Here is a 72089-nt window from a genome sequence, read left to right as displayed (position 1 = left end):
TTCAGTGGTCCTTCATTACTCCACCTATCATTTCGATCGATCGGGATTGTGTGGTTTTGGGTTTTTTTTACTTATGTTCTTCTAAACGTTAGCTTATTCACTCGATGCATTAGGGCAGCTACGTTTTGCAGCTAATGGTTGAATTCATTCCTAATTTCTGAGCTTGGATTTGTCTTGTTGTATGCGTGGTATTTCTAAATGATCTGTTGGGGGATACTACGGGAAGGTTGTAAAGATATAGTACTCCTCACATGAGTACTTCGGGATTTTGAAACTAGAAACCAATTGGGATTTGTGTCGGGTTTTTCGTTATAAATCGATCAAGTTTCGTTAGTCGATGGTTAAAGTGAAAGGGTCTTTTATAACTAATGGATCTGGTATGGGTAGGGCCACAACAAACCACGTCAAATGCCGATGTCGGTACTTCTCATTGTAGGACGTTCGCTAATGGGATAGTGCATTCTACGTATGTGTTTTCAGTGCTTTTTAGTCTATCTCCATTATTACTTCTATGAAAGTTTTGTTTAATGATTAGGGTGTTTGTTCGAGTAGATTTTTAACTTGTGACTCACGGAACTCCTCTGCGTCCCTACTATCAAATGGAATGTATGCAAATAAGTTATCGAGGAGAAATGTACCCAGAATAACCGTGGGGTCTGCAATAGCCTCCTCTTAGCCCATTGCGAATACTCAGCCTCCTCCACCATCATTCATGATGATTGACTCCAGGCAGTCCCTTCGGAAGTGTCCCATTACTCCGCATTCAAAACAAGCACGGTCTACTCCTACATTTGTGGCTGGAGCAGTTAGTTGGGCTAGGTCTCTGCAGTAGCGGACAGTGTGTCCCTTTCTATTGCAACTAACGCAATGCAATTCACGGCAGGGTCCGTGATGATGAAAGTTGCATCGGTTTCACTTAGGCTGGTTGCCGTTGTACGACCTTTTGGGTGTAGGGGTATGGTTTGTTGATTGCTTTTTGGCGTTTCTTTGAGTTGATTTGCCTCCCCTCTTGCTCCAGGGTTTTCGTTTCATGTTCTTATGTTCGTACCTTGCGGTATTCTTATAGGCAGCTACTGGTAGGTGGCTTCGATTGTTTCTTTGATTAGGATTTTTGATATCGTTTCCTTCCCTGCTTGAGTTGACAGAGTTATTGTACGCTATAATGGCTGCCACGGTGGCTATAACTGTTTCTTGCAAAGTGGCGGTGTCCAATTGTAGGAATGGGGTTGCGTTGGTAATTTGATTATTTCCGGCCCTTGCTGTGCTGCTAAAGTTTGCTTGAGACAGTGCAGCTGTTACTGCCGCAGTGATAGCAGATTGAACAATGTTGGGGTCATATTGGGGAGGTGGTGGTGGGGTTGCGTTTCTACGTGCTGATCTACGAGAAGGCATTGTTCTGCTAAGGAAATAACAAGAAAAACTATAAGTTTTAATGATTCGAAATTCGCGCATTAGTGATTTGTTATATCAGAAGTTCGGTTTACCCTTGAATAGGGTTTTTAGTTCGACTCATCAGGAGAGTAGATGAACTCATGAATTGGAGGGGCATGTAAAGGGTTTAATAAAGGAAGTACATCATATATATTATAAAACATGGTGCGTTACATTTTTTAGTTAGGAAAATTTGACCTATCTAAAGGTCTCCGATTACAAGGTTAAGAAAAGTAAGGACTTTATCCGAGGTCTTATGTTATGACAAAATTTTGGAAGTCAGACAGGTATTATTTGTTACGCGAGCTGGCTACTTGGGCTTAGATTCCGCCAACTGACACTCCATCTCGAGCAGACGTAGTTCATGTCTTGCTTGGCGTGCCCGAAGTTCTATCACTTCGGTTTGAGTAGCCGTTAGTTCTCTCTGCAATGCTTCATTTCGATTTAAGATTCTCCCGTGAGCTAATTCTAACTGTCGGATGCGAACTGTGTTGACTCCAGTGTTCGCATCATTCTCCTCAGTTCGATGGATGGTCGTCCGTCCTTGTTCACCAATGCGAGAAATCCGACGAACCAATTTAGGGAGGGCTCTGTCTGCTGAGCCTCCCTCGCTTAGATTGTAGAAGCTTCGGTCTCGGTTGAATGGAAGGGGTTGATCTTGTTCGCGGCTCCACCTATTCAGGTTAGTTGCCGAAAGGGGCGTCGAGCCATGAAATTCCGGTCGAGGATTACGATTTTGAATTGGAGCCGTTAAGGGTAGGTTATCATCCTCGGGATCTGAGTCTGATTCTTATTGCATTCCTTCTTCAGGATCATTCTCTATCCTTTCTCCATTACCTTGGTTGGGGTAGTAGGGGTCACCGGGGTGATGGAATCCGGCCATTTGAGTCTATATGAGAATAGGGTTAAGAATTGACTGTAAGCTAAAGCACATGGAATTTACCCTTAAGTTTAATGGTTGTAGGTATTCGAATACTCCCTTAGTATTCTTTAACGATATGCGTTTGGTAAGTTTTAAATTCGTTGTCCATTGCAGACACTCCTTGGCATACGTTAGTCGGCTCTCGGACAAATATAGTTGATCAGGCTACATTCTTCCCAGTTCCGATTACATGTCCCAAGGCATACCCGCACTGCACAACCTATTTACAATACCTCTATATTGTTCTAATTATGATACTGACCATCTTATTAATATGAAATGAATGCATGGCTACTTTACAAAAACTAAATAAATTTAATTTTAAAAGTATGACTCTTACTCAGAGTGTTTTTGCCCAGTTGTGTTTATAGTTGTATACCAAAAAATGGTTTTGATATACTTAATTCACTATAAACAATGCTCTGATACCAATCTGTCACACCCCCAAAACCAGAACGGCGGAAACATTCGGGGGCGGAGGACGTCATATTCAGTATCATAACAGTTCATAGAAAGGAAAGTACACACCACCATATATATTAAAGTTTCCAAAATGTTTACATAATTGTATTCGTTACATGTTCACAAAATAAATACATAAACATCTTTCAAAAGAAGTAATTAACGTCAGCACGTTAATCCCCAAAAGTTGATTTCCAAATCTGCTTAGCGGTTCCCTGAGAATACAAGTTATTTCAAAGAAAAAGTGTCAACAATTAAGTTGGTGAGTTCATGAGTAGTGTTTTGAGAAAATGTACGCCATTCGAAAGTTCGTGTATGTTTTCCAGAAAACGCAGTATTTCAAATGTAAAGAGTTATGATTCGTTGTGTTGAAAATGAATGTAGTAGATCCAGAAAATCCCGTATTTTCCCTAATAGTTGAGATATGAAATGTTGTGTTTTCCAAGAAAAACCCTTATTTTCTTATAAAAGTATGAAATGCATATGAATGTTCGTGTTATAAGTTGTAAATAAATGCATCAGGAAAATCCCTTATTTTCCTATTAGTTGTTTGGTTTGTATACAGGAAAAACCGTTATTTTCCTAACATGACTGGCAGTCTCTAAAACCGAAAATCGCAAGCAACCGACGTGCTTAAAAGTTGTGTCATAGTTTTATATAATAAAGCTATACGAGGATCACACTTGTTAGATGAAGAATAGTTTTAATAGCTACTCGTTCATAAAAGCATAATACCATAATAATTGTATATCCGGTGAGTTTTATAAACATACTAAACATAATATGCCTGTAGCGACATTCTTCAGGCGTCGTAGCGTTATGACAAACTGTCACCCCAAAGGACGGACTGTAGCTAACAGTCAGGGCGCGGGATCATGACTTCCCATATAGATCTATACACATTTGACACGTTCTCCGAACGGGAGACTCTGGTTATAGACAGGACTTAAGCGGTACTTTTCAGCAAAAACGTATGATTTGAAGATGTACACGTCTCACGGATTCTCAACTAAGTCTGTATTAAAGTGGTAGTTTTGTATGCAAAGTTTATCCTTTTTCACAATGTTTGACAAAGCATAAATCATAAGTTCTTTGAATGTATAAAACGGTTTAGAAACGATGGTTACCCTTGAGATGATGTATTTGTATGTAAATGTATAAATAAAACATATTTCTATTTATAAAACATATTGTATCCCAAGAGGGTAAAGCTGTGTTGTGAGGTGTTTTGCATGATAATAACTTCATAAGATAGTTAAAACAACAGTATGAAAAGTATATCAAAAGATCGATGTTTCACACGATTTTAGTCGTGTGTTTACTTGTATTCCCCCCCCCCCCCTAAAAGAGTATAAAAAGCATTTAAAAACGTATTTAAAGTGTGTTTGCAGGGGTATGAACTCACTTGATTGATTGAAGAAAGCGTGACGAGAACCGAGCAGAACTTCTACTCGAGAAAGCGGATCTCTCGAGATTCTGGGAAAATATCGGGAGTCTCGGGAGTGTAAAACTTTCTTCCCACCTTGGATATGAAAACCGGGCCTTTGGGATGACTCTGAGGGTTGAAACGCAGAGCTTCGGCGCGAGAAAGGAAGGAAATTAGCAAATTTGGCCGGCACCTTCGCATCCCTTTTATAGGGTCTGGAAGCCTCGCATACGCGGGGCGTACGCTCGTACGAAGGGCGTACGAGACGTCATGGCTTACCGCATCCTTGGAAGAAGCATCGAAGCGACGTGGAAAATCTGGAGCCTAGCATCCAAGTACGCGGGGCGTACGACGGTACGCTGGGCGTACGAGGGATCGGACCGCTGACTCGTTCTTCGGATAATACCGGGGCTTAATTAAATTTATATTTTTATTATTTAGCAAACTTCTAAAATTCATATCTTCTTCATACGAACTCCGTATGCAATGTTCTTTATATCCACGCGAAGGTGAGACTACGATCTACAACTTTTGTTTAGACTCCGTCGGCAAATTTCGAAATTATTTTTATTATTTATTTTTAAAATATCGTGATTAAGGAATTTTTTTTAGAAATTCATAACTTCTTTATCTGACGTCGGTTTTTGCCAGACTTTTTACCGCTGAATTACCATTGTCGAGACCTTTGATTCTCGTTTAGGTCATTCCGTCCAAAAGTCGCTCGATCTCCGATTCGAGTTTTTAGCTGCTTACTGCTATATCCGTAATTTAGAAAAATCATAACTTTCTCATATGAAGTCAGATTTGGACGTTCTTTTTATGTATGTTCACGGTTTAATGATATCTATTACTTTCATTTAGATATTTAAGGCTAAAAAGTATTGTATTGGAACTTCGCGTTTTTCATTTAATCGGTGTTGCCGGTTTTGTCGGAAATCTTAGAATGGTCATAACTTCTTCGTTATAACTCGGATTTGTTTGTTCTTTATAGGTATGAAAACCTTGTTACGATATCTACCACTTAGTATACTTAATTACGGTTTTATAAAAGTTTAAATTTTGACCTGAATTTTGCTGTTGTTACATTGTCCCCCCGTTAGAGAGAATTTTGTCCCGAAATTCGCATTTTGACTGGGACTCTAACTCTTGCGAGCAGGCGTGAGTGCTTCTGGTCCATTTGTTCCTCTTGTTCCTTTATGAATCTAGATCCTAATGTGCGTGTTTCAGTGGTCCTTCATTACTCCACCTATCATTTCGATCGATCGGGATTGTGTGGTTTTGGGTTTTTTTTACTTATGTTCTTCTAAACGTTAGCTTATTCACTCGATGCATTAGGGCAGCTACGTTTTGCAGCTAATGGTTGAATTCATTCCTAATTTCTGAGCTTGGATTTGTCTTGTTGTATGCGTGGTATTTCTAAATGATCTGTTGGGGGATACTACGGGAAGGTTGTAAAGATATAGTACTCCTCACATGAGTACTTCGGGATTTTGAAACTAGAAACCAATTGGGATTTGTGTCGGGTTTTTCGTTATAAATCGATCAAGTTTCGTTAGTCGATGGTTAAAGTGAAAGGGTCTTTTATAACTAATGGATCTGGTATGGGTAGGGCCACAACAAACCACGTCAAATGCCGATGTCGGTACTTCTCATTGTAGGACGTTCGCTAATGGGATAGTGCATTCTACGTATGTGTTTTCAGTGCTTTTTAGTCTATCTCCATTATTACTTCTATGAAAGTTTTGTTTAATGATTAGGGTGTTTGTTCGAGTAGATTTTTAACTTGTGACTCACGGAACTCCTCTGCGTCCCTACTATCAAATGGAATGTATGCAAATAAGTTATCGAGGAGAAATGTACCCAGAATAACCGTGGGGTCTGCAATAGCCTCCTCTTAGCCCATTGCGAATACTCAGCCTCCTCCACCATCATTCATGATGATTGACTCCAGGCAGTCCCTTCGGAAGTGTCCCATTACTCCGCATTCAAAACAAGCACGGTCTACTCCTACATTTGTGGCTGGAGCAGTTAGTTGGGCTAGGTCTCTGCAGTAGCGGACAGTGTGTCCCTTTCTATTGCAACTAACGCAATGCAATTCACGGCAGGGTCCGTGATGATGAAAGTTGCATCGGTTTCACTTAGGCTGGTTGCCGTTGTACGACCTTTTGGGTGTAGGGGTATGGTTTGTTGATTGCTTTTTGGCGTTTCTTTGAGTTGATTTGCCTCCCCTCTTGCTCCAGGGTTTTCGTTTCATGTTCTTATGTTCGTACCTTGCGGTATTCTTATAGGCAGCTACTGGTAGGTGGCTTCGATTGTTTCTTTGATTAGGATTTTTGATATCGTTTCCTTCCCTGCTTGAGTTGACAGAGTTATTGTACGCTATAATGGCTGCCACGGTGGCTATAACTGTTTCTTGCAAAGTGGCGGTGTCCAATTGTAGGAATGGGGTTGCGTTGGTAATTTGATTATTTCCGGCCCTTGCTGTGCTGCTAAAGTTTGCTTGAGACAGTGCAGCTGTTACTGCCGCAGTGATAGCAGATTGAACAATGTTGGGGTCATATTGGGGAGGTGGTGGTGGGGTTGCGTTTCTACGTGCTGATCTACGAGAAGGCATTGTTCTGCTAAGGAAATAACAAGAAAAACTATAAGTTTTAATGATTCGAAATTCGCGCATTAGTGATTTGTTATATCAGAAGTTCGGTTTACCCTTGAATAGGGTTTTTAGTTCGACTCATCAGGAGAGTAGATGAACTCATGAATTGGAGGGGCATGTAAAGGGTTTAATAAAGGAAGTACATCATATATATTATAAAACATGGTGCGTTACATTTTTTAGTTAGGAAAATTTGACCTATCTAAAGGTCTCCGATTACAAGGTTAAGAAAAGTAAGGACTTTATCCGAGGTCTTATGTTATGACAAAATTTTGGAAGTCAGACAGGTATTATTTGTTACGCGAGCTGGCTACTTGGGCTTAGATTCCGCCAACTGACACTCCATCTCGAGCAGACGTAGTTCATGTCTTGCTTGGCGTGCCCGAAGTTCTATCACTTCGGTTTGAGTAGCCGTTAGTTCTCTCTGCAATGCTTCATTTCGATTTAAGATTCTCCCGTGAGCTAATTCTAACTGTCGGATGCGAACTGTGTTGACTCCAGTGTTCGCATCATTCTCCTCAGTTCGATGGATGGTCGTCCGTCCTTGTTCACCAATGCGAGAAATCCGACGAACCAATTTAGGGAGGGCTCTGTCTGCTGAGCCTCCCTCGCTTAGATTGTAGAAGCTTCGGTCTCGGTTGAATGGAAGGGGTTGATCTTGTTCGCGGCTCCACCTATTCAGGTTAGTTGCCGAAAGGGGCGTCGAGCCATGAAATTCCGGTCGAGGATTACGATTTTGAATTGGAGCCGTTAAGGGTAGGTTATCATCCTCGGGATCTGAGTCTGATTCTTATTGCATTCCTTCTTCAGGATCATTCTCTATCCTTTCTCCATTACCTTGGTTGGGGTAGTAGGGGTCACCGGGGTGATGGAATCCGGCCATTTGAGTCTATATGAGAATAGGGTTAAGAATTGACTGTAAGCTAAAGCACATGGAATTTACCCTTAAGTTTAATGGTTGTAGGTATTCGAATACTCCCTTAGTATTCTTTAACGATATGCGTTTGGTAAGTTTTAAATTCGTTGTCCATTGCAGACACTCCTTGGCATACGTTAGTCGGCTCTCGGACAAATATAGTTGATCAGGCTACATTCTTCCCAGTTCCGATTACATGTCCCAAGGCATACCCGCACTGCACAACCTATTTACAATACCTCTATATTGTTCTAATTATGATACTGACCATCTTATTAATATGAAATGAATGCATGGCTACTTTACAAAAACTAAATAAATTTAATTTTAAAAGTATGACTCTTACTCAGAGTGTTTTTGCCCAGTTGTGTTTATAGTTGTATACCAAAAAATGGTTTTGATATACTTAATTCACTATAAACAATGCTCTGATACCAATCTGTCACACCCCCAAAACCAGAACGGCGGAAACATTCGGGGGCGGAGGACGTCATATTCAGTATCATAACAGTTCATAGAAAGGAAAGTACACACCACCATATATATTAAAGTTTCCAAAATGTTTACATAATTGTATTCGTTACATGTTCACAAAATAAATACATAAACATCTTTCAAAAGAAGTAATTAACATCAGCACGTTAATCCCCAAAAGTTGATTTCCAAATCTGCTTAGCGGTTCCCTGAGAATACAAGTTATTTCAAAGAAAAAGTGTCAACAATTAAGTTGGTGAGTTCATGAGTAGTGTTCTGAGAAAATGTACGCCATTCGAAAGTTCGTGTATGTTTTCCAGAAAACGCAGTATTTCAAATGTAAAGAGTTATGATTCGTTGTGTTGAAAATGAATGTAGTAGATCCAGAAAATCCCGGATTTTCCCTAATAGTTGAGATATGAATTGTTGTGTTTTCCAAGAAAAACCCTTATTTTCTTATAAAAGTATGAAATGGATATGAATGTTCTTGTTATAAGTTGTAAATAATTGCACCAGGAAAATCCCTTATTTTCCTATTAGTTGTTTGGTTTGTATACAGGAAAACCCTTATTTTCCTAACATGACTGGCAGTCTCTAAGACCGAAAATCGCAAGCAACCGACGTGCTTAAAAGTTGTGTCATAGTTTTATATAATAAAGCTATACGAAGATCACACTTGTTAGATGAAGAATAGTTTTAATAGCTACTCGTTCATAAAAGCATAATACCATAATAATTGTATATCCGGTGAGTTTTATAACCATACTAAACATAATATGCCTGTATCGACGTTCTTCAGGCGTCGTAGCGTTATGACAAACTGTCACCCCAAAGGACGGACTGTAGCTAACAGTCAGGGCGCGAGATCATGACTTCCCGTATAGATCTATAAACATTTGACACGTTCTCCGAACGGGAGACTCTGGTTATAGACAGGACTTGAAGCGGTACCTTTCAGCAAAAACGTATGATTTGAAGATGTACACGTCTCACGGATTCTCAACTAAGTCTGTATTAAAGTGGTAGTTTTTTATGCAAAGTTTATCCTTTTTCACAATGTTTGACAAAGCATAAATCATAAGTTCTTTGAATGTATAAAACGGTTTAGAAACGATGGTTACCCTTGATATGATGTATTTGTATGTAAATGTATAAATAAAACATATTTCTATTTATAAAACATATTGTATCCCAAGAGGGTAAAGCTGTGTTGTGAGGTGTTTTGCATGATAATAACTTCATAAGATAGTTAAAACAACAGTATGAAAAGTATATCAAAAGATCGATGTTTCACACGATTTTAGTCGTGTGTTTACTTGTATTCCCCCCCCCCCTAAAAGAGTATAAAAAGCATTTAAAAACGTATTTAAAGTGTGTTTGCAGGGGTAAGAACTCACTTGATTGATTGAAGAAAGCGTGACGAAAACCGAGCAGAACTTCTACTCGAGAAAGCGGATCTCTCGAGATTCTCGGAAAATATCGGGAGTCTCGGGAGTGTAAAACTTTCTTCCCACCTTGGATATGAAAACCGGGCCTTTGGGATGACTCCGAGGGTTGAAACGCAGAGCTTCGGCGCGAGAAAGGAAGGAAATTAGCAAATTTGGCCGGCACCTTCGCATCCCTTTTATAGGGTCTGGAAGCCTCGCGTACGCGGGGCGTACGCTCGTGCGAAGGGCGTACGAGACGTCATGGCTTACCGCATCCTCGGAAGAAGCATCGAAGCAACATGGAAAATCCGGAGCCTAGCATCCGAGTACGCGGGGCGTACGAGGGATCGGACCGCTGACTCGTTCTTCGGATAATACCGGGGCTTAATTAAATTTATATTTTTATTATTTAGCAAACTTCTAAAATTCATATCTTCTTCATACGAACTCCGTATTCGATGTTCTTTATATCCACGCGAAGGTGAAACTACGATCTACAACTAACGCAATGCAATTCACGGCAGTAGCGGACAGTGTGTCCCTTTCTATTGCAACTAACGCAATGCAATTCACGGCAGGGTCCGTGATGATGAAAGTTGCATCGGTTTCACTTAGGCTGGTTGCCGTTGTACGACCTTTTGGGTGTAGGGGTATGGTTTGTTGATTGCTTTTTGGCGTTTCTTTGAGTTGATTTGCCTCCCCTCTTGCTCCAGGGTTTTCGTTTCATGTTCTTATGTTCGTACCTTGCGGTATTCTTATAGGCAGCTACTGGTAGGTGGCTTCGATTGTTTCTTTGATTAGGATTTTTGATATCGTTTCCTTCCCTGCTTGAGTTGACAGAGTTATTGTACGCTATAATGGCTGCCACGGTGGCTATAACTGTTTCTTGCAAAGTGGCGGTGTCCAATTGTAGGAATGGGGTTGCGTTGGTAATTTGATTATTTCCGGCCCTTGCTGTGCTGCTAAAGTTTGCTTGAGACAGTGCAGCTGTTACTGCCGCAGTGATAGCAGATTGAACAATGTTGGGGTCATATTGGGGAGGTGGTGGTGGGGTTGCGTTTCTACGTGCTGATCTACGAGAAGGCATTGTTCTGCTAAGGAAATAACAAGAAAAACTATAAGTTTTAATGATTCGAAATTCGCGCATTAGTGATTTGTTATATCAGAAGTTCGGTTTACCCTTGAATAGGGTTTTTAGTTCGACTCATCAGGAGAGTAGATGAACTCATGAATTGGAGGGGCATGTAAAGGGTTTAATAAAGGAAGTACATCATATATATTATAAAACATGGTGCGTTACATTTTTTAGTTAGGAAAATTTGACCTATCTAAAGGTCTCCGATTACAAGGTTAAGAAAAGTAAGGACTTTATCCGAGGTCTTATGTTATGACAAAATTTTGGAAGTCAGACAGGTATTATTTGTTACGCGAGCTGGCTACTTGGGCTTAGATTCCGCCAACTGACACTCCATCTCGAGCAGACGTAGTTCATGTCTTGCTTGGCGTGCCCGAAGTTCTATCACTTCGGTTTGAGTAGCCGTTAGTTCTCTCTGCAATGCTTCATTTCGATTTAAGATTCTCCCGTGAGCTAATTCTAACTGTCGGATGCGAACTGTGTTGACTCCAGTGTTCGCATCATTCTCCTCAGTTCGATGGATGGTCGTCCGTCCTTGTTCACCAATGCGAGAAATCCGACGAACCAATTTAGGGAGGGCTCTGTCTGCTGAGCCTCCCTCGCTTAGATTGTAGAAGCTTCGGTCTCGGTTGAATGGAAGGGGTTGATCTTGTTCGCGGCTCCACCTATTCAGGTTAGTTGCCGAAAGGGGCGTCGAGCCATGAAATTCCGGTCGAGGATTACGATTTTGAATTGGAGCCGTTAAGGGTAGGTTATCATCCTCGGGATCTGAGTCTGATTCTTATTGCATTCCTTCTTCAGGATCATTCTCTATCCTTTCTCCATTACCTTGGTTGGGGTAGTAGGGGTCACCGGGGTGATGGAATCCGGCCATTTGAGTCTATATGAGAATAGGGTTAAGAATTGACTGTAAGCTAAAGCACATGGAATTTACCCTTAAGTTTAATGGTTGTAGGTATTCGAATACTCCCTTAGTATTCTTTAACGATATGCGTTTGGTAAGTTTTAAATTCGTTGTCCATTGCAGACACTCCTTGGCATACGTTAGTCGGCTCTCGGACAAATATAGTTGATCAGGCTACATTCTTCCCAGTTCCGATTACATGTCCCAAGGCATACCCGCACTGCACAACCTATTTACAATACCTCTATATTGTTCTAATTATGATACTGACCATCTTATTAATATGAAATGAATGCATGGCTACTTTACAAAAACTAAATAAATTTAATTTTAAAAGTATGACTCTTACTCAGAGTGTTTTTGCCCAGTTGTGTTTATAGTTGTATACCAAAAAATGGTTTTGATATACTTAATTCACTATAAACAATGCTCTGATACCAATCTGTCACACCCCCAAAACCAGAACGGCGGAAACATTCGGGGGCGGAGGACGTCATATTCAGTATCATAACAGTTCATAGAAAGGAAAGTACACACCACCATATATATTAAAGTTTCCAAAATGTTTACATAATTGTATTCGTTACATGTTCACAAAATAAATACATAAACATCTTTCAAAAGAAGTAATTAACATCAGCACGTTAATCCCCAAAAGTTGATTTCCAAATCTGCTTAGCGGTTCCCTGAGAATACAAGTTATTTCAAAGAAAAAGTGTCAACAATTAAGTTGGTGAGTTCATGAGTAGTGTTCTGAGAAAATGTACGCCATTCGAAAGTTCGTGTATGTTTTCCAGAAAACGCAGTATTTCAAATGTAAAGAGTTATGATTCGTTGTGTTGAAAATGAATGTAGTAGATCCAGAAAATCCCGGATTTTCCCTAATAGTTGAGATATGAATTGTTGTGTTTTCCAAGAAAAACCCTTATTTTCTTATAAAAGTATGAAATGGATATGAATGTTCTTGTTATAAGTTGTAAATAATTGCACCAGGAAAATCCCTTATTTTCCTATTAGTTGTTTGGTTTGTATACAGGAAAACCCTTATTTTCCTAACATGACTGGCAGTCTCTAAGACCGAAAATCGCAAGCAACCGACGTGCTTAAAAGTTGTGTCATAGTTTTATATAATAAAGCTATACGAAGATCACACTTGTTAGATGAAGAATAGTTTTAATAGCTACTCGTTCATAAAAGCATAATACCATAATAATTGTATATCCGGTGAGTTTTATAACCATACTAAACATAATATGCCTGTATCGACGTTCTTCAGGCGTCGTAGCGTTATGACAAACTGTCACCCCAAAGGACGGACTGTAGCTAACAGTCAGGGCGCGAGATCATGACTTCCCGTATAGATCTATAAACATTTGACACGTTCTCCGAACGGGAGACTCTGGTTATAGACAGGACTTGAAGCGGTACCTTTCAGCAAAAACGTATGATTTGAAGATATACACGTCTCACGGATTCTCAACTAAGTCTGTATTAAAGTGGTAGTTTTTTATGCAAAGTTTATCCTTTTTCACAATGTTTGACAAAGCATAAATCATAAGTTCTTTGAATGTATAAAACGGTTTAGAAACGATGGTTACCCTTGATATGATGTATTTGTATGTAAATGTATAAATAAAACATATTTCTATTTATAAAACATATTGTATCCCAAGAGGGTAAAGCTGTGTTGTGAGGTGTTTTGCATGATAATAACTTCATAAGATAGTTAAAACAACAGTATGAAAAGTATATCAAAAGATCGATGTTTCACACGATTTTAGTCGTGTGTTTACTTGTATTCCCCCCCCCCCCCTAAAAGAGTATAAAAAGCATTTAAAAACGTATTTAAAGTGTGTTTGCAGGGGTAAGAACTCACTTGATTGATTGAAGAAAGCGTGACGAAAACCGAGCAGAACTTCTACTCGAGAAAGCGGATCTCTCGAGATTCTCGGAAAATATCGGGAGTCTCGGGAGTGTAAAACTTTCTTCCCACCTTGGATATGAAAACCGGGCCTTTGGGATGACTCCGAGGGTTGAAACGCAGAGCTTCGGCGCGAGAAAGGAAGGAAATTAGCAAATTTGGCCGGCACCTTCGCATCCCTTTTATAGGGTCTGGAAGCCTCGCGTACGCGGGGCGTACGCTCGTGCGAAGGGCGTACGAGACGTCATGGCTTACCGCATCCTCGGAAGAAGCATCGAAGCAACATGGAAAATCCGGAGCCTAGCATCCGAGTACGCGGGGCGTACGAGGGATCGGACCGCTGACTCGTTCTTCGGATAATACCGGGGCTTAATTAAATTTATATTTTTATTATTTAGCAAACTTCTAAAATTCATATCTTCTTCATACGAACTCCGTATTCGATGTTCTTTATATCCACGCGAAGGTGAAACTACGATCTACAACTTTTGTTTAGACACCGTCGGCAAATTTCGAAATTATTTTTATTATTTATTTTTAAAATGTCGTGATTAAGGAATTTTTTTAGAAATTCATAACTTCTTTATCTGACGTCGGTTTTTGCCAGACTTTTTACCGCTGAATTACCATTGTCGATACCTTCGATTCTCGTTTAGGTCATTCCGGCCAAAAGTCGCTCGATCTCCGATTCGAGTTTTTAGCTGCCTACTGTTATATGCGTAATTTAGAAAAATCATAACTTTCTCATACGAAGTCAGATTTGGACGTTCTTTTTATGTATGTTCACGGTTTAATGATATCTATTACTTTCATTTAGATATTTAAGGCTAAAAAGTATTGTATTGGAACTTCGCGTTTTTCATTTAATCGGTGTTGCCGGTTTTGTCGGAAATCTTAGAATGGTCATAACTTCTTCGTTATAACTCAGATTTGTGTGTTCTTTATATGTACGAAAACCTTGTTACGATATCTACCACTTAGTATACTTAATTACAATTTTATAAAAGTTTAAATTTTGACCTGAAATTTGCTGTTGTTACAAATAGTTATCATACCAGTATCAAGGCTGCGCCTTTTGAAGCCCTCTATGGCCGCAAGTGCAGATCCCCTTTGTGCTGGGCTGAGGTGGGCGACACGCAGCTAGCCAAGGGGCAAGTCCTTGATGGCACTCTCACTGGTCCAGAAATCATCCGCGAAACCACTTAAAAGATCATACAAATCCGGGAACAGCTAAAAGCTTCATGAGATCGACAAAAGAGCTACGCCGATAGACGATGAAAACTCTTGGAGTTCCAGGTCGGAGACCGTGTTCTACTAAAGTTCTCGCCGTGGAAAGGCATGATACGCTTTGGAAAGCGTGGGAAGCTAAATCCGAGGTACGTAGGACCATTCAAAATCCTTGCTAGGATTGGTCCCGTAGCCTACAAACTTCGTTTACTGCATGAACTTATCAACATTCGTCTTGTCTTCCACATTTCGAATCTCAAGAAATGCCTATCAGACGAAACCCTTGTGGTCCCTCTAGACGAAATTGAAATCAATGAAAACCTGAACTTCGTGGAAGAACCAATTGAAATCACTGAACCGGAGGTCAAACGAACAAAGCAAAGTCGCATCCCGATAGTGAAGGTTCGCTGGAATGCCAAGCGGGGACCTGAATTCACTTGGGAGCTCGAGGATTCAATGAAACAGAAGTACCCCCATCTTTTTCCAAATCCATGATTTTTATCTTTATTCTTTAATTTCGGGACGAAATTCCCTCTAATAGGGGGATGATGTGACAACCTGCAACTTTCATTCTGTACGATTGGTCAACTTTATCAATCTTAAATTCGATTTTGTCACTTTTTTAACACTATTTAAGGATTCGTATAAGTGTTCTAAACTTAAGTACAGCCGGAAATAAGATCGAGAATGAGTCAACACATCATTCAGAGTCAAAACCGGGCCATACACCCTCCTGAGAGGTGTGTACGGCCGTACACATGGGTGTGCGGCTGCACACCCATGCCCCAGCCGCACACTCCCCTCTATATGTAGGAGGTGACACCCTTCATTCAACATTTTCCCTCCTTGGCTGCACTCTACTTTCTCTCTCTAAAATCCTCATTCAAGAACACTCCAAAGGCATAAAAAACGTGAGCAACTCCATCATTTAGCTTGTTATACAAGTAAAACACCTTAATCTAAGCCTGAAACATTCCATGTTCTTTGTGTTCTTCGTCACTTGAAGGTGTACGGCGGCACACACCCTCTTTATGGCCGCACACACACCCTGGCCGCACACACCCTCCGTACGGCCGCACACTCCTGTGTGCAGCCGCACACACGTCCTGACCACACACTATGGCCATTCAAACTATAATAGGTATAGTTTGGTATTTCATTACCAGTTTTTACAGATTCGAACTTCATACAAAGTCAAATATATAAACTATGTTAGATTTAGTTTATCCATTACTACGAATACAAAACTAGAGTATCTTACTAAATAATTATTTTGTGTATAATTATTTATACTCTACACCGTTACAAACGATTTCGAACTCGAGAACAACTGAACAACATGTAAACTAGTTAATACAGTATTATGAGACTTATCTTCGTTATGCCCCTCGGGTACCAGTAAATCCTCACCTTTAGTATAACCAGAGTCTTCTGGAGAGAGAGCGTGAAATTTGTGAATAGATCTATTCGGGACTGATAATCCCACACCTGAACTGTTAGCTACAGTTAGGCGGGCACGCTTGGGGTGACAAATTTTGTAACCGTACGACGCCTAAAGAAACGTCAAGGAGGTCATCAGTTATATTAGCATGGTTATAGGAACTCACAATAAGTATAAACTAACCTTTGTTTACGGGATTTCTTTCTTCTATGGTTTTATTTTAATTGATAAAACTACATATCTACTTACTGGAGGGTACTTCAGGGACACAATCTTTGGTTTTATTTTAAATAATAAAACTACTATACATATTGGTGGCAGCCACGGTTTTCAAACAGATCATACACTACGTATTGGTGGTAGCAAGGGTTTTCGAATGAAACTGATACTACATATTGGTGGTAACCAGGGTTTACAAACGGATCATACATTATGTACTGGTGGTAGCCAGGGTTTTTGAACGGAACTTATACTACATACTAGTGGTAACTAGGGTTTTTAAAACAGATCATACACTACATACTGGTGGTAACCAAGGTTTTCAAACGGAACATACTTTTCATATAGAAACCAACAAACATATTAGAAAATTTTGGATTTTCTTGGAGAGCATGCATACATATTTCAGAACTTGATAACAATGGTTTTCGATACATTCCACATTTTACTATAATGAAAAGAAACTATTTGTACAAAAACTCAGTGACTAGTTTTCAACAGAAAAACATGCTTATGAACTCACCAACTTTATGCTAATACGTTTTCAAAACTGTTTGTATTCTCAGGGCAACGATAGACAGGTACTTTGCCAGCCATTGGAAAAAAACGGAGCATTTTTGGAGTCTCATCTTCATCTTTTTTTAAACTAATGTATACAAACTATGTTTCCAAACTGATGTAAATATTCATATAGTAATGTAATGGTTGTGTTTACTTTGATTGCTATGATCCCATTGTTGTGATACTACGTATGATGTCACCTGCCCTCGGAGGTTTCTGCCGTTGTTTTTCTGACGGTTCGGGGGGTGTGGCACCGAAAGCGAGCGGAGCAAAGGCGAAGGGGCTTTCGGGTTCGGTCTCGAATCTGCTTCGGCTCGCTAGGGTTTTGGTTCTTAAGCAGTTCGGTCCAAGCAGGTTCGGTTCTTACCAGGACCTTTGGTCTATGCGAGGTGTTCCGGTCTAGGAGGCTTCTTAGGGTTTCGCATCTAAGAGGGTTTCACTTCTATAGAGCTGTTTTACCAATAAGCTTCCCATTTTGCATGGTTTTTTACTAAGTTATGGTTCGGGATGCCCTGAATGATTATAAAATGTTGAGGGAGGTTATGAGAGAGATTTGAGAGAGATTTTGGAGAGATTTGAGATAAAGAGAGATAGAGCAAGAGAGATTGAGAGAGACTTTGTTTATGGCCTATGCAGGTGCTTAGCTTGCAAATGACTTGTTTTGTAAACCCCGTTAATCCTCGTTATGAATGTTATAAGCCCCCGAGGGGTATGAAATAACTTTTTATCAAGTAGTTCCATCACTTACCCTGATTAGGGTTTAGATTTTCTGAACACGTGAAGACTCAAAGTGATACTTTACATAAAGACAGTGTGTTTTACAATAGTAAACACAATGTAAACCCTAATATACAAGGGTTAATTAAGTTTACCGGTTTGACTTGTTGACTTTATTTTACTTTGACTTGACTGGAAATTGACGATTGTCACATCATCCCCCCGTTAAAAGGAATTTCATCTTGAAATTAGCATATTGACCAGGACTTCGAGGGTTGGGGAAAGATGCATGTATTTTTGTTTCATTTGGTCTTCGCGTTCCAAAGTGAACTTAGGTTCTCGTTTTACGTTCCAACGGACCTTCACAACAAGGATGTGACTTTGATTTTGCTCTTTTGATCTTTCGATCCATGATTTCTATCAGGTTTTCCACGAAGTGGAGACTTTCATCGAACAATTACTTCTTTAGTTTGAAACATGGAATGTACGGTGTACATTTTTGAGTCCTTGAGGTATTCGATGTTTGTATGCTACCGGGCCCACCCTATCGAGGATCCCGAACGACCTGATATACCTTGGATTCAATTTCCTACATTTACCGAAATGTATCAAGCCTTTCTAGGGCGAGACTTCTAATAGTGCTCGATCTCCGACCTGGAAGCCTTTAGTTACCCTCGGGTGTGATCAATCTTCTATGTAGTTCCTCTTATGATTCTCGGGCCAGTAGGGGTGCTGTTAGGGACTTGACCCTTAGCGAACTGCATGACACCCACTTCAGCCCAACATAGAGGGGATCTGTACGTGCGGCTGTAGGGAGCTTCAAATGGAGCTTCCTTAATGTTAGGTTGATAGTTGTTGTTGTATGAAAACTTAATGAACGGTAAGTGGGTATCCCACTCTTTTACCGAAGTCAATCACGCAAGCTCTTGGCACATCTCCAAGGTTTGAACAGATCTTTCCCTTTGTCAGTCATTTTGTAGGTGGTAGGCCGCACTCTGGTTTAGCCTAGTCCCAGTAAGGACTGCCATACTCGCAAAATGAATCTAATATCTCTGTCAAAGGTATTGGATATTGACACACCATGCAGTCGTACAATCTATTTGATATACATTCTAGTCATTTTCTCCATCTTGTTGGTTTCTTTGTTTGGTAGGAAATACGTGGTAACTTGCTTATGAAGTCCATTATTAACCACTCACACTTCCTTTAGTGTATCCCAGATTGTTGTCGGAAACTCGAATGTTTCTATCATTCTACCTTGATCTTGGCATAAGTCAGGTACTTGCCCACATATGTAGCGACGTCAGTTTTTCCATTCGGCCACCGATATCATCCTTTGAGGTCCAGATACCTCTTGTTTGGGCCTGGATGAATGGAGTAATCAGTTCTTTTGTGCTTCATTTATGATGGTGTCTCCGAGTCTACCAACTTCGGCGTCCAGATCTGGTTCATGGAATGACGTGCCCTGCCATTAACACGTATCCTAAGCCCTGGTTTGATGCACCGTTGCAGGCCACAAAGTCTTCGGTTCCTTTTGGTAGGGGTAAAATTAGAGCTTTACACAAGGTTTGTGTTAGTTTCTGGAATGTGGTTTCTTGCTTCTCCCTTTAGATGAATTTTTTTTTACCCAATTGTCGCTCCTGTGGGTTTTCACCATTGCGTCTGCTGCTTAGATCGATAGGGAGTGTATGAGTTCGGTTTTCATGACTAGGTTCTTTTGAATGGTAGAATGTTCATTTGTAGTCCTGGGTAGCTCTTTCTAGGAGTTTGTGATAGGACCCATACCTGGTCCATCTGTCATTTCCTCGTGCATACAGGTCGTATATAATTAAGATTTGTAAGACAGTTGGATAGGTGTCCCTGCCCCGAGTCCACAACCAGGCAAGGAATAGGAAATAAGGCGGGAAAACTCATCCAATGTTCATGGAATCTTAATTATATACAACTCTCGCATATATACAGAGTAGTGGTAGGTTAACCGCATTCGTCCCACGTGTTCGTGCTTGATGTTGATCTATTATACGAGTCATATTCTCGAAGGGTCTACTTAGGAATACTTTGAAAAGGTTTCGGAAGGTATAGTACACCTCCAGAGAGTGCTTTGGGGTTTCATAATGAAGGATGAATGGAGGGTCAAAGTCAGATTTAGGGTTACGAGAGACGCGGGTTTTGATATTCAGCTGGTTAGGTTGAGGGTCTTCTCGTAACATATGTAATTGATAAGGTGATCATCCAAACCAATGAATATCGAATGATGACATCAGATTTTCTCGATGACACACGTATTAAGTTGTATTCATATGAGATATTCGTTAGAGTGATAGTGCATCCTGTGTTTCTAGTCAGTGTGTTCCACTTTGATCGATGTTATTGTTACTGCAAATGATTCATACCAAAACAGCTAGTATTGGTAGTAAGTGTGTTCTGATAGTTAGTAATGATACTTTATATCATGATCCCCAATAGATCTCTCTATGATCGATCGGTATATGCAAGTCGTATGTAATTTGGTACCGATGAAACCGTCGAGTGGGTGGCTCTACCCTAACCCCACTACTAGACATGGAACAAGAATTAGGATGAAATTATTCACTTTAAGTATGTAATATTTTAATTATAATTAACCCTGATGTATACATCAAGTCATCACAGTTCATATATAAGTGTTTTGATTTGATTGAACGAGAGAGTTTTTTAACTACTTCTTGATAGACGGTAATTTTAGCAAACATACCGAAACCATAAAAATGTACGTTACATAACTATTCTTGTTTCTAAAATGATCCTAACATTCCTAATAAGGTTTCTTGTGGCTCCTGTAGGTTCAGTTGTCACTCTCCTCCTGCTCCTCTGTCATTCCTTTTAGTTGTACAGTCCCTCTTGAAGTGTTCCATTTCACCGCATATCTAGCATGCTGCGCTTACAATGGTGTTGGTGATTGAGGCGACGTGTCAGGACTGAGTCCTACAGAAGCGGGCAGTATGCCCTTTATTGTTGCAGTTTTTACAATACAACACCCAACAAACCCCATTGTGGTGGTAGATACACTTGTTACACTTTGGGAGTGTTCCAACATATCGTTTGGCTGGTTCTTGAGTGACAGGTGTTGTGGCTAATGTCGGGGCATATGATGTGATTGCTGTTGTAATTGTAGGGGAAGCCATATATTGTTGTCTTTTAGCGAGTTTTTGAGTTAGAGTGCACTTCTTTTTGTCCCAAAAATTTCGTTTCTTGCTCTTTGGCTTGTGGTCTGAGGCATCTTCGTTGGTAGACACCCGCTGGTGCCCTTGATTGTTACAGCGGTTAGTATTATCAGAACTGCCTCCTACTTCGCTGGCATTGTTAGCATTGAGTTGCACCAAGACGGCTGACACGTCTGCCGTGACTGCAGCTTGGAAAGTAGCAGACTCTATCTGCCGTATTGGCTCCTTGCTTGTTGGGTGGTTAGCTCTTGATGATGAAATAATCTTGTCGTATGACGAGAAACGATCTCATGAGTAACGATGGTCACTACTAGTGGTTTTCTTATAATTTTTATATATATATATATATATATATATATATATATATATATATATATATATATATATATATATATATTTCTCCCTTTGTTATGTTATTCTCAATTTTTCTGCCAACATTCTTAAGATAAAGTTATAGTAGTAGGTAGAAGTAGGTTTCGTACGACTGTTAAGTTTGTACATCTTAGTACTATTCTTGTCCATTCACGCTTAACTACAAAGTTTTGATGGGATCCGATGCATTAGTGCTGGTATGATCGCACCTTCTAGGTCCATGAAGAAGGCACCTTTCAGCCATGATGTTTAAAAAAGTGAGATGATAATGAGTCTTTAATAAAGGGCTTATACATCGTGAGTTATTTAACTAAGTTATCTTAGTTCTGAGAATATCATGTTCCGACTTTTATAGTATTCTGAAAACGTTTCATGACAGAGGTCTATGTACAACAGACTTATGAATTAGTAGTAGTTACCTTTTTATGAACATCTGCGGATTTAATGATTTGTTACTATTTGTCAAGAAAGACAATATAAGCCTAACACATAGTATGAGAAGTGCAATTACTAACTCACTAGGTTGTATTTTTTTATTAATTATTAGTGTGATGCATATAGTGCTCGGTCTCTTCGTGTATTTAAGGAGTTGGTTTATCTATTTTATGCTCATCATATGATTATCCTAAGTTTGGCTGTACAGATTTGTTGCCACCGGGTATTCCCAAGGTGTTCTAGTCCGTTGTAGATGTGTTGAATCCTTACTATATCCTGCTTTAGACTTTGTTACTATTCTCCATTATCTCGCAATGGAGGGTCAGACCCCGAATGTCCGAGTGAGTTTTTTATGTCTGATCCTGCTATGGTAAGGCTCAGTAACATTTACTCCGATGTCTTACTGTACGGCTGATCCCTTCCTAGAATCCTCTATTGGTTGTTGTGGTGGAGTTGCTATGCCTATCTATATTGCCTTTGCAAGAATGGGAGGGGGGAGGCTAAAGAATCTATGGGATTAATCTTAAAACAAAATTTATCTTGTGGGTGACCCTTACCGAGTCTTCCTATAATCACGCAGTGTATACAGGTCGTATATATCTTAAGATTGAGTAGGCCTCTGAATGAGTGATCCTACTCTAAGACCACATCAAAACAAGGAAAATGAGTTAGTGGGAAAATCACCCATTTCTAGGTCTATAAAATCTCAATTATATATAAACTTAAGGTATACACTTGGTAATTATAAATCTACTAGTAAGGGTCTGTTTAATTCTCATATAAGTTATAGTAGTACAAAATACTCCTATAGTATTTTAAATGTTATGTTTGGTTCTTAATGGTTTTCTTGTATGGGAAGTTTATAGGCTTGTTGCTGGCTACGACCATTCCCCGACATACATTAATCAAACCTCGGATTGAATATACTTGATCAGGCTATATTCATCCCATGTTTGATTACATTTCCCAAGGTCTACTCGTAATGTCCAACTCCTCATTTTAATTTTCAATCGTCCTAGATATAACACTATACTAGCATGTATGCACGTAGTCATACTTTTTAACAAGAGACTATTTCATTTCTTAAGCATAATTATTTGAATATGTTTAATCAGAGACTTTTAGTCCCAAAGAATTTATAGTTTGTATATTATATCTAATTCGATATACTTAGCTCACTATAAAAAATGCTCTGATACCAATCTGTCACACCCCCAAACCAAGGATGGCGGAAACGTCCAGGGGTGGTGGACTTCATGTGTAGTATCATAACAACGAGTATAATAGTGCTCAAGTAAATACAACCATCAGAAATATGATTGAAAAACTTACATCGTAGCATATGTTAACATATTTCAAAATCAATTATATTATGATGACAAAATGAAATGTTTGACGTCTGAGCGTCCCATCCTCAAAATCTATTGTTTACCCAGTTCACTGATTTCCTGAGAATACACGTAGTTTCGAAAAAGTGTCAACAATTAAGTTGGTGAGTTCATCAGCTTTTGTATGTGGTGTTGAAATGATTTCCTTGTAAAAGTAATGTTTGGTCTAGAAAAATCCAATATTCCCCTTTATGAAATGTGAAATGAAAGATCCTATGTTATGCAATAATGTACCCTAGAAAGACCCGTAGATTCCTTCTATAATCACCCAGTGTATATAAGTTATATAAAATTTAAGTTAAATAAACCGTCGAATATAATAGGTCTACCGTAGGTCCACAACCCTTTCTTATTGAAAACATGTTTGTGATCGTCTTTGTTCTTTTGTCTTTGTTTACTCTTTGTTTTGTTTGTTTGTTCTTCATTATTTATACTTGAGTGTATCCGATCAATACGAACCTTCAAGTAGTATCATAGCGGGTTTACGATACATTCAATTTATCATGTATTCCTCCTATTATCCAAAGTCGTCTGCTGTAAACAAGATCCCTTCTGTCGATGAACAGAATTTTGCAATGTGGAAATCAAAGGCTATGGTTAGTTTGGAAACCATAGGCTTTAACATGCTCAACATCATAAATAACTGTCCACACGTTCCCATGTATCAACTTATGGTTAACAATGCTCCTTTTGTTCCCATGAATCAAAATCCAAAGACTAGCTACAACGATGATGATAAAAAGACTTATCAATCTTGATGTTAAGGTAATGGAAGCCATAGGAAACCCTCTTCCTTATCATGAGTATCAACTAGTTTGGAATTGTAAATCTACTTAGGAGATAATGGAAATCCTAATCGTAGCTTATGAAGGCACTATGGATGTTCAAGCAACAAACATGAGAAATCTAAACCAGAGATACGAGCAGTTATCTGCTCAGCAAGGTGAGTCTCTAACCATAAGCATTCCTATCAGTTGGTCTTGAAGCTCTTGGATTCTCTTGGGAATAACTAGGAACATCACGGTGATGTTCATAAGAACAGTGAGAAAATAAACCTCATGGATCTCAACTCTTTGTTTGGAAATCTACGAAATTACGAAGTATCTAAAGTTCTTCATAAAGACATCATGATGGATTCCAATAAAGAAAAATTATACTCCTGGGTTCAGAAAAAAGTAGCCAATTTCATCAAGGAGTTTGACGATTATGATCAAGGTGAAATAAATAATGACAAAATCCTCGGTGAACTGGTTGCTAGTGTTGCACTCATTATTAAATGCTATGAAGAAAGCTAATCTAATAGAAGAGTATATCATTTATGAATATTATCACGAATTTGTCTAGGAAGGGACGACACACTAGGTTCATTAAGTCCATGAACATGGCGGGTGCGTTGGTTAGACCAAAGGGCATTACTACAAACTTGTAGCGACCATATCGAGTCTGAAATGTTGTCTTGGGAACATCGCTCTCCTGAACTCGTAATTGATGGTACCCTGATCTCAGGTTTATCTTTGAGAATAAGCTCTCTCCTTGTAGTTGGTCGAAGAGGTTGTCTCTTATGGGAAATGGGTAGTGCTATTTAATAGTAAGTTTTTTTAGCTCGCAGTAGTCTATACACATTCGTAAAGATCCATCCTTCTTCTTCATGAACAAGACCGGTGCTCCCCAATGTGAGAAGCTTGATCTGATGAATACCTTGTTGAATAGTTTGTTCAGATGGCTGGATAATTCCTGTGTTTCTGCTAGTGCTAGACTGTAAGGAGACATAGCTACGTTGGTAGCTCTAGGTATCAAGTCGATTCGGAACTCCACTTGGCGTTCAGGAGGAACTTCTGGAATATCTTCGGGGAAGATATCATGGAAGTTGTAGACTTCGTGGATGCTATCGAGCTCTTTAAATTCTTGTTTTTCGTTGACTACATGGGCTAGGAATGTGTGACACCCCTTTCGTAGGTATTTTTTGGCATTGATGCACGAAATGACGCGAAGGTTCATGTTGAGTTTATCGCCATAGATAACAAGGACTTCACCGTTTTGCAGATTGAGGCGATTGGATTTCTCATAACAAAGAATATAAGCATGATGAAAACTTAGCTAGTCCATGTCGATAATGACATCGAAGCTTTTTATGGAGACCGACATAAGATCGATTGGGAAGGAATACTCGTTTAGTGTGAGGGTACATCCTAAGAATATGTCGTTTTTGTTTTCTTTCTTTCCATTTGCCATCTCGACGGTGAATGTTTCAATTAGAGGTTGGGATTTATGTTTGAGTAAGTGTTTGAATTTATGGCTGAAAAATTCCTCTCTGCACCGCTATCAAAGAGAATGCATGCATAAGAATTGTTGAGGAAGAACGTACCCATGACTACGGTGGGATCACATACTGCCTCCTCTGGCCCATGGCTAACACTCTCCTTGTGTTTCCATCAGTCGTCGTTTTAGGTCAATTCCTTTTGTAGTGCCCGGTTTCACCACAGCCATAGCAAGCTTGGCCTACTCCAGCTCCAGGAGTCTGATTCGTTGGTTGGACTTGTGCTTTTCAAAAATGAGTCGTCTGCCCCTTTTTCCCCAATTGGTAAATTTCATGTCACGGAAAGGTCTGTGATTATGGATGTTACATTTTTCACACCTGGGGAGAGTTCCAACATATCTACTTGTTGGTTCTTGGGTAGTGGGAGCAACAACAGGAATGGTAGCAGCGTGGGCTGCCACTGTTTGTTGTTTCTTGGATGAATCTTGCGAGGGTTGGCCCTTTCATTTGTTCCAGAACTTCTTCATCCCACCACCGCCTTTAGGTGGTTCGGGAGCGAATGACACAGGATCTTGACGATCTCTGTGATCTATTAATGTCCGCGCCAGATGTTTGGCACTGTCAAACATGATTGGGTAGCCAACAGGTCGTTCCCTTGCGTTGGGGGAGTTAGTCCCCATATGAATCTATCCACTTTCTTGCACTCCGAGGTGACCATCTTGGGACATAAAAGAGCAAGATCACTGAACCTTGCAGTGTATGTAGCAGTGTCAAAGCCCTTCATCTTTACACTCTAGAGTTCTTGCTCAAGCTTTTACATCTCACCCCGTGGGCAATATTCAGCGAGCATCAGATCCTTCAAATTGTCCCAACTCATAACATTAGCTATCGGTAGAGTCAGGGATTTGACTTGGCTATTCCACCAAGTTAGTGCTTTATCGGTGAAGGTGCACACTGCAAAATTCACTTTATTGAACTCAGGGCATGCACAGATCTCGAATATTGATTCAGTTTTTTCGAACCAATGGGTTAGTGCGATGACTCCTCCAGTGCCATCGAAGGATTGAGGTTTCACGTTGGTGAAGTCCTTTTATGAACACTCCTTTGGGTGTCTATGACTGTCACTGATGTTAGATGGGTTGGCACTACTACCAGTCCCGCTAGTGCAACTTGCATTGATTTGCGATATAGTGGTTGTTACTGCTGCTTGGAAGACAACATGATCGTACTGAGGAGGTAGCGGTGGTCGTGGATTGTTGTTCTTTCTATTGGACTTCTTCGGAGGCATCTTTCTCTAAAATAACTTAAGAGAAAAATAATCATAAGTCCTTTATAGTGGTCAGGAGTCAGGTGATATTAAACACGGTGTATCTTATCTTAATAGTTATAGTGTTCTATCAAGCGATATACACTGGAAGTTTACTTAATACATATAACCAATTGCCAAGAAATTAATAGCAACACTTAGATTGAAATATTTACAATGTTTTTGGCTCTAGTATCGTAGTGCTATAAAATACTCCTATAGTATTTTAGTTTGTATGCTTTGTTCTATTGTTCTCTTTTGTAGAGAATTTGCTAAGTTTGAGACTTGTTGCAACATCACTTTCACTCCCAAACACATGTTGGTCGTATCTCAAATAAATACAATTGATCAGACTATATTTATCCTAGATATGATTAAATAACTGCCCAGGTTTAACCGTAGTGTCCAACATCAAAATACTTTTGTTTTGTTCTTCTTGTGATATTGTTTCTGATATGCAGGTATACTTGTATACTTCTTATAAAATACTTAGATTTTAAAAGTATACTTTTAGTTCAGAGCGCTTCGGCCCCTTAGTGTTTATAGTTGTATATCATGTAAGGTTTGATATACTTAGTTCACTATAAACAATGCTCTCATACCAATTTGTCACACCCCCAAACCGGAATGCCGGAACTGTTCGGGGGCAGAGGATGTCATGTATAGTGTCACAATAATAGCATCATAGTAATTAAAGTAAACACAACCATTATATTGAATAATTAAGGTATTTACATATGTTCTAAACACAATTTTTATTACAAAAAAATGTATAACAAAAGTATAAAACATGTGACTCTAAAAGCTTTGTCTTCTCAAAACCAGCGGGTGTACCTATCTACCGATTCCCAGACAATAAAAGTGGTTTTGAAAGTGTATCAGCATTTAAGTTGGTGAGTTCATAAGAATATTTTTGTAATGAAATATGTGACAACCCGAAATTTTCATTCGGTCAAACCCTAGAAGTCAATCACTTCTTATTATAAGTTAATGTCATTATTGCTTATTTTAACAAATCTAGATTTCGTTTGATTATTTTAATCTTATTCTTTAAAGGAACAGGTGTAAGAAAGTGCCGTCTCAGGTTTTGAAATTTAAAAAATGCAAACACCTCGTGTCTTAGAAGTTCCCAGACAAACTATTTCGTTTGGGTCGAAAAATCATCCCAAAATCCGTAAACTCATGCTTATCCATGAGTTTACTCCCTAAGTCTAGTCAATATGAGTTTACTCCCCATTTATCCAAAAGAGTAAACTCAAGAAAACCTCTCAAGTAGCAAACTAGAAACAATTCGAGATCTTCCAAGTTGTAAGTGTTCTATCCATTTCAAGTTGATTAAACACTTAATCTAGTGTTTGTACATCTATTCATCCATTCATTTTTGTGTTTGTGATTGGATTTCCAAAAACACCAAGAACACACACTAAGTGTTCTTGGACTTTTAGCATATTTCAAGCTTCCTTATAGTAAGTACTTCACTCCTTGAGTCTTATTGAGTTAGTATTACATGTTAGCATCAAGAAAATATGCCAAGAACACATGGAACAAGGTGTTCATGGTCCAAGATGGTTATTGGGCCGTAAACACCATATTAGGCACCAAAGTGTGCCTAAGTCACAAATCTAAGCCTTGGTTGGATGTTTAAGCCTTCCTTAACATGTTTGAACCTTCCCTTGATGAGTTTCAGCCATGAAAAACACCAAATAGTGCCATGATAATGTGTTTACAGCTTGAGGAGCTCCAAAAACCGTAAACACCCTTTAGTGTGTTTATTTGGGCCATATTCCTTCCTTAGGCCTAAAATCTTACATAGACAATTACCTTGATGAGTTAGGGACTTGAAAACATAACAATACCAATTTCCATATGGGTTTAACGTAGTAAACCTAAAGAGAAATGACCATAAGCCCGTAAACACCTAACAAGGGGTATTTTGTTGCCCTAGTCCCTTTCAAAGTCCAAACCACCAAGTAGAAATGCTTCAAAGGACAGGCAAATCCTCAAAACAACATATGGTAAAAAGAAGAGGAGTTTACGACCGTAAAATCTGAGTTTACGACCGTAAACTCATTAGGTAAAGGTCATGAAAACCGTAAACTCCAAGGGAGTTTACCCTTGAACCCTAAACACAATAGCAAGGTCCTTTAGCACTTAGATGCAATCCTTATGCTTGTAGCACTTATATTAGGTGTTTTACATTCCTTAGGATGTCTTAACTTTGTCAATTAGCGGTTTAGAGTCTAATTGGTTACATATATGTGTGATTATATGTTAACTAGGATCATTGAGTGTGAACAAGTCTTCACTTGTCACCTAGCTATCCTACATCATTCAGTTCATCCAAACCACCATCTACAGGTGAGTTCTTACCCCTTAACCAATGTTTAAATGATTGTAAATTCTTTAATAGGGGGAATACAAGTAGAAAAGAGCATGTTATCAAATCTTTCATATGTATTTATAACTGTGTTTTCATCCAACAGTTTTCACATAGTACAAAATGTGATGCATGAAATGGTTTTCTATCTTAAAAATACTTTGTTATCAAATGTATTACTTTTGAAATGTTTATTAAAATGACATCAAGTCATTGTTACTTATTGTTCAAAACACTTAGATGTTTTACAAAACCATTTTTAACCTACTGGAACAACCAATTACCTTCCAGTTAACTATTATAGAGATAGTTAGAAGATACAAAACATTATTCCTATTACAAGGAATTACATCAGAGTCAGTTCATTCATGAGTCTATACAATACATTACATGAGTACCTTACATGAATGCGTTACATGAGTTCCTTACATGAATACATTACATGAGTACCTTACATGAATACATTACATGAGTACCTTACATGAATACATTACATGAGTACCTTACATGAATACATTACATGAGTACATTTACGTAGATACATTTTCATGTATACATTTACATGGATACTTGTACCTTGATTCATTAGGATGATTTATTAGTACCTTCTGTGTAAATTGTCCTGCCTATCCCAGCTCAACAGGGATATCTAGACGGGACTAACCATTCTGAATCTCAGCTGTTAGCACCAGTGGTTGATCAACATCTACAGATGCCTACGATTAATACTTATATTAGGAGTACCTTAACGGGACTAACCCTTCCTCCCCCCTGCTGTAGCTACAGAAGACAATTGAACAATCTACGGATGTTCAAAGGTTATACATTTCGCTAATCGCGATGTCGTGTTAATACTCATACAAAAAGGATAACAATTACATTAGTACATTTTTCCTATTACTTTATTTAGTGATACATTCACATAAACGAGGAGTTTGACTAAGTACTTTAAGTACTATTCAAAAGAAAGGAAAAACTATCATTTTACTTACAAAACATTCGGGTCTTGGTAGAAGACTACATTTCATACTAGTAGGAAATAAGGGATTTTCTAGGGTTTTTCATTACTTACATCAACGGTTTCATTTAAAGATTTACAGGCCATACATAACAGTTTTCCAAAACAAGACAATGACGCTTAAATACTTATGAATTCACCAGCTTTAGGCTGATACTCGCTTTCAAAATAACTTGTATTCTCAGGTCACCAGTAGACAGGTACGATGGCCAGGTTTTGAGAAGACTAAGCACAGACAAGACTCATCTTTTATTTTGATTGTATTTTTGGTGTCTTATTACACTGAAAGAGAACACATGTATTAAATCTTTACTTTTAATGCAATCAATGATGTTGTTGCTTGTTTACTACATTACACTGTTGTGATACTGTACATGACGTCCTCCACCCCGGAACGTTTTCCGCCGTTCTACGGTTTTGGGGTGTGACAGATTAGTATCAGAGCATTGTTTATAGTGAATGTAGCATATCAACCCATGAAAGATGTACTAACTATAATTACATTGGGATTAAAACACTCTGTCTAAGATTTATACTTTTAAATAATAGGATATTTAAGTAAGAATACGTGCCTGCATTCCTACTAAAATTAGTGTCACAAGGACAAGAACAAAAGTATTACGATTGTTGAATATCACAAGTAAGCCTGGGGATATATGGTCAGTCTTGGGAATGGCATAGCCTGATCAACTATGTTGGTCCAAGGAGTGATTATCATATGCCCAAGAATGGTTGTGATGTGGCAACAAGTCTAAAAACTTACCAACACAACCATAAAGTAATACCATAGGGGTATTTAGTCTTACAACAATTATCTTAGTCAGTTTGTCTATTTAGCTATTTCTGATATCCCTTTTCTCGCGTAGATTTTAATGGCTGGATTTCACCATGGCGATCCGTACTTCCTGAACCAAGGCAATGCTGGATGGCTAGAGGAAGAACCAGAAGATGATCACCCAATCCTTTTGGATGACCACCATGTTGAGGGTTTTTCCGATAGTTCTGACTCGGAGCTTGAAGTCAACAACCTACCCCCAGCTGCTCAAGACCCAAACCTGAACCCTCGTCCTGCATTTCAAGGACCCACACCTCTGTGGGCCACTAACTTGAATACATGGAGTCAGGAACAGGGCCAACCCATTCCCTACAACGGAGACAGAAGTTTCTACAACCTCACTGAGGGAGGATCTGCTGTCAGGGTCCTACCCATCATTGTTAGTAGAATTTCTAGGAACACGATACTGGGTCAATCAACTATCAATCGAGTTTTGGAGATTGATGCCAACTCTGGCATCAACACAGTCCACATTCACCAACTAGAGTCTGCTCATGAAAGGACCCTGGTCCACAATGCAGCTCTGCGGAGGGAACTTGCTGAAACTCAAGCCGAAGTTAGGGAACTTCAAGCTCAGCAAGTGAGAGCTGACATGCGTATGAGGGACATGGAACGTCTACTGTCAGGATCAAGAACTCATACTAGCAGTTCTCGTCGCCGATAGAATCTCGACGACTCATCTTTTGGATATAACCTAGTTTATGTAAAAAAAAACTTTGGTATAATTTCCTATCTTTGTAAATCTTAGACATGTTAGGTCTTGATGTATTCATAGTTCTGTCAAAATTTTCCTATCTTGGTTGATGTAAGGCCTACTTCTAGGCCATTTTTCCTGAACTTATTACATATGTAATCCCCGTGCTATTGACAGATATCTAATCATATGGAGATTATTATCCAAATGCTATCATCTTCATTAAGTTACACTATTCATTATGTTGTTGGACTATGGGGAATTAGTCCATGAGACACATTCATTATTCAGTTATTCCTATCCATGTCATCATCTTTTAAGCGTATAGTGAAAGATGCCGCCACGCAGGAATCCCATACGTAACTCAAACAACGAAACACCGATACCACCACCTCCACCACCACCTCAACCACCTCCTCCTTTCGATGCCACTATGTTCCAGGCAGCTTTCTCAACAACAGTTGCAGCTGCTGTGTCAGCCATCCACAATCCTTTCCGTAGTGGATCGGGAACGGGTGCACCTCCCTCGAACCACGGCGAAAGCCATGGACATCCCTGGGAATGAACCTACAAGGACTTCATGAACGCCAAAGCCCGCAGCTTCAATGGAACTGGTGGGGTTATGGTGTTAAGGCAATGGATTGAAAAGATGGAATCTGTCTTTGAAATCTGTGCTTGCCAGGAGGGCAACAAGGTCAAGTTAGCAGCTTGTACCTTCTCTGACAGAGCATTAATGTCACACCCCCAAACCGGAACGGCGGAAACGTTCGGGGCGGATGACTTCATGTGGTAACGTAACAAATGAATACATAGTAAAGAAAGCAATACAACCATCATATATATAATTGAAAGTTTACATTATTAAAAGGTACATGTTCAAAAACCAATTACAATATGATGCCCAAAATATGAATTTAAACTGGCACTGCAGCGTCCCTTCTTCAAAAGCTGTTTGTTACCTGTAATTACTTAATCCCTGGGACATACAAGTAGTTTTGAAAGAGTAGATCAACATTTAAGCTGGTGAGTTTCATAAGTATTAAATGACAATGTTTGTATGAAATGAAATGTTTTGTTTTTGTTTGTTTGTTCCTAGAAAATCCCATATTTTCTACTAGCATAAATGTAGCCTTCTATCAAGACCAATGTTTGTTTCTAGAAAATGTATGTACGTATAAAATTTCCAATACGTCTGAAAAACCCTGTAAATCAATGTGTTTTGAATATTCCATGTGAGTTTTATAACCATGCTATGGACTAGAAATGCCTATACACAACGTTCTTCAGGTGTTGGAATGTTCTGACGTTAGTCACCCCAAATGGTATACTGTAGCTAACAGTCAGGGCGCGTGGTTGTCAAGGCCGTATAGATCTATACACAAACACCATGCTCCCCCTCCAAGGGATTCTGATATATAATACAGGACTTGAAATGTGTACTTGAACGTATGTGAAGTTAATGTCTCACAAAACTTAGTACAAAACAGATTTACGTGTGAAAATGTTCATTTGTTCTTGTATGTGAAAGTAAACTCCTTGAAATAGTGTTTCTAGTATGTAAAAGTGCGTAATGTTCTCGTAAAACTATACCTATTATAGTTTTCTAAAAGTGTGTCTCGTTTGTATAGTAATCCCTAGTGAAAATGCTCAGTTGTTATGAAAAGTATAATTTTTAGAGTGCCAAGATGGACACATATACATACAATATAAGCAGAGTGTTTAATCTATACATCTATAACAACATTTTTCATTTCCAAAGATATGATGTTATCGTCATATATTTTGCATACGAAAGTTTCCTTATAATAGTTATAAATCACATATGATTTCGTTGATAAAAAGGTGTATAATGAAACTTTATATAACACACAAAAATAATTGTGTGGTTTACTTGTATTTCCCCCTTAAAAGCATATAAAAGCATTTATAAAACATTTAAAAGTGTGAATTATAAGGGTATGAACTCACTTGACAGAGTAGAAAAGGCGAGATGAAAACCGAGCAGAATTTTGACTCGAGAAAGCGGATTTTCTCGGGATTCTCGGGAATCTTTGGAACACACACGACCTTCGGGACTTGAGCAAGGAAATCGGGGCTTCGGGATAGTATGTGCACAGAAAACGAGGCAAAAACGCAAGAAAGATGAGAGGAATTGGCCCTTTTCTTCGGAACCCTCACATCCCTTTTATAGGGGCTGGGAACCGCCTCGGTACGCTAGGCATACGCAAGTACGCTGGGCGTACGCGTGCGTCATGCGTGACCGCTTCCTCGACTGCCTCGGACCTTCGGATAGGACGGGGCGTAGCCTCGCATAGGGGCGACGTGGACGATCCGAGGCCTAGTCCTCGAGTACGCTGGGCATAACTTGGATCGACCCGGTGACTCCTCCTTCGGATAATACCAAGGCTAAGTATTAAAATTTAGATTTTAATTATTTAATAAACTTCAAAAATTCATTTCTTCCTCATACGAACTCTGTTTTCGACGTTCTTTATATCCACGCATAGGTGAGACTACGCTCTACAACTTTTGTTTAGATTCCGTCGACAAATTTTGAAATTATTTTTATTATTTATTTTTAAAAGGTCGCGGTAAGAAAATTTCATTAGAAATTCATAACTTCTTTATCTGACGTCTGTTTTTGCCAGACTTTTTACCGTTGTAATACCATTGTCGAGACCTTCGATTCTCGTTTAGGTCATTCCGGCTAAAAGTCGCTCGATCTCCGATTCCAGTTTTTAGCTCTTTCTCGCTAAGCCGAACTTGGAAAAATCATAACTTCATTATACGAAGTCGGATTTGGGCGTTCTTTTTACGTACGATCACGGTTTAATAACATCTAACATATTAGGTAATTAATTAGAGACTTTTTGGACATTTTATTTTCGAAGTTAATTTCATTATATCAAAAGTGGTTACAATACTTGACTTTTTAGGTCATTACATAGAGTTGAAATATCGGGTTGTCACATCATCCCCCTGTTAGTGGGAATTTCATCCCAAAATTTAAAGTGAGAAAGATACTTTTGAATCAGAGAAAAAGATGAGGGTACTTTTGTTTCATCTGATCTTTGCGTTCCCATGTGAATTTAGGTCCTCGCTTGGCGTTCCAACGCACCTTCATGATGGGTATGCGACTTTGTTTCGTTTGTTTGACCTCTCGATCCATGATTTCTACCGATTCTTCCACAAAGTTGAGGCTCTCGTTTATCTCGTTCTCGTCGAGTGTAATAACAAGAGTCTCATCGGACAGACACTTTTTAAAGTTCCAGACATGGAAGTTTGGATGTATGTTACTAAGTTCACGTGGTAGATTAAGCTTGTAAGCTACAAGGCCGATTCTGGCGAGAATCTCGAAAGGCCCTACGTATCTTGGATTTAGCTTTCCATGCTTTCCAAATCGTATTAAGCCCTTCCATGGTGAGACCTTCAATAGAACGCGGTCTCCTACCTGGAATTCCAAAGGTTTCCTCCGTTGGTCAGCGTAGCTTTTCTATCGGTCTCTAGAGGCTTTCAACCGTTCACGAATCTGAATGATCTTCTCTATCGTGTCCCGTATGATTTCCGGACCGGTGAGAGTGCTTTCAGGAACTCGTCCTTTAGCTAACTGTGTGTCTCCAACTTCAGCCCAACACAGAGGGGACCTGCACTTACGGCCATAGAGGGCTTTAAATGGAGTAGCCTTTATGCTCGTATGATAATTATTGTTGTACGAAAATTCGACAAGGGGTAAATGGATATCCCATGCCTTTCCAAAGTCAATCACACAGGCTCTTAGCATATCTTGTAAGGGTTGTATCGTTCTCTCACTTTGCCCATCTGTTTGTGGATGGTAGGCTGTACTCATGTCTAGTCTAGTCCCCAGGGAACTTTGTAGTGACTGCCAGAACCTTGAAGTGAATCTACTATCTCTATTGGAGATAATGGATATAGGAACACCATGCAGTCGCACTATTTCCCTTATGTAAGTTCTTGTAAGACTTTCCATCTTGTTAGTCTCCTTGATTGGTAGGAAATGCGCGGATTTGGTCAACCTGTCGACAATGACCCATATGGTATCGAGTCCACCCATCGTCTTGGGCAACTTGGTTATGAAGTCCATAGTAATACGTTCCCATTTCCATTCCGGTATTTCCGGTTGTTGTAGTAATCCTGACGGTTTCTGATACTCGAGCTTAACCTTAGCGCAAGTATGGGATTTACTTACGAAGGTAGCAATTTCTGCTTTCATGTTAGGCCACCAGTACAGTTTCTTAAGTTACAGATACATTTTATCTGAACCTCGGTGAACGGAATATCTCGTGTTGTGTGCTTCGGCCATGACTACGTCTCTGAAACCACCCTGTTTCGGTGTCCAGATACGGTCCATGAGATAATATGCTCCGCCACCCTTGATTTCTATATTCTTTTCCATTCCTCTCAGGTATTCACCCACCACATTTTCAAGTTGCAAAGCTTCCCGTTGAGCCTCCTTAATTTGTGTGGATAGGTGGGAATGGATAGTCATAGTCAGAGATTTGTCTCTCCGACCAGTGTATTCTTTTCGACTGAGGGCATCAGCTACCACATTGGCCTTGCCAGGATGATAACGAATTTCACATTCGTAGTCATTGAGTAGCTCGACCCATCGTCATTGTCGCATGTTGAGCTCCTTCTGATAAAAAATGTGTTGAAGGCTCTTGTGTTCGGTGAAGATAGTCCTCTTTGTTCCGTACAGGTAGTGTCTCCAGATCTTCAGATCAAATACCACTGCTCCTAACTCAATATCGTGTGTTGTATAGTTTACTTTGTGTGTCTTAAGCTGACGGGAGGCATATGCAATAACCCTCCCTCTTTGCATAAGAACACAACCAAGTCCTTGATTTGATGCATCACAATACACTACGAAATCTTCTATCCCTTCGGGGAGCGATAGTATCGGCACGGTTCACAAAGCCTGTTTCAGCGTTTGGAACACCTTCTCTTGTTTTGCTTCCCAGTCAAAGGCCACGCCTTTCTGGGTCAATGTACTAAGAGGTTTCGCAATGCTAGAGAAGTTCTTTATGAACCTGCGATAATAGCCAGCGAGACCTAGAAATTGACGAATCTCTGTAGGTGTCTTTGGTGCTGACCAGTTCTCAATGGCCTTAATTTTGGAGGGGTCCACATGTATCCCCTTCTCGCTAACAACGTGGCCCAAAAATTCGACTCTTCGAATCCAAAATTCGCATTTAGAGAACTTCGCATAGAGCTTCTCCGATCGCAATGTTTCTAAGACTTTCCGTAGGTGCTGACTATGCTCTTCCTTAGTTCGGGAGTAGATAAGTATATCATCGATGAAGGCGATGACGAACTGATCCAAGTAAGGATGGCACACCCTATTCATTAGGTCCATGAATACCGCTGGTGCGTTGGTTAATCCGAACGGCATCACTACAAACTCGTAGTGTCCATAACGAGTTCGGAAGGCTGTCTTGGGAATATCCTCCTCTAGTACTCGTAATTGGTGATATCCGGATCATAGATCTATCTTCGAGAAGTAGTTTGCTCCTTGAAGTTGATCAAATAGGTCGTCAATGCGGGGTAGATGATAACGATTTTTGACAGTAAGTTTGTTCAGTTCTTTGTAGTTGATGCACATACGGAACGATCCGTGTTTCTTCTTTACAAACAAGACCGGTGCTCCCCAAGGTGAGAAACTTGGTCTAATGAATCCTTTTTGATGGAGTTCGTTAAGCTGACTGGAAAGTTCTTGCATCTCTGCTGGTGCCAGACGATAAGGCGATTTTGCTACTGGGGTAGCCCCTAGAACTAAGTCGATTCTGAACTCGACTTGGCGTTGTGGTGGTAATCCCGGTAGTTCTTCTGGAAAGATATCGGGAAGTTGCGTACTTCTGGAATGCTCTTGATGTCCTTTAATTCTTGACTCGTATCGACGATGTGTGCAAGAAATTCATGACCATCCTTCCGCAAACACTTTCGAGCTTGGATGCACGAAATGATGCGAAGGTTTGTACTTGATTGGTCGCCGTATATCACTAATGTTTCGTTTTTAGGGAGGTTAAGACGAACTGCTTTCTCAAAGCACATGATGTCGGTGCAAAGAAGAGTTAACCAATCCATGCCGACTATGACGTCGAAACTTTTAATTTGGAGCAGCATGAGGTTGATTGGGAAAGAATGACTGTCTAAAGTTAATGTACAGCCCATGTATATGCAGTTAGTGTTTTCCGTTAATCCGTTTTCCATTTCTACAGTGAATGATTTTTCTAACTTGCTAGGTTTATGTTTAAGTAAGTGAATAAAGTTTTGACTCATGAAGCTTCTCTCTGCTCCACTATCGAACAATATGCATGCATATGAATTATCGAGAAGGAACATACCAGCAACTACTGTAGGATCAGCTACGGCTTCATCATGGCCCATATCCAAAACTCGTCCCACCCTGCTGGTATTTGCTGCCTTCAGGCAGTTTCTGTTGTAGTGGCCCACCTCGCCACACCCGTAGCAAGCTTGGCCTACACCAGCGTTGGGAACTTGAGTGATCGGCTTTATGGGGGCTCTGCAGAAACGGACAGTGTGCCTCTTTCTGTTGCAGTTGGAGCACTGCATTTCCTGACAAGGTCCATTGTGGTGGTAAGTGCATTTGGTGCACTTTGGAAAGTTACCCACATAAGGATTTGTTGGGTATGGATTCGTAGGAACGGTAGTAGGTACAGTAGCAGCATTCACTGTAACTAGTTGTTGTTTCTTCGAGGATTCTTGGGAAGACCCACCCTTCCATTTATTCCACCCTCTCTTCCTATTATTGTTGTTGTTGTTTCCCTTTTGTGGTTCTGGTGTCGAAATTGTCGAGTACTGATGACTCCCGTGATCAATAAGAGATTGTGCCAGCTCCTAGGCACTTTCAAAAGTGTCAGGTTTTGAAGCTAACACACTTGACTGAATTTGGGGCGACAGTCCCCAAACGTATCTCTCTATTTTCTTGCTCTCAGGAGCAATCATATCTGGGCAGAGGATAGCCAGGTCGCAGAACCTGTTGGTATAAGTTGCTATATCGGTACCAATCATTCCAAGAGTCCAGAGTTCATGCTCGAGTTTTTGAATCTCTCTTCGTGGACAGTATTCTCTCACCAACATGATTTTTAAGCTCTCCCAGCTTATCGCATTCGCCACTATCAGAGTAAGTGCCTTAACATGGCCATTCCACCAAGTTAGAGCTCTTTCAGTAAGCGTGAAAGTGGAAAACTTGACCTTGCTGTGCTCGGGACAGGAGCAGACTTCAAAGACGGCTTCTGTCCTTTCAATCCACTATTTCAGAACCATCATACCACCAGTTCCATTAAACATCCAGGGTTTGGCATTTGTAAAATCTTTATAGGTGCACTCTCGGGGTTGCCCATGACTCTCGCCATGGTTGGAAGGAAGTGTGCCAATTTCCGATCCAGTAGTAACAGGGGTATTGAATTGTGACATGGCAGCCGCCACAGCTGTTGTGACTGCTGCTTGGAACATGGTAGCATCAAATTGAGGAGGTCGAGGCGGTGGTGGTATAGGTGCTTCCCCACCATTGTTTTGTCCCGGGTTTCTACGCGGAGGCATCCTTCAACTATAGGTTGAAAAAATAAAGATAAGAATTCCATAGCATAGAAAATTAATGTGTCTCATGAATTAAATTGCTATAGTTCAACAACAGATGATAGTATGAGTCTTAAAGATAGAAGAATGAAAGTTATTTGTAAGACTAAATATATGAAACAAGCATATGGTTTCTCCATAACATTTTAAGGATTGAACGAAATACTCAACGTAGTAATAATAGTATGCCACTTATATTAATATAATAGTTGATACAATGATGACAAAAATTTGACCCCTATAAGGGTCTCCGGTTACAAAGTTTAAGAAAATTAAAAACTTTTAGCCGAGGTCCTAACTTATAACAAAATTTGGGATTTTGGTAAGCACTACTTGCGACGTAGGTTGTGCTTGGAGCCTGACTCCACATCCGATTGCTTTGATTCCATAAGACGCCTATCGAAGGCGGCTTGTTGTTCCCTCAATTCGGCGAGGGCTGCAATCATTTGCTCTTGGAATGCCTCGGTTTGGAGTTGAGCATTGTCCGGAGTTCTGTCCAGCCTACGGATGTCGGAAGTGTGAACCTGTACTTCCACGTTGACTTCCCGAATCCGGCTAGCTGGAACTCCGGATTGGTAGGACTGGTTGGCTAGTTTGCCCACCATGACTGGGAGTGCCCGATCAGCTGAACTTCCGCCGCAGACATCGTAGAAGTCTCGGCACATGCCGTTGGAAGGGCGTAGACTTTGTTGTTGGCTCCAATGGTGGAGGTGACTTCCCCAAACGGGAGTCGGTCCTTGAAAGTTCCTTACGAAGACGGGAGGTTGTGCGGGTGGTGGGTTGATCACTTCCGGCTCTGAGTTGGTACCGGAGTCATCCTCTTCATCCAACTCTATGGGTTCTTCGTGCTCCTCAGGATCCTCTTCGATCCAACCCCCGTTGCCTTGGTTAGGAAAGTAGGGGTCGCCGGGGTGATGAAATCCAACCATTTGACTGTACGAGAATAGGGTTATAAGAATTGAATAAAATTTGGAACATGTAAGTTAAGCTATTTTATGTCACAAATACTCCTATAGTATTTAAATTCGTGTGTTTGATCCTTGTGATGTTTTGGTAAGTTTTGACTTGCTGCTCACTACGAGCATTCCTCGATATACATTGGTCCGATCTCGGGCAAATATAGTTGATCATGCTATATTTGTCCCAAATCTGATTACATATATCAAGTCTTAATCGTAGAGTCCAACTTGTCTAAATACTTGTTGTATAGCTATAATCATGAAAATAAGTTGTTGTACGCATGTATTTGTACTTGAATGAACTAACAATTTAAGTTAAACGAAACGCGGCTTAGGCGTAAAACAAAAAAATGTTTTGTCAGAGAGTATTAGTCCCTTAAGCATTAATAGCTTGTATATCTTATGTGGTTCGATATACTTAGTTCACTATAAACATTGCTCTAATACCAATCTGTCACACCCCTAAACCGGAATGGCGGAAACGTTCGGGGGCGGATGACTTCATGTGGTAACGTAAAAAATGAATACATGGTAAAGAAAGCAATGCAACCATCATATATATAATTGAAAGTTTACATTATTAAAAGGTACATGTTCAAAAACCAATTACAATATGATGCTCAAAATATGAATTTAAACTGGCGCAGCAGTGTTCCCTCTTCAAAAGCTGTTTGTTACCTGTAATTACTGAATCCATGGGACATACAAGTAGTTTTGAAAGAGTAGATCCGCATTTAAGCTGGTTAGTTTCATAAGTATTAAATGACTATGTTTGTATGAAATGAAATGTTTTGTTTTTGTTTGTATGTTCCTAGAAAATCTCATATTTTCTACTAGCATAAATGTAGCCTTCTATCAAGACCAATGTTTGTTTCTAGAAAATGTATGTACGTATAAAATTTCCAATACGTCTGAAAAACCCCGTAAATCAATGTGTTTTTAATACTCCATGTGAGTTTTATAACCATGCTACTGACTAGAAATTCCTGTACACAATGTTCTTCAGGCGTTGGAATGTTCTGACGTTTGTCACCCCAAATGGTGTACTGTAGCTAACAGTCAGGGCGCAGGGTTGTCAAGCCCGTATAGATCTATACACAAACACCATGCTCCCCCTCCAAGGGATTCTGATATATAATACAGGACTTGAAATGTGTACTTGAACGTACGTGAAGTTAATATCTCACAAAACTTAGTACAAAACAGATTTACATGTGAAAATGCTCATTTGTTCTTGTATGTGAAAGTAAACTCCTTGAAATAGTGTTTCTAGTATGTAAAATTTCGTAATGTTCTCGTAAAACTATACCTATTATAGTTTTCTAAAAGTGTGTCTCGTTTGTATAGTAATCCCTAGTGAAAATGCTCACTTGTTATGAAAAGTATAATTTTTATAGTGCCAAGATGGACACATATACATACAGTATAAGCAGAGTGTTTGATCTATACATCTATATCAACAATTTTCATTTCCAAAGATATGATTTTATCTTGATATATTTTGCATACGAAAGTTTCCCTATAATAGTTATAAATCACATATGATTTCGTTGATAAAAAGGTGTATAATGAAACTTTATATAACACACGATAAAAATCGTGTGGTTTACTTGTATTTCCCCCCTTAAAAGCATATAAAAGCATTTATAAAACATTTAAAACTGTGAATTATAAGGGTATGCACTGACTTGAAAGAGTAGAAAAGGCGAGATGAAAACCGAGCAGAATTTCGACTCGAGAAAGCGGATTTTCTCGGGATTCTCGGGAATCTCGGGAACACAAACGACCTTCGGGACTTGAGCAAGGAAACCGGGGCTTCGGGATCGTACGTGCACGGAAAACGATGTAAAAACGCAAGAAAGATGAGAGGAATTGGCCCTTTTCTTCGGAACACTCGCGTCCATTTTATAGGGGTTGGGAACCGCCTCGGTACATTGGGCGTACGCGTGCATCATGCGTGACCGCTTCCTCGACTGCCTCGGACCTTCGGATGGGACGGGGCATAGCCTCTCATAGGGGCGACATGAACGATCCGAGGCCTAGGCCTAGAGTACGCTGGGCGTAACTCATATCGTCCTGGTGACTCCTCCTTCGTATAATACCAAGGCTAAGTATTAAAAGTTATATTTGAATTATTTAATAAACTTCAAAATTTCATATCTTCTTCATACGAACTCCGTTTTCGATGTTCAATATATCCACGTGTAGGTGAGACTATGCTCTACAACTTTCGTTTATATTCCGTCTGAAAATTTTGAAATTATTTTTATTATTTATTATTAAAAGGTCGCGGTAAGAAATTTTCGTTAGAAATTCATAACTTCTTTATTTGACGTCTGTTTTTGCCAGACTTTTTACCGTTGTAATACCATTGTCGAGACCTTCCATTCTCGTTTAGGTCATTCCGGCCAAAAGCCGCTCGATCTCCGATTCGAGTTTTTAGCTGTCTGTCGCTAAGCCGAACTTGGAAAAATCATAACTTCATTATACGAAGTCGGATTTGGGCGTTCTTTTTACGTACGATCACAGTTTAATTACATCTAACATAGTAGGTAATTAATTAGAGACTTTTTGGACATTCTATTTTCGAAGTTAATTTCATTATATCAAAAGTGGTTACAATACTTGACTTTTTAGGTCATTACATACAGTTGAAATATCGGGTTGTCACAATTAACATGGTGGAACGGCCATGTTAAGTATTTGACTTTAGTGGTGGCATATACCATCAGCTGGGAACACTTGAAGGACATGCTGATGAGAGAGTATTTTCCTCGAGGTGAAGTACAAAAACTCGAGCAGGAACTCTGGTGCCTACAAATGGTTGGGTCCGACATATCAACCTACACAAATAGGTTATGTGATCAGGCAATCCTATGCCCTGATATGGTTGCTCTCTAGAGCAAGAAAATAGAGAGATACATCTGGGGACTATCGCCCCAGATCCAGTCAAGTGTGTTAGCTTCCAAGCCTGTCACTTTTGATAGTGCCAACAAGCTGGCACAATCTCTCATCGATCACAGGAAACCTCAGAACCCAACCATCCCTGCACCCGTACCACAAAAGGTCAACGACAACAAGGAGGGGTGGAACAAAAGGAAAAGAGGGGCTTCGCAAGAATCCTCCAAGAGACAACAACTTGTGGCAATCAATGCCGCCACGTTGTCCCTACGAACCCCTTACCAGCAAAAACTTATGCTAGAACTCTCCCAAAGTGCAACAAATGCAACTTCTACCACCACAGACCTTGCAAGGAGATGTAGTGCTCTAACTGCTACAGGAAGGGGCATACAACCCATTTCTACAAGACTCCAATAGCACAGGCCGCCCAGTTTCCTAACGCCGGTATGGGCCAAGCTTGCTACGTTTGTGGCGAAGTGGGCCACTACAAGAGGAACTGCCCTAAAGCGGGGATGGCTGGAGGAGTAGGAAGAGTTATGGCCCTAGGCCACGAGGAAGCGGCAGCTGATCCTACGATAGTTACCGGTACGTTTCTCCTTGATAACTCATATGCTTGCATACTTTTTGACAGTGGAGTAGAGAAAAGTTTCGTAAGTCACAAATTTGCACACCTGCTTAAACAAAAACCATGTGCATTAGATAATTCATTCATTGGCGAAATGGCTAACGGGAAAACGGAGAGTACAAACTGCATATACGTAGGCTGTACTTTAACTTTACATGGCCATACTTTCAAGATAGACCTCATGTCGGTCCTAATTAAATGTTTCGACGTTATCATCGACATGGATTGGTTGAGTCTTCTTCTCGCCGACATCATGTGCTTTGAAGAAGCAGTTGGTCTTAACCTTCCTAACAATGAAACCTTAGTTATCTATGGCGACAAACCTAGTACGAGCCTTCACATCATTTCGTGCATTCAAGCCCAGAAGTGCTTGCGAAAGGAATATCATGCATTCCTCGCACACGTCGTCGATACGAGTCAAGAAATGAAAGACATTCAGAACATCCTAGAAGTACGCGACTTTCCCGACATCTTCCCAGAAGAACTTCCCGGATTACCACCACAACGCCAAGTCGAGTTCAGAATCGACTTAGTGCCAGGAGCTACTCCAGTAGCCAAATCTCCTTATCGTCTAGCACCGGCCGAGATGCAGGAACTTTCCAGTCAGCTTAACGAACTTCTCAAGAAGGGATTCATTAGACCAAGCCTCTCACCTTGGGGAGCACCGGTCTTGTTTGTCAAGAAGAAAGATGGATCGTTTCGCATGTCCATTGACTATACAGAACTCAACAAACTTACCATTAAAAATCGTTATCATTTGCCCCGCATTGACGATTTATTTGATCAACTTCAAGGAGCCAACTATTTCTCGAAGATAGGTCTACGATCCGGATATCACCAACTACGAGTGTTAGAGGAGGATGTTCCCAAGACAGCCTTCCGAACTCGTTATGGACACTACCAGTTTGTGGTGATGCCGTTCGGATTAACTAACGCGCCCGCAATATTCATGGATCTGATGAATAGGGTGTGTCGTCCTTACTTGGATCAGTTCGTCATTGTTTTCATTGGTGACATACTTATCTACTCTCGAAGTAAGGAGGAACATAGTCAACATCTCCGTAGAGTCTTAGAAACATGGCGAGCGGAGAAGCTCTATGTGATGTTCTCAAAGTGCGAATTTTGGATCCGACGAGTCGAATTTTTGGGCCATGTTGTTAGAAAAGAGGGAATACATGTAGACCCTTCCAAAATCAAGGCCATTGAGAACTGGTCAGCACCAAAGACACCTACGGAAATTCTTCAATTTCTAGGTCTCGCTGGCTACTATCGCAGGTTCATTCAGAACTTCTCCCGCATAGCGAAACCTCTTACAACCCTGACCCAGAAAGGCGTGGCCTTTGACTGGGAAAAGAAATAGGAAAGAGTGTTCCAAACGCTCAAACGAGCCTTTTGCACAGCACCAATACTATCCCTCCCCGAAGGGATAGAAGACTTCGTTGTCTATAGCGATGCATCCAATCAAGGACTCGGATGTGTTCTGATGCAGCGAGGTAAAGTCATAGCCTATGCCTCGAGACAGCTGAAGACACATGAAATTAACTACACCACCCATGATCTTGAGCTAGGAGCAGTCGTATTTGCTCTGAAGATCTGGAGACACTACCTATATGGTACAAAAAGCACGATCTTTACAAACCACAAGAGTCTACAACACATTTTCGACCAGAAAGAGCTCAACATGAGACAACGACGGTGGGTCGAGCTACTCAGTGATTACGAGTACGAAATTCGTTATCATCCGGGTAAAGCCAATGTAGTAGCCGACGCCCTGAGTTGGAAAGAATATACTGGTCGTAGAGTCAAATCTTTGACTCTAACCATCCATTCACACTTGTCCACGCAAATAAAGGAGGCTCAGCTCGATGCTTTGAAACCTGAAAACGTGGCAGGTGAATCCCTTAGAGGGATGGATAAGAACTTGGAAGTCAGGGGTGGCGGAGCCTTATACCTCATGGATCGGATCTGGACACCGAAACACGGTGGCTTCAGAGACTTGGTCATGACCGAAGCTCACAACACTCGTTATTCCGTCCACCCGGGTTCAGATAAGATGTATCTGATCTTAAAAAGTTATACTGGTGGCCTAACATGAAAGCAGATATTGCTACCTTCGTAAGTAAGTGCCTTACTTGCGCGAATGTGAAGGTCGAATACCAAAAACCCTCCGATCTTCTACAACAACCGGAGATACCATAATGGAAGTGGGAGCGGATCATTATGGACTTCATAACCAAGTTGCCCAAGACGACGGGTGGACTTGATTCCATATGGGTCATCATCGATAGACTGACCAACTCTGCACACTTCTTGCCAATCAAAGAGACAGACAAGATGGAGAAACTTACACGAACATACATTAGGGGGATTGTAAGACTGTATGGTGTTCCCTTATCTATTATCTCGGACAGAGATAGTAGATTCACTTCAAGGTTCTGGTAGTCATTACAAAGTTCCCTAGGAACTAGGCTGGACATGAGTACAACCTACCATCCACTGACCGACGGGCAAAGTGAGAGAACTATCCAAACCTTGGAAGACATGTTGCGAGCCTATGTGATAGACTTTGGGAATACTTGGGATACCCATTTACCCCTTGTCGAATTTTCCTACAACAACAGTTATCACACGAGCATAAAGGCAGCACCGTTCGAGGCCCTCTATGGACGAAAGTGTAGATCCCCTCTGTGTTGGGCTGAGGTGGGTGATACCCAGTTAGCTAAGGGACGAGTTCCCAAAAGCACTCTCACGGGTCTGAAAATCATTCGGGAAATGACAGAGAAGATCGTTCAAATTCGTGAACGATTGAAAGCCTCTAGAGACCGACAGAAAAGCTACGCTAACAAGCGAAGGAAACCGTTGGAATTCCAGGTGGGCGACCGAGTTCTACTGAAGGTCTCACCCAGGAAGGGCTTGATACGCTTCAGAAAGCGTGGGAAGCTCAATCCAAGATACATAGGGCCTTTCGATATTCTCGCAAGAATCAGCCCTGTAGCTTACAAACTCAATCTACCGCGTGAACTTAGTAACATACATTGTACCTTCCACGTGTCGAACTTGAAAAAGTGTCTATCCGAAGAGACTCTTGTTATTCCACTCGACGAGATTGAGATCAACGAGAGCCTCAACTTCGTGGAGGAACCAGTAGAGATCATTGACCGAGAGGTCAAGCAAACGAAACAAAGTCGTCTCCCGATAGTGAAGGTTCGCTGGAACGCAAAACGGGGACCTGAATTCACTTGGGAGCGAGAGGATCAGATGAAACAGAAATATCCTCATCTTTTTTCCTTAGTTACCTGTAAATACTTTATTTGCTTAGACTTTAATTTCAGGACGAAATTCCCTTTAACGGGGGGATGATGTGACAACCCGGAATTTTCATTCGATCAAACCCTAGAAGTCAATCACTTCTTATTATAAGTTAATGTCATTATTGCTTATTTTAAAAAATTTGGAGTTCGTTTGATTATTTTAATCTTATTCTTTAAACAAACAGGTGTAAGAAAGTGTCGTCTCGGGTTTTGAAATTTAAAAACCGCAAACACCTCGCGTCTTAGAAGTTCCCGGCCAAACTATTTCGTTTGGCTCGAAAAATCATCCCAAAATCCGTAAACTCATGCTTATCCATGATTTTACTCCCTAAGTCTAGTCAATATGAGTTTACTCCCCATCTATCCAAAAGAGTAAGCTCCCAAAAGAGTAAACTCAAGAAAACCTCTCAAGTAGCAAACTAGAAACAATTCATGATCTTCCAAGTTGTAAGTGTTCTATCCATTTCAAGTTGAATAAACACTTAATCTAGTGTTTGTACATCCATTCATCCATTCAGTTTTGTGTTTTTGATTAGATTTCCAAAAACACCAAGAACACCAAGAACACACACTAAGTGTTCTTGGACTTTTAGCATATTTCAAGCTTCCTTATAGTAAGTACTTCACTCCTTGAGTCTTATTGAGTTAGTATTACATGTTAGCATCAAGAAAATATGCCAAGAACACATGGAACAAGGTGTTCATGGTCCAAGATGGTTATTGGGCTGTAAACACCATATTAGGCACCAAAGTGTGCCTAAGTCACAAATCTAAGCCCTGGTTGGATGTTTAAGCCTTCCTTAACATGTTTGAACCTTCCCTTGATGAGTTTCAGCCATGAAAAACACCAAATAGTGCCATGATAATGTGTTTACAGCTTGAGGAGCTCCAAAAACCGTAAACACCCTTTAGTGTGTTTATTTGGGCCATATTCCTTCCTTAGGCCTAAAATCTAACATAGGCAATTACCTTGATGAGTTAGGGATTTGAAAACATTACAATACCAATTTCCATATGGGTTTAAGGTAGTAAACCCAAAGAGAAATACCATAAGGCCGTAAACACTTAACAAGGAGTGTTTTGTTGCCCTAGTCCCTTCCAAAGTCCAAACCACCAAGTAGAAATGCCTCAAAGGACTTGCAAATCCTCAAAACAACATATGGTAAAAAGAAGAGAAGTTTAGGACCGTAAACTCTGAGTTTACAACCGTAAAATCATTAGTTCAAGGTCATGAAAACCATAAACTCCAAGGGAGTTTACCCTTGAACTCTAAACACAATAGCAAGGTCCTTTAGCACTTAGATGCAATCCTTATGGCTTGTAGCACTTATATAAGGTGTTTTACATGCCTTAGGTTGTCTTAACTTTGCCAATTAGTGGTTTAAAGTCTAATTGGATACATATATGTGTGATTATATGTTAACTAGGATCATTGAGTGTGAACAAGTCTTCACTTTTCACCTAGTTATCCTACATCATTTAGTTCATCCAAACCACCATCTACAGGTGAGTTCATACCCCTTAACCAATGTTTAAATGATTTTAAATGCTTTAATAGGGGGGATACAAGTAGAAAACAGCATGTTATCAAATCTTTCATATGTATTTATAACTGTGTTTTCATCCAGCATGAAATGGTTTTCTATCTTAAAAATACTTTGTTATCAAATGTATTACTTTTGAAATGTTTATAAAAATGACATCAAGTCATTGTTAATTATTGTTCAAAACACTTAGATGTTTACAAAACCATTTTTAACCTACTTGAACAACCAATTACCTTCCAGTTAACTATTATAGGGATAGGTAGAAGATACAAAACATTATTCCTATTACAAGGAATTACATCAGAGTCAGTTCATTCATGAGTCTATACAATACATTACATGAGTACCTTACATGAATGCGTTACATGAGTTCCTTACATGAATACATTACATGAGTACCTTACATAAATACATTACATGAGTACCTTACATGAATACATTACATGAGTACCTTACATGAATACATTACATGAATACCTTACATGAATACATTACATGAGTACCTTTACGTAGATACATTTTCCTGTACACATTTACATGGATACTTATACCTTGATTCATTAGGATGATTTATTAGTACCTTTTGTGTAAATAGTCCTGCCTATCCCAGTTCAACGGGATATCTAGACGGGACTAACCATTCCGAATCCCAACTGTTAGCACCAGTCGTTGATCAACATCTAGGGATGCCTATGGTTAATACTTATATTAGGAGTACCTTAACGGGACTAACCCTTCCTCCCCCTGTTGTAGCTACAGAGGACAATTGAACAATCTACGGATGTTCAAAGGTTATACATTTCTCTAATCGTGATGTCGTGTTAATCCTCGTACAAAAGGATAACAATTACATTAGTACATTTTTCCTATTACTTTATTTGGTGATACATTCACATAAACGAGGAGTTAGACTAAGTACTTTAAGTACTAGTCAAACGAAAGGAAAAAATATCATTTTACTTACAAAACATTCGGGTCTTGGTAGAAGACTACATTTCATACTAGTAGGAAATAAGGGATTTTCTACGGTTTTTCATTACTTATATCAACTGTTTCATTTAAAGATTTACAGGGCATACATAACAGTTTTCCAAAACAAGACGATGTCGCTTAAATACTTATGAATTCACCAGCTTTAGGCTGATACTCACTTTCAAAATAACTTGTATTCCCAGGTCACCAGTAGACAGGTACGATGGCCAGGTTTTGAGAAGACGGAGCGCAGACAAGACTCTTCTTTTATTTTGATTGTATTTTTGGTGTCTTATTACATTGAAAGAACACACATGTATTAAATCTTTACTTTTAATGCAATGTATGATGTTGTTGCTTGTTTACTACTTTACACTCTTGTGATACTGTACATGACATCCTCCACCCCGGAACGTTTTCCGCCGTTCTACGGTTTTGGGGTGTGACAAAATATTTTCTTTGAATCTATGAAAATGTTTGTATGTTTCTCAAGAAAATTGAATATTTTCTTTAGTAGTGTAAAGTAGTGTTAAACTTTAAGACCAATTATTATGTAGTCGTATATGAGAGTATTAGTATATATGTCTAGTTACCACAAGCTATATTATATAGTGTTGTTTTGTATGAAAACACTTAAAAGAAATCCCTGATTACCACCAGTAGTTATGTATAGAAATGTTCCGTATGAAAACCATTGTATGAAATCCCTAATTACCACCTGTAGTTATGTATAGAAATGTTCTATATGAAAACCTTTATATAAAATCCCTTGTTACCACTAGTAATGTATAGAAATGTTTTGTATGAAAACCTTGCTTACCACCAGTAACGTATAATATTGTTCTGTATGAAAACCCTGGATACCACCAGTAATGTATAGTAGTTTTATTACGTACAATAAAACCATGTGTTTGTATTCCCTGGAATCCCCAAGGTGTATTGTATTGTAGTTCTATTAACTCAACTAAAACTATTTGAAGAATTAAAATCTCGTAAACAGATGGTTAGTTTATACTGTTGTGATTTTGGTATAACCATGCTTGATGTGACCTAGTGACCTCTACGACGTTCTTCAGGCATCAAAATGGTACAACATTTGTCACCCCAGTCTTCCGGCCTAACTGTAGCTAACAGTTTAGGTGTGGGATTGTTAGCCCCGTATAGATCTATACATAAATCTCATGCTCTCCGTCCAGGAGACTCTGATTATACTGTATAGGATTTAGTTCTGTACCCTGGTCGATACAATTGAAGTAGTTCCTTACAACCATGTATTAACTAGTTTACGTGTAGTGGTGTAGTGTCCTCTTGTACTTAAAATTATAAGTATAACTTGTAGAGTAAAAATAATTATACTTAAGTAATTATTTAGTATTGTACTTAAGTAATTATTTAGTATTGTACTCTTGTATTCGGAAAATAGTGTTGTATACCATAAACTATATCTACCATACTTTATATGTTCCTTTCTATATAAAGCTCTTGAATCAGTAAAACCATGTAATGTACCCCAAACTATACCAATTATAGCTTGTATGTATGTTTTCGTTTCATGTATTGAATTCTATAAAATTTTTGTAATGTTCCCAAACTATATCATAGTTTGACAGTATGTTATATATTGTATTCAAAACCTTGAAATATTCGGATGTTGAAATTACCCATATGCTCAGCATGTTACAAAAGGGATAAAATATCCGAATATTTTTATAAAATGTAGTGGCTTCTCGGTTTGTATCAATTGCAAAGGTTTTTAATCTGATTGAAATTGTTTGTATAAACCACAACAATCCTTGTGTTTTAATTATATCCCCCCCCCCATAAAAACATTGAAACAGTGATAATATAGGGGTATAAACTCAAATTATTTTTGTGTGCGTGCTGGACAGTGAGACTGGAAAAATGACCCTCGAGTTGATGTACGTGGAATTAGCAATCCTAATGATAATTAAACAATTAATTATATTTTAAATTAGCGAAAACATTAATCAAAGTGTTTGAAAACACTTGTTTTTGTGTTAGGAAATGTTACCGAGAAATGATTTGAAGTAAATGGAAGCATTTTCAGTCAAGGCTCACCCAATGATCAGGTTCTCGGTTTGATGAGTTTTCGGCCGAACACTGGTTCTCGGTTCAGGTAGTTTTCAGTAAGTTTAAGATTCGAAGGATCTTCTTGGTGAAAATATGAAGATTCGAAGGTTTTCGCTAGAAGATATGAGTGTTCTTGGATATCCTTGGAAGCAAAATAAGTGTGTTTTCGGGTTAAAAGAGTGAGAAATGATCTAGTTTTCAAGGGAAAAACCTTTATACTGGTTTACTTTTCGGCCGGAAAGGAGTTCTCGGCCGAGATCTGTTTTCGGTCTGAAGGTTTTTGTTGAGGATTATTGGATTGTGTCTTTGGGCTTTTTGTATAAGTCCATTGTATACACGGTTTTGGGCCTGTCCAGTCGTAATTATTAGTGTTATTATTATTATTATTATTATTATTATTATTATTATTATTATTATTATTATTATATATATATATATATATATATATATATATATATATATATATATATATATATATATATATATATATATATACACGGTGCATGCACACACCGTATTATAAAAAATGTTGATTTCATCCTTTAAAAGAATATTGTAACCCCACCACACCTCTACAGTAGCAATTCTTAATAGAGTTCTTCTAAGGTTGTGGCTTTTTAATCATTCCACAACAGTTTTATTCATTATGTGTTCTTGTTTGATTTACATTCTTGGTTTGCTTGTTAAGAGTCTAATCGATCTTAAAGACTTTGTAGTCTCATCAATTGGTATCAGAGCAGGAGGCTGTGTAATTCATCTGCATCTCTTCTGCTTGAAGAAAATATTTAGGGTTTCCACTTTTATCGAATCTGTTGGAGCCGTCATCACTTCATTGACGCTACTCCTTGATTTAAATTTTACCCTAACTCAATATTTACAAGTCTGATTCTTGACAGGTAAGTAGATCAAGTAATCATGTCTTACAACAAGTCTCAAACGAATCCCATCAACATCTCCAACAACATTGGATCGACCACAAGGATTCTGATTCTATACACTCACAAATATGAATTTTGGGCTCTTCATTTTGAAGACTATGTTCTCGGCTCAGATGATAACGGATATTTGATCTGGGAAGCTATTGATTTGGGTCCTTTTGTTCATTCCAGAACCAATAGAACCATCAAGACACAGAAAGAGTACTATCAGCTGATGATAGACGTAAAATAAGTCCCTCAGGATGAGAAGGCCAAACTGATGAGCAACGTAAAAGCAATGAGGATGATCATATTTGCTTGACAATCTGATACCTTTCGTTTGATGAGTTCTTGTACTACTGCAAATGAGATCTGGGAAAGGCTTAAGGATTTATATTCCACTGATGTGGATCTAGAGCATTCCATCCAAACTCTTCTACTCTCAGAGTTTGGTGACATCAAGCAAAAGCCAAAGGAAAGTCTTGATCAAAGATTTAATCGTTACAACCACCTTCTCAGCAAGATGATTTAGCACAGAATTGGCAGAGAAGTGATCGAGCAAAAGGTTACTTCCATGAAATGTCGAAGAACCAAATGGATGGCGGTGGTTTCAACTGTTAAAGCTCATGAACAGTTCAAGGCTTACTCGTTGGCAAAGCTTGTGGGGATTCTCAAGTCACATGAATATGTCATGACAAAAGAAACAAAAGTAGTCCAGAGCATAGGATCCTTGGGTGTTATCTTAAAGACTAAGAATGTAGTTGAATAAGAAGTTGAGTCAGATCTTTCTCAATGTGATTTACCTAGTGAAGAGTATGCTCTGATGTTGTCTAACCCCAAACGTTTCGCAAGGAAGAAATTTCCATCTGCCAAAAATCGAAATTGGCAAGGGAGTTACAGCTCTGAGAAGGCGAAGGAGAAAAATAAAATTACTCATCATAAGGACGAAGAGAAGAAGGAAAGGAAGTTAGTTGGTAACTCTAGGTATGATTGCCACTACTGTCAAGGGCAGAATCACCTGGCGAAGGATTGCATGTTACGAAAGATGAATGAGAAGAAAGATGGAGAGGACAAGGAGGCTTACCACATGCATAAGTTGGAAGAGATCAAGAAGAAGAAAACTAATGACAAATATATGCCTGCTTTAATTGTGCAGGAAAATGTAGCTGATGATGAGTTCGGTGGTGTAGAGATTTGGTCTACTAACTCGGAAGATGAAGAAGTTCGCAAGCCCACACATGGCAGGGAATTCATTGCGAAGGAAGAAAGTTCTGAGTAAGCTGGAAAATGTTTGATGGTGACAGCTGGTGTATCACAAATAAGAGGATACGTAACACATTGCGAGGGTGAACAAGTGATGGAGAGGGAAGACAAATGCTTTACGGAAAAACCAATCGGAGAGCAGATCAACGAATGTGATCGGTTGATCAAGAAGGTAAATTTCATCCTTGAATCACTTAAAATACTTGTCTCTAACTGTGAAAAAGAACTAGATGACTTAAAATTCACCTTCTCTAGTTTAAGTGGTAGTCTAAAAGAAACTCGCCTCACAAACTCTAACCTAACTGATCAAATTAGTAGGGTGTCTTCCAAGAGTGAAGAGCAAATAATGTGGATAGAGAAGAATGAATTAGAGTTGGTTAGGGCAAGAGACGAATTGATTTATTTGCAACGTGATAACTTAATGTTTTTGAAACAAAGAAATATTTTTTTTTTATTGATAAACGTCTTTATACCAATATTACTCAGTTGCATTTAGATTCTGAGATTGGCAAAAAGATTCACAAAATGATTTTGCCTTTCCTTGAATTAATGGAAGACGAAATAGATGCTGATTGCTATAACCGTGAATCAATTGTCTCATCTGAAAAAACCTCTGAAGCATACAGAATTGGCACTACTAGAAAACAACCCTTTAATGACGCGCAAATAATTACACTCGCTGATAGAGGCTGCGCATTTGTGCGTGCCTTAAAAAATAATGTCATTTTAGCAAAATTTGAAGTATAGAAGACACGCATTTATGCGTGCCCTGAAATTCGTGTTAGAAAAGAAAAAAAATGAAATACAGAGGGCGCCTTTCATAAATCGTGCGTCGTCTAAATGTGTCGCTTTATAACATTTTAATGAAACACGCATTTTTAAGGTGGGATTTCACCCGCCTATTGAATCCCAAAAATTAAACCACCCGCCTCTTCCAATTAGCAAGAAAAAGCCCTAGGTCTTCGTCTCACCTAACGCTCTTACCGTTCTGTGTTTTTTGTGACTCATTTCAAGAAAGATCTTTTTCATTTCTCTTATATGTTTGCTGATACTTTAGATCGTGAAGATGAGGAGATGTTGAATTTTGAGAGGCAAATTGGTGTGCGTGAAGCTCAAAATGTGATTGCCTATGAAGAAATGGAATAGAGCATTCCTCCCCATGGGCTGAATCTTTTGCTTTATCTGTTCACTCCTTCCCCTAACCATGGCCTTCTTCAATCCAATCCAGGTATGAACATATATCTTAGTATGCATGTGTAAGGCCTTGTTTGATAAGCCTCTTACCAGGTCCAGTAAGAGGTTTTGTGTGACTCGGTCCGAATCAGGGCGTTTGATAAGACCACTTAAACCTCTTACTCGGTCCATAGACCACTTACCGAGTCATTCAAAAATAATGCTGACTAAGAAATTAGACCAAGTTGCCCTACTACGCCTCTCTTCTGTCTTCTTCTCATCAATGTTGAAATCATCTTGACTGGACAACATCTGAAATCATTTGGGCAACACTCTGAAATCGATACTAAAATTGCATCTTCTCCATTTAAAATCGACGTTGATTTCACCACCATCTGGAATCGATGCTGAAAATTTTTGGGTATTTTCTCCTTCACTCACCCAAATCAATCCTCTCCTTCACAGCCAAATCGACCCTCTCATTCACTAAAAAATTGAGGCCTCCACTCCAGCCCCTTTTCCCATCGATGCCAACCCTCCAAAGATTCTTCATGTTGACGCCGACCCTATGGTACCTCTTCTAGTCAAAGCATCGTGGGTGTTGAGTGCTATTTGAAATGCAATTTGTTCGATTTTTGTGCTATTGGGTAAGTATATGATATTATATTCTTTGTTTATGGATGTAATTGTTTGATTTTTTTCAGAATGTGGAGTTTGATTACATCCATGAAACTGTTGGAATCGTTGATTCTGCCTCATTTTCATCAACGAAATTGATCAATGATCTTGCATCTATAAATGGGTTGGAAAAAGATTTGATGATCACACATTTAATCTATGAAAGCTCAAAACTTTTTCAATCAAAAAGAACTTGTAAAGATTCGTCATTGATAGGAGTCTTGGAAAAATCCCAATTTTTTTTTGAAGTTGTTGAAGAAAATTCGTTAACTACACCTCCTATTTCTAAAAGCTGTCAATCTTATTATGATGATGGGGTTCTTGAAGATGAATCTGATTTCACAGATGAAGAGAGTCGAGACTAAAAGTAAAAGTGATAACGAGGAAGAAAACACCACTAAAAATAACAAGATCCCAAGAAAGGGTAGAATGGTAATTTCTAAAGACAAATATGATGAAGGGGTAAAGTTAAGGTTAAGAGGAAAGACTTTGGATATGCAATATGAAAAAGAAACCTGTCAGGTAACCATAATGCAATGATATTGGGTCTGATCTAGGAAACATGTCACCAGATAACCATAATGCAATGATGACACGTGGAAGCATTGACGAACAAAACCAGCTTACACTCTCTTTCCAGGGTCAGGGTTATGTGTTTGATTCAGTCTCTCCTGAAAAGGTATGAACTTTTATGAATCTGTTTGACTTATGAGTTATGAGTCGTTATGTAATAAAAAGAAATGAAGTCGTGTTGTTGATCAGGTTCAAGCTGTTCTTTTACTACTAGGTGGGCGTGAAACATCTTCAAGCATGACTTACATGTCATTAACCCAATATCAGCAGAGTAACAGGGTATATAACTAATATGTATGAGGCAATGATACAGTTTTACCTTTTATTTTATTGGGTATATTTTACATTAAAAAACAAATTTTAGCTTAATCATTAAGAATGACTGAATGAGATGTTTTTTGGGGTGCAGGATAAGGGAACAAATAGTATTGGTATGCCACATAAGGAATCAGCAGTAGTATGCTGTGATGAAGTTGACTGCCTTGCTAAGGTAAGAAACTAAGAACCAAGAACAATATAATCTAAGTGAAATTAAGGCATTTATTTGCAATCAAAATATGAAAAGGTTAAAGCTGATTCGACACATTCTTTTCTGATTATCAGTCAATTGGAGCTGTAAACACCATTGTCAGGAAACCCACTGATGGAAAGCTCATTAGTTACAACACAGATTGTGATCATATATTTTATTTTTTTAATCTTAGCATTTGCTTCAGGTGCATGAATTGCCTTTTATTTAATCTTTAAATTGACTTGCATTTCAGGTCAACACAAAGTTCTTGCCTCAGGCCCCATTGAGGATCTGATAGCACATAGGGAGCATCGGTAGTTCACCCTGAAATCTTTTCTTATGTGCCGTTTTTTTTGTTGGATTTGTTTATATATTTTTTTCTATTTACTTGTCAGATATTGAATCTCTGGATCATCTCTTCTTGCAGCCATGGATGAAAGTAGTCAAGTTTCTTCTGGTGATTTAGATAAGGAACAAGCTGATAGATCACAAGTAAATAGAGAAAATTTTAAGGAAAATATAAGTTCTTCTCAACCTGGGGATGATTGAAGTGGAAGAGGTCAGCCCACAGTTGATATAGCAGAAGTTTTAAGGCGATGGACTCATGCCTTACAGCGTATACATAAACAGTTACTTCACCTGGTATTTTTTTTATATCAAATGTCCTACCTTTCTTATTTTTGTAATAATAATTGTTATTATGGGTATAAAATAAAGTACACTGCTTATACTAGTAAAAAGAGTGAAGTACGTTTAATTTGAATAATATTTGAGTTGATTATAGGCAAAGGCGAATGGTGGTGAAGGTCCGGATCTTCTTTGAAGTGCAAGTGATGGTGGTACAAGTGGCCATGCTGAATCTTTAGCTACAACACTTTCTGAACATCGACAACATTTAGCTAGCATACAGGCATGTTAATGTTAATAATACTCATTGCTTTTCCTTATAATCAAGATTCATATAGTATTTACAGTTTCGCCCTTTGTTATCTTATGTAGGTGCTTGTTAATCAACTGAAAGGTGTTGCCCCCACAATACAAAATTCAATATCAGAGCTTGATGTACATGGTGATGATGTAAATCAAAGTAATGAAAAAGATGAGGACGCTTCAGAGGCTGGAAATGAACTTGTAAGTATCTAATCTACTGGTTTCTTGATCCTTGTAACTTTTTATTCAAACTTTTTACTGATTCTTTTGGAGTTGATTGTAGGTAGGAGTTGTCTCTGATGAGAATTTATTGGAACTTCTGGAGTTAGCAATGTCATCAAACACAGCTGAAACTGTGAAAAGAACCAGAGAACTGATGGAATTGGGAGTTTACCCTATGGTCCTCATGTCTCAAATGGCTGCACTTATTATGGACATTATTTGTTGGAACATATCAAGTAATTGAAGTTAGTGCTGACTCATTGTTTGATGGTAGAAGCTGTATGTTCTTCTCAACTTTTTTCTTTATTATTATATTTTGATTACTATAAACTGAAACTATGGATAGGTAAATGAAACTAGTTGCTAATTCTTGCGTTTAAACTTTTAATTTTGTGTTTTAAAATTTTTTAAGAGTTTTTTTAATAGATTGTAGCCTTGGAATCCATACGAGACACTGGAGCAGTTGCAAGTTCTCGGGCTACTGAAATTGGGCTTGATATTCTAGCACAAACAATCCAAGTGTCACCTAGTTATTAAAGTTATATTTGTAAACATGTATAAAAATACAAAGGCATTTCGGTCATTATACCCCCATAAAAGTTTTTAAAAAAGATAGGTAACTATTTGTTGCGCTTAATTTATGGATTGATAACATTAAAAAAATCACATCTCATAGTATTTTCAAATATATATACATTTGTCCTTTTGTCTTACAATTGTTATATTAAATGTTCAGGATGATTTAGATAACATAACTCGTTTTCTAATACTAGCAAGAGAACCTATAATCCCAGGAATTGACAAGCCCCATAAGGTAACAAAAAAGATAATTTATTTTATTGTATTTTAAATCAAATTATCAAATCATATATAAACTACCCAAACTATATTCAAATTTTATTTTATCGCCTCAATTTTGCAGACGAGCATTGTGTTTACATTAGAAGAAGGCCCTAGGGTCTTGTTCAATGCTTTAGCTGTGTTTGGTCTAAGGGAGATCAACTTATCAAAAGTAAGTTATTTTTTTCACCCTTTTATTTAATATTTTTGTGATTGAATGAAAGTCTTAATGAAAATAAATGAAAACCCTTTTTCTGTAAATGAAGTTGTGATTGTGGGAGAGGTGTTGTGTTTTTCTTTGTTGCTAGGTAACCTTCTCAACAACAGCATTCTACTTAAGCAGGTGAGTAATCAAGATTAAGGGAGACTTGTAATTATGTTTGGCATTCCTTTCCAGTAAGAAACCGAGTTGTATGATTATTTGTTAGTTTTATAGGAATGTATAAACCATGTTAGCAATGTATTATTTTTGTTTAACATTTGAATGATTCTTTGTATGACATTATAATTTGTGCAATTTATTTTATTTTTTGAGTATGAAATTTTATTTTATATTATTCAATGGATTGTATTTTTTGTATATGGTATTTTATTTCTATTATGAGAAATTAAATGCAAATTTAATTTAAAAATTAATAAATATATAAATTTATTATTTTTTTTAATTTAAATTTACGATACGCAAAAATGTGTGTCATCTTCATTTATGACATGGCCTTTCTTAACAGGGGCTTTCTTGATACGCATTGTGTGTCATTAACACGCGCGTCGTAAGGTTACGACACGTGAATGTGTGTCGTCTTCCTTTATGATAGGGCCTTCCTTGATACGCATTGCGTGTCGTAAACGCGCGTCGTAAATGAGCGTCGTAAATGCGCTTCGTCTATAGACGACACGCAAAAGCATGTCGTCTCTCTTTATGACAGGGCCTTCCTTGACGCGCAAATGCGCGTCGTCTAAGCCTTTTACGACGCACAATGAGCGTCGTAAAAGGCTGTTTTTCTAGTAGTGTGGACTTGACAAAATTAAGTCATTTATTAAGTCCAAAGACCACAAGGACATGCTCAAAAATTTACTAGATGAAAATGACAGATTGAGAATAAAGACTGAAGTTGTATAGAAATTTTATTCATCGAGTTCTAAGTTGAGTTCAGATAACAAGCTTAATGCTGAATATACATCTGAATTTGATGAGGACAGTGACATGAGTGAAATATCTGTAGAGGACGAGGTTGACTGTTTTGAATTTGGTAAAACCGAACAAATGAAAGTCCTTATACACAAAAACTTTGTTGAGTTCGCACGATTGTCAAAAGAGAAGATCATGGTTCTGAAAGAGAAGGTTGTTGTATACCGAAAGGTACAAATCGTACCAAATCAAGTGTACACTAGCATTGGAGTTACCAAGGGTCAAATAGCAGAACTAAGAACCAATGTGGACGAAGATAATGCGTACGGTTGTGATGATCATTTCTGGTATGCCGCAATCGATCACGCCGATGAAAGAGTACGACTATCAGAACGAACCACTTGGAGAGTAAAAGGCCATTATGTCGAAAAACCCGTGACATCCCTATTTCTCGACCAGAAAAGACCGATTTAATTTATGCTTTTAAACTAAAATTAGAGTAATCTTTTAAAAGATTTTACGGAATTTATCCCCAAAACAAAACATAATAAAAAATTATCAAAACATTTCTTAAATAAGTATATATTTTCATTATAGATCAAAACCTCGGAATGTCATGTTCCGATATAGACCAAAAGCATAAACATTACATTATAAGCCTTACAAAAGTTATTTACAACTACTGGCCTATAATCCAAAAATCTCTCTTCACCGTCCAACTATACTCTTGGTCTACTACCTGTAATACAGAAAGATGAGTGGGTCAGGAATGGGAGCCTGGTGAGCATATAGGGTTTTCAACCCACAATAAATAAATTTATTAATTTAATCAAACAATAATAACCCGATTACCCATTCTCGTTATCCTCACCTTACATCCCTAAAACAACTATCATAAGGGACCTAGCCTAAGGATTTTCATCGGGGAGACAACATTGCATTGGGGGTTTCCCAACAATTTATGTCAAATAAGGCAACCATGTGGGGGATGGAGTACAGCAAATGAACACCCAAGCTCATTAACACCTACATGTTATGAGCCTGTCAGCCTTCCACATGACTATTCAGAAAAGTATGTGGTCGTCATCCATACTCCGCTACATGACTGGATCACAATAACATCGAGGCCTTTCATCCTTTTATTTCATCACACATCAACCATTTACCCATGTTTTACCTAACATTTTTGTAGTTAAAAATACATATACAGTATAAAACCTATATAAAACAGTCATTCAACATTCATCTCAAATAAACAAACAATATAATTACACATAGCACATATTTTATCACAAATAATTCATATCTATGTGTAAGATGAAAGTGACTATACACTCACTTGATTTAATGATAATCAGGCAGCACTTCGTTTCTAAAAATGATCGCTTCTGATGAAATCGGGAGCTTTAACGAGAAACCAATCCTTGCAAAGGTTGAGCTTCAAACCGAAAAGATAAATTTCTCGGGCCTTTCGGGCACTTCAGAACGTATTTCTAGTGTTAGGTATGATCCCGAGGTTTTAGGGAAGTTGGAATGGTAAAAATATGACTTAGGGGTGAAAAGTGTGAAATTTCCAAAATTATCTAGGAGGGTTCGCACATCCCTTATATAGGGTGAAGCCTCAGATCCGAAGCGAGAGGAATGGGATAGACGGCAGCTTCGCAGGCCAGGGGGAAGGGGCTACATGGCTTGGTTCGCAAGCAAAGGGGAAAGGGTCCAGGCACCAGTCTCGGATGCGAGACACACGTTAGAGACGCGTCGGTACCAGATCCTTCGGATGCGCCACGCCTTCGGACACGGGGCAGCAGCGACACGAGGCGACGTGGCCAAAGTCTCACCATGCGAAATTCCTCGGTTCTGGTGATTTTCTCGGATTTTGTGCTCCAAGCTTCAAAAGTCCATAACTTTCACATACGAGCATGGTTTTTGACGTTCTTTATATGCGCGCGTACACGAAATTATGCTCTACAACTTTCATTTAGACTTCATCGACTAATTTTGAGTTTTATTTGTAATATTATTATTTTTAACAGGCTGGGTCAGGAAAATCTGTTAAAAACTCATAACTTCTTAATCCGACATCCGTTTTCGTCTGTCTTTTTGCCGTTGTACTACTATTGACGAGACCTTCAATTCTCATTTAGGTTATATTGGCTAAAAATCACTCGATCTAAAATTCAAGTTTTTAGTTGTCTACTGTTAATTTGAAACTTAGAAAAATCATAGCTTCCTCATACGAAGTCAGATTTAGGCATTCTTTTTATGCACGCTGTCGGTTTAATGAATACTACGATAAGGCTAAAAATCACTTTATCGTAAATTCGCATTTTACGTCACACAGCGTCATGTCGGTTCTATCGCGAAACTTTGACAGGTCATAACTTCTTCGTTATAACTCAGATTTCGGTATTTTTATATCTCTGGAATCCTTATTTCAACCACTACAACTTTCTTCATAGATATTAGGTTTTTCTAACACTTATTTTCTACGCTCATTTTTATCCTTAACTCATTAAATTATAATAAATAAACAAATAGGCACATAATTCACGTAATATTCACATAATTCCTCCTTATTACTTCTAAATGAGTTACATATGTTCGCTTAGACTATTACACCACCATAAATGTTTTAGCCCAGAAACACGGGCGTTACGATTCTCTCCCCATTAGGATGATTTCATCCTCAGAATCACACATCAGTAAACAAATGCGAGTAGCAACTCATCATGCCACTCTCCGTTTCCCAAGTGAGATTTGGCACATTCGTATATTTCCAACGCACAAGCACTAAATCAACCATCTTGTGTCACAACTTTTTAGTCATACGGTCAACGATTGCCTCTGGTTCTTCTATTAAGCTCTTGTTTTCATCCAACCTTAATTCAAACATTGGAATTATGTCGGGATTATCTCCCATGAACTTCCTCAAATAACACACATGGAAAGTGTTATGAATACCATCTAGTTCTTCTGGTAGTTCTAGCTTGTAAACTTGATTCCCAATCCTCTGAAGAACTTTAAACAGTCCAATAAATATTGGACTCAACCTTCCCCTTTTACCAAATCTTATAAGTCCATTCCACGGTGAGACTTTAAGTAAAACCGAATCACCAACTTCGAATGTTATCAGTTTTCTTTTCTTTTCAGCATAGCTCTTTTGACGATCCTGAGCTGCTAACATCCTTTCCCTAATCACTTTCAACTATTAAGCTGATTGATGGACAATTTCGGGTCCCATAAACTGCTTTTCTCCGGCTTCAAGCCAACAAGACGGCGTACGACACTTCTGTCTGTACAAAGCTTGATAAGGTGTCATCTTAATGCTCAAGTGGAAACTATTATTGTTGGAAAATTCTACCAAAGGTAAATGTTCATCCCAGTTACCTTGGAATTCCAGGGTACATGCTCTCAGCATATCTTCCAGTGTTTGTATTGTTCTCTTGCTTTGACCATCAGTCTGCGGATGGTAAGTTGTACTCAAACACAACTTGGTACCCAATTCCTCTTGTAGACTTCTCCAAAACCTTAAGGTGAAATGACTATCCTGATCCAATACAATACTTAAAGGCACACCGTGAAGTCTTACTATCTCCTTCACGTAAGCATTAGCAAGTTTATCCATAGACCATTTCTCATCGGCTGCTATGAAGTGTGAACTTTTCGTAAACCGATAAACGACCACCCAAATCATGTCGTGACCACTCTTCGTTCTGGGCAATTTAGTCACAAAATCCATAGTGATGTCTTCCCATTTACCCATGGGTATATGTAAAGGTTCTAAAATCCCATACAGTTTCTGATATTGTGCCTTAACTCTCACATATGTCACACAATCAGCCACATACTTTGCAACATCGAGCTTAATCGTCGGCCACCATCAGTAGGGTTTCAAATTGCTACACATTTTTGTGCTGCCGGGATGAATCGAGTACATGGTCTAGTGAGCTTCTACCATCAGAATGTCTCTTAATCCTCCTGTCTTAGGTACCCATGTTTGATCATCGAATACCTTCAGTCCTTGACTGTTTATACCGAACACTAATGTCTTGCCCAAACGTTCTCCCTTTCGGTCATTCTTCTCTGAAGCTTCTTCTTGAGCTTTCTTTATACTTTCCACAATTGTCGAATGAACTTCTATTCTTAACGCCTTTGGCCTTTTTCTTTCAAGATGGACTTTCCGACTGAGAGCATCAGCAACAACATTGGCTTTACCGGGGTGGTAAAGTATCTCCCAGTCATAGTCCTTGAGTAACTCTAGCCAACGCTTTTTCCTCATATTCAATTCTTTCTGATTAAAGAGATATTGAAGATTTTTATGATCAGTTAAAAGTTTGCACTTAGTTCCATAGAGGTAATGCCTCCATATCTTTAGAGCAAATACTACCGTTGCCAAATCCAGATCATGAGTGGGGTAGTTCTTTTTATGCTCTTTCAACTTTTGAGATGCATACGCTATCACCTTTTCTCTTTGGGTCAAAACACAACCCAACCCAACACCAGACCCATCGCTCTAGACAGTGAAGTCTTCAACACCGTCGGGTAGAGAAAGAATCGATGCTTCACATAATTTCTTCTTTAGCAACTCTAATGCTTCTTTGTGCTTATCACTCCAAGTATAAGTAGCTCCTTTGTGGGTCAAAGCTATCAATGGATTAGCGATCAAAGAAAAGCTTTGGATAAACCTTTAATAATATCCAGCTAATCCTAGAAAGCTTCAGATCTCTGTGAGACTTTTCGGTTGTTCCCACTTCATCACAGCTTCAAAATATTTGTTGGATCAACCATTATTCCATCTTGGTTGACCACATGACCCAAGAATTGGACTTCTTGAATCCAAAAATCACATTTGGAGAGCATAGCATACAACTTCTCCTTCTTTAAAACTTCTAACACTTCTCAAAAGTGTTTGCCATGCTCCTCCTGGCTTCTCGAGTATATCAGAATGTCATCTATGAACACTATCATGGATTTATCAAGGAATGGTTTACAAACCCTATTCATCCAATCAATGAATTCAATTGGAGCATTGGTTAGCCCAAACGACATAACCAAAAACTCGTAGTATCCATATCTTGTTCTAAAAGCAGTCTTCTCTATATCCTGCTCTCTCACTTTTAGCTGATGATATCCTGACCTTAGATCGATCTTTGAGAAATAGCTTGAACCTTGCAGTTGATCGAACATGTCATCAATACTTCGCAACGGATACTTATTCTCTATTGTTTCCTTCTTCAGCTCCCATAATCAATACACATCCTCAAGCTCCCGTCTTTCTTCTTTACGAATAACATCGGAGCTCCCTAGGGTAATGAACTAGGTCTAATGAAAAATTTGTCCAATAATTCCTAAAGTTGTGTCACAAGCTCCTTCATCTCTTTTGGTGCTAATCGGTACCGTGCTTTTGCTGTCGGCGTCGTTCATGGTAACAAGTCTATTCTGAACTCCACTTGTCTATCATGCGGTAATCCAGGAAGATTTTCGGGAAATACATCCGGAAAGTCACACACCACTGGTATGCTTTGCACCTCTTTCTTTTCCTTTTTAGCATCGATTACGAATGCTAGATATGATGTACATCCCTTGGCCAAACATTTTCTGGCTTTCATTAAGGAAATGATTCCAGAATTTACTCTATGTTTGTCCCCATACTGTTGGATAAGGTGTCTAAGTCCATAACTATTTCGGGCTTGTACTTGACCCGACCCGGCATGGTCCATTTGGGTTGCATGGCACCATGCAATTGGATAGACTAAATGAGAGAAATAACACTTGGAGATTATTAATATATTATAAGTTCTAATATATTAATAATATTATTTGATTAGTTGATCAAAGAATTAATTTAGAATTAATTAAGTGATCAAAGGATAACTAATTAAATATATGGGTTCATATCTTGTATAGTGGGCTAAAAGGCTCCATGGATTATCAAGTTGGGTTCTACCCATAGGATGCTCCATGGATGCTCCATGGGAGTTACAAACCCATGGGTCATGGAAATGAAGAGTCATGACACATTAGGGTTTACATGGTGTAACCCTAGATGTGCCAACACTATATAAGAGTCCCATTCTCCACAAAATTGGCTACACAAGTGCAACACAAGTTGAACACTAAGAAACAAGAGGGCTTGGCCGATTTTAAGAAGTGTGTGTTATCTCAAGAGTCTTTCCAAGAGCATTTGGTGTTGTGTGAAGCATTTGAGGCATCACACTTGGGGTGCTAGGCTCACAAGGTTTCAAGGAACACAAGCATCAACAAGGTAAGTTATTCTATCTATGATTCAAGTTAAAATTGTTCCCCATGTATGCTAGATAGGAATATAACCTTGGAATTCAACTTTGCATGATAATTAGACAAACATAGATCCAAGGTTATTAGGGTTGCATGTACACTTAGGAAGTGTTAGAATGCTCAAAACCCATCAGTGGTATCAGAGCCTAGGCTTGTTTGTTTGTTATTTGTGCTTAAAAGTTGAAGAAAGTCGAAAATTCTGTTGTCTGACTGATGGACTCGGCGAGTCCATGGGGAGGAATCGTCGAGTTCATGTGTATCTTCAACCTACTCGGCGAGTAGGTTTATGCACTCGGCGAGTAGGGTCGACAGAGTGCAGAATTTCGACTTAAGTTGCTGGAAATGAATTAGAATCATTACCCTAAAATGTTTTGGTACTTGAAAACTTATTTTAGAAGGTGTAATGTCTTTTCTAACTCATTTACAACAACAAGTTATCAAAATTACAAAGATTAAATGTGATTTTGATTCTTGAAAGTGTTCATATTCATATTCTTGTTCTTATGATGTTTAGTTGATCATAGGAATTATTTGTAACCTATGTGGTAGATTAATTCATGATCATAATGTGTTTTAATGGAGTCCATAACTTGTCCTCAAGTTATGGAAAACCAAAAGTTTCTTGGATTAAAAACCATTAAAAGAACACAAGAGTTAGGAAAAATGAAAAGTCCTCATTTTATTACTCTAATAAACTCATAAGTTACAAGAAATGAAAAGTTTTGAAAGTTTACAAAACTTGCCCTCAAGTTTTGGAACAAGTAAAGTTAAGTTAAAACTTTAGTTCCAACCCCTAGAATTTTAAAAGTTAAAATTCAACCCTTATACTTATATTATTATGATTTAATAATTATATATATATGTATAAGAACAAAGTCGTCTTACCGCTAGTACGCCTCATTCACGAAGCCGGTCTATAAGGTGGGTATAAGGTTGTTGCCTATAAAATGGTGACTTAATGGGTGTCCACTCTCACCCACCGCTTGCTTGATCTGTGGAGGGTCGTTAGCCGAACGGGTAAGAAAAGGACTTATTAATTCTCATTCAAAGTATGATGAATATTATAAAGTAACTAAATGTTTTATTAAATTCCCAATCTTAGTTACTTTAGGAATATGTGAATAAGGTGCTATTCCATGAAATTACACTTTACACTTTGATTAAGTCGTTGGTGGAGCGTGTGTGGTTAACCGGCACACTAACTTGGACTTAACAAGGTAGGTAAAGGGTGACTTAGGGTTTATTATTATAGTATCGATGGAGCGTGTGTGGTTAACCGGCACATCGATTGAGTGATAAACTTTAAGGGTACCAAGTGATTTGCATGGTTACTTCACACCTCGTTTTGTGATCCTCGGTATCCCAGTCACAAAACTTGGAGGGCACACTCGAGATTGAAACATGCCTTTGAAAAGTTCATTGAATCTCAAAGAATCTAGGAATTTCTAAGAACCATTCAAAATCTAATACTAAAATATTGCGGTTTTCGTGGTGGAAATTGGTGAATCGTCATTCACCTACCTTTCAAATATGATATAGCTTAGATTACGGCATACCTCTTCTAAGTTATATTATATTGTGATTGGATCCTAGCCTTAATATTACATTTGGGTGTTTTATTAAGGACTCTCTTATCTAAACTAATCTTGTCCTCTTTCCTTCAGATGTCTTTCAACAATGCTTCTGGCTCTAATCCTAATGGCTCCTTTACCCTTATGAACTTGTGTGGGAAAGTCACCTTTGATGGATCCAACTTCAATGAGTGGATCAGAAACATCAGGATGATTACCCGCTACGAGGACAAAGAATATGTCCTTGACAAGGAGCTTAAGGAGATTGATGAGTCCACTGCAACTCCTCAGGAGATCGCTGAATTTCGGGCACATGAAAGGGATGCTACAAAAGTGGCTTGCATCATGATGGCCACGATTTGATGGAAAGATACCATGATTTGATGGATTTCTACCCTTATGAAATGCACCAAGATTTGAGGATTTCTACCCTTATGAAATGCACCAAGATTTGATGGAAAGATACCATGAAAGTGCAAGACAAGAGAGGTATGAAATCATCTGCTCCATGATAACAACCATGATGAAGGACGGGGAATCCGTCACGAGCCACATGCAGAAAATGCAAAGGTATGTGGATCGTTTGCTGAAGCTTAATGTGAACTTCCCGGAGGATCTTGCAATAGATATTATTTTTCATTCCTTACCATCGTGCTATGATCAATTCCGCATGACATATCACATGAACAAGGAAGAAGTCACCCTCAGCAAACTTCAGGGACTTCTCAAGACCGCAGAAACAGGTCTTAAGGGGAAGTCGGTTGCTATCACTCCTACTCAAAACTCTACTCCGGTTTTGGCAATCGGGAAAAGTCGAGGGAGGAAGAGAAAGAGCTCTTCTAAGGGTACCAAGGCTCGGACCCTTGATGGCTCTTCTTCAAGTGGAACCAAGAAAGGTTTCATTACTCCTTCTTCTGACCCAAAAGAGGCTGAATGCTTCTATTGCCATGAAAAAGCTCATTGGAAGCGGAACTGCCCAAAATACCAGCAAGATGTGAAGGATGGGAAAGTTAAACCCAACCATGCAGGTATTTACACTATGATTTCTAATAATAACTCACCCCATTCTAATTCTTGGGTCCTTGATACCGGGTGTGGTATTCACATTTGTTGTGACTTGCAGGGACTAAGAAGAAGTGAGGATGTGGAGCAAGGAAGGATAAACTTGATCATGGGGAATAGGAAAGCTATACCTGTTACCAAGATTGGAGTTTATACTTTATCGCTAAGTAGTGGGTTTAGTTTAGATTTGAATAAGTGTTGTTATTCGCCAGGAATGGCAAGAAATATTATTTCCTTTCATGCTTTGTACAAACAAGGGTTTACCTTTTCATTTAATAATGAAGTTGGTTCTATTGATGCTTTCTTTAATAATATTCTTTATTTTAAAGCATTACCTTGTGATGGTGTGTATGAAGCTGTATATGTTGTTGATAACTTAGGAAATAATGTTTTGTGTATTGATTCTACTAATAATAACTTGGATAAAGCATCATTATGGCATTGTCGTCTTGGACATATAAGCAAGAAGCGCATAGGCCAACTCCAAAAGGATGGAGTCTTGGAGTCGTTTGACCTAAAGTCAGATGATAGTTGCGAATCATGCTTACTTGGAAGAATGACAAAGTCACCCTTCACAGGTTCGTGTGAGAGGGGTGAAGGTTTGTTGGACCTTATACACACGGATGTGTGTGGACCATTCAAACATGCCACAAGGGATGCTAATCGTTATTATTTGACTTTTACTGATGATTATAGTAGATATGGATATGTCTACTTGATCAAGCATAAGTCAGAGACTTTCGAGAGGTTTAAGGAATTTAAACAGGAAGTCGAGAATCAATTGGGCAGGAACATTAAGATGCTTCGATCCGATCGTGGTGGTGAGTATCTTAGTTCAGAGTTCCTCGACTATCTAAGGGAATGTGGGATAGTCTCACAATTGACACCTCCCAGGACACCACAGTTGAATGGTGTGGCTGAGAGGCGTAATCGAACCTTGTTAGATATGGTTCGTTCCATGATGAGTCGAGCTACGCTACCAATCTCGTTCTGGGGGTATGCCTTAGAGACTGCCGCCCATATTCTTAATCTAGTCCCTACTAAGAAAGTTGCCAAAACTCCTCACGAGATGTGGACTGGTAAAGTACCTAAACTAGACCACATCAAGATTTGGGGTTGCGAGGCTTTCGTGAGACGCGAGACTCATGATAAGCTCGAACCTCGAAGCGAGAGGTGTATTTTCATCGGTTACCCACAGCGATCCTTTGGTTACCTCTTCTACAGACCTAGTGACAATGTGGTCTTTGTAGCAAGAAGAGGAGTCTTTCGAGAGAGAGAATTTATAAGCCAAGGAGACAGTGGGAGATAAATGGATCTTAAAGAAATTCGAGAATCAAGCGGTGAAGGAACTTCAAACTCTAGCCCTCAACTTGAGGAGGAAACTCCTGTTGAGCCAATTGACAAATCTGTACCTCTGAGACGTTCCACGAGAGTTAGGAGTACACCTGAGCATTACTATGGATTCCATATTACTGCAGAAGGTGAGACACTTATTAGTGATGAGACACTAGTAAGTCAAGATGACCCTAACAGCTACGAGGAAGCCATGGCAGGCCCCGAGTCTGCTAAATGGAAAGAGGCTATGGATAGCGAGATACAATCCATGTATGACAATCAAGTTTGGAACTTGGTTGAAAATGTACCAGGTCGTAAGACAGTAGGGTGCAAATGGGTCTTCAAGAAGAAGACCGACATGGATGGTAAAGTACACACTTATAAGGCTAGACTGGTTGCAAAGGGCTTCTCTCAAATTCCTGGAGTGGATTATGATGAGACCTTTTCTCCGGTAGCCAAGATTAAGTCTATTCGGGTTCTGTTAGCCATAGCTGCGTTTCATGACTATGAAATATGGCAGATGGATGTCAAAACCGCTTTCCTTAATGGAAAGTTGGCTGAAGATGTTTACATGAGTCAGCCAGAGGGTTTTGTCAGCAACGAGTACCCTAATAGAGTGTGTAAGCTTGAGAAATCCATTTATGGATTGAAGCAAGCACCTCGCAGATGGAATCTTTGCTTTGATGAAAAGGTCAAGGAATTTGGCTTTTCTAGGAGTGAAGATGAATCTTGTGTGTATGTCAAGGCTAGTGGGAGTATAGTTAGGTTTTTGGTATTGTATGTGGATGACATACTACTCATAGGAAACGACATTCCAACCCTGCAGGAAGTAAAGTCTTGGCTTGGGAAGTGTTTCGCTATGAAGGACCTTGGTGAAGCTGCCTATATTCTAGGGATAAGAATCTTGAGAGATCGGAGTAAAAGACTAATTGGACTTAGTCAGAGTACCTACTTGGATAAGGTGCTGAAGAGATTCAGCATGCAGGACTCCAAGAAAGGAGAGTTACCCATCCAGAGTAACACCAGGTTGAGTAAGACACAAAGCCCTAGCACTGAGGCTGAGATAGCAGAAATGAGTCGAACACCTTACGCTTCGGCTGTAGGATCGATCATGTATGCTATGACGTGTACTCGACCCGATGTAGCTTTTGCCTTGAGCATGGTTAGCAGATATCAGGCGAACCCTGGCAAGGCACACTGGACTGCGGTAAAGAATATCCTCAAGTACCTGCGGAGGACTAAGGACTGGGTTCTTACCCTCGGTGGGAGTGATGACTTGAGAGTTGTTGGGTATAGTGATGCTAGCTTCCAGACTGATAGGGATAATTTCCGCTCTCAGTCGGGCTGGGTCTTTACCCTAAACGGAGGAGCAATTTCTTGGAAGAGTTCCAAGCAAGAGACAGTGGCAGATTCTACTTGTGAATCAGAGTATATTGCAGCTAGTGAAGCAGCAAAGGAGGCGATATGGCTGAAGAACTTCATTGGAGACCTTGGAGTTGTACCAGCTATTAAAGAGCCAATGGAGATTTTCTGTGATAGTGAAAGTGCTGTTGCCTTAGCCAAGGAACCAAGGGATCATGGGAGATCCAGACACATCGACAGAAAATACCATTTCATAAGACATCGGATCGAAGAAGGACACCTCGTGGCAAAGAGGGTATCATCAGATGAGAATCCGGCAGATCCCCTCACAAAGGGATTGACTCGGGTTAAGCATCTTCAGCATGCTCGGAGCATAGGGCTGAAGGATGATATTAGATTTAGTAGTTAGATAATCTCGAAATTTGTAAAGTGTAATTGACATTAGATGATGAATAAAACATGTTTTATTTATGAGTAAAGTG

Source organism: Lactuca serriola, chromosome 1, assembly GCF_051521515.1.
Source record: "Lactuca serriola cultivar US96UC23 chromosome 1, Lser_US96UC23_V15, whole genome shotgun sequence".
In the NCBI taxonomy this organism is placed as follows: Eukaryota; Viridiplantae; Streptophyta; class Magnoliopsida; order Asterales; family Asteraceae; genus Lactuca; species Lactuca serriola.
The sequence above is the reverse complement of the archived record's forward strand: the minus strand, read 5'-3'. Positions refer to the sequence as shown.